This window comes from Schistocerca nitens, unplaced genomic scaffold, assembly GCF_023898315.1.
Source record: "Schistocerca nitens isolate TAMUIC-IGC-003100 unplaced genomic scaffold, iqSchNite1.1 HiC_scaffold_465, whole genome shotgun sequence".
NCBI lineage: Eukaryota > Metazoa > Arthropoda > Insecta > Orthoptera > Acrididae > Schistocerca > Schistocerca nitens.
In genome coordinates, this window is record NW_026045998.1 from 2,889,931 (window position 1) to 2,952,859 (window position 62,929).

General features: G+C 39.0%; 1 long non-coding RNA gene across 3 annotated transcripts; it reads left to right on the plus strand.

Moving 5' to 3' along the window:
* Positions 1–17,422: 17,422 nt before the first annotated feature.
* On the plus strand, positions 17,423–59,205 carry LOC126232172 (uncharacterized). 3 transcript variants are annotated; one of them, XR_007544686.1, is made up of 5 exons: positions 17,423–17,931; positions 18,071–18,181; positions 18,290–18,371; positions 40,234–40,396; positions 59,171–59,205. It is a non-coding gene; the product is annotated as an uncharacterized LOC126232172 (long non-coding RNA). The 3 variants fall into 3 exon arrangements; XR_007544687.1 differs by lacking the exon at positions 59,171–59,205 and adding an exon at positions 23,440–23,548 and having other exon boundaries at positions 40,234–40,368; XR_007544685.1 differs by lacking the exons at positions 18,290–18,371; positions 59,171–59,205 and having other exon boundaries at positions 40,234–40,368.
* Positions 59,206–62,929: the final 3,724 nt, after the last annotated feature.

Sequence of the window (62,929 nt, forward strand, 5' to 3'; positions counted from 1 at the left end):
TTAACATTGGTGTTAGTGATCACCATGCCAAAATTTCAACAAAACACAACATACAGAACCCAAAAAAAGTAGAGCTGATGTCAGGAAGTTCAGTGATTAAAACATGGATATTCTTGTTCTCTCGAGAAGACCAAACTAGATTGATGTTTACTGTTCAAACATTGCAGATTAAATTTCATAAATGAATGGCCACAAACAAACATCAGTAATAAATTCTGCACACAAGTCGATCACCAACAGGAATGAAATGAAATTATATGACTACTCATATCAAACCGCATATCCTCTTATTAACTATTAAACAATGTAAAGTGCACATATAGCTGGGAGTGGTCTGGTTTTTATAATAATACTTTGCAGCCAGAATCATGTGTTATAATATTTTAAATTTATTTCCACATCTGCCCAGTTTTGGCAGAATCTAGCTGTCATCTTCAGATGACTTGTGGGGTGAGGTGGTAATTCCCTACTTACAAACTTTCCTCCACACCTGGGCACATTTCTAGTGTTATGAATCTTGTATGTAATTGAGAAGCCTATGTGGCATCTTTATTTTATATGTGGACAGCGTTTTCATTATTATTATGCAATACATGCTCCGTAAAATAATTTCCATATTATCTCAACACGATAACTAGATAAGCATATTCGATTTCTTTCCTTGGCTCTGGTCCTATACCTGCAGCTAACAATAGATTTTGTCAAAACCAGTCAAATGTGGAAATATAATATTTATATCTTTAACAAGATAAACAAATAAAATAAAAATGGTGAACAAATAGACAGGAACAAGAGTGAAGCAACTTGGAAAATCATCAAAAAAGAAACATGTACAGTGTATTAGATAACAACTGAAAAACCTTTATGAGGATAACAGTAAAATAACAGCCCCACAGTAATGCTACTAAATTTAACAATTATTTAACAAACTGACACTCAAAACACTTTCAAATATAACACTGTCACCCGATTACCAACCATCAGGACACAAAAGCAGGTAACAATAGACTACATTTTCATTTAAAAACCCTATACAAGCATACAAATGTGAAGTTGCAAACAGCAAGCCTGTTTCAGTTTTTTCAAGGCTTTGGCATAATTCTCGAGAAACTGTCCTGTAGGATATTAACAGCCTTCCTAAATAAAAAGAAAAGTGATTCATAGCATGGCAGGTCGACCCAATCAGCTATTTTTGCTTTCCTGTATGAAATACTGTGGTACATAAGCAGCAACATGTCTCTGGCATATTATTTGATATTCTTGGTAAATTAATCATGATAATCTACTGCAGACACTAAATAACTACAGAATAAGAGGCTACCAAAAAGTTGGATTCATTCTTATCACAATGGTCATCAACAGATCACACTAATGAGATACACACACAAAATTGTTATATATAAAAAGAAAGATGATGACATATTTGGTCTTTAAATATGTCTGCTTGTGTCTGTATGTGTGGATGGATATGTGTGTGTGCGAGTGTTTACCTGTCCTTTTTTCCCCCTAAGGTAAGTCTTTCCGCTCCCGGGATTGGAATGACTGCTTACCCTCTCCCTTAAAACCCACATCCTTTCGTCTTTCCCTCTCCTTCCCTCTTTCCTGATGAGGCAACAGTTTGTTGCGAAAGCTTGAATTTTGTGTGTATATTTGTGTTTGTTTGTGTGTCTATCGACCTGCCAGCGCTTTTGTTTGGTAAGTCTCATCATCTTTCTTTTTAGATATATTTTTTCCACGTGGAATGTTTCCCTCTGTTTTATATATATATATATATCAACCTACAGTTGATCAAACGTAAGTTCTTAGAGCCATTCTGCTAATTTTATGTCCATGATATGGGAGGAAAAGGTGCAGTACTTTCTACAGACAACACAAATAGCCTGTACTGATTAAATCAGGTGATATTTAAACAGTTGCAGATGTAATACAAAGTAACACAGTGGTTCAGAACTAAAAGGGTAACAACAAATTCTTTTAAAAGTGACCGTCAAATTTCGATGGACCTGAACAATATAAATAAAAAGTTAAATACACTCACATTTGCTGTAATAATCCTCTCATAAAATACTAGTTTTGCATTTGTTATGACAATGTACTATGGCAGTATTCAGTCATTACTGATTTAATTATCTTTTAGGAGAAGCACATAATTAGCAGAAAAACATTTACATTACAGAAGAAGTTCATAAGAATAATGAAGCATGCCAAACAGAGACCCTTCTAGACTAATATTTAAAGAGTCATCTACAAAGCACCTATCTTCACAAAAAGGAAGTAGAGGCCTACCTTAAAAGAAAAAGATATCTTCGGGCATAAATATGATTTTTCAAACTTATTATACTGGGCAGAAGCCTAGCCATACATGTCAACACTAAGCACAAACATTTGTAGAGGAGGTGTGTATCAACCTGGCCTTATACTATATAACCACATCATCCTTGTCATATTTACGAAGTATGGTCTTGGGGCAGCCCTGTGACCATTGAAAATGCAATTGCATCACGTTCAGACCGTGGCGGATTGCTAAGTTTTGATTTCTTAGCTACATGTGTTTTTTTTGTCGAGTAGAACTTCCTTTGTGGAAGTACTTTTGTATTTGAAGGTTCCTACACAATGGCAGGTACTTCTGGAAAGCTGACACTGGCTTTCTCTGCAGAATTAATAATAAACTGCAGAGGTGCTATGTGCCTCTCCAGTGCCTCAAGTCCTGCATTGGACTTAACACTCTGCACCATTTCTGACAGTTTTGCCACCAAAGAGGCTTTTCTGTCCTCCAAATCACTTGCATCAACTGTATTTTTAGTCCGTGCTGGACTAGACAACTGCTGCACAAGTACAGATGCTTCAGCACATGGAATAATAGCGGCTGCTTCACTATTTGTCCTGGAACTTTGAGTACTTTCCATTTGTTTAATGACTCGACATACCAAATGAACATGTTTACACATGTTCCACAAAATGCTCGAGTCCGCGCAAGTGCAACTGAATGCATGTATACAATGGTCACAGTCCTTGCACCGTAAACCACAACTGCACGAGTCTAAGTTTTTTGACACCGAATAAAACTCGGTGTTGCTGCTTGACATGACATTCCACAACACTGTACTAACAGTTACCACTAGTTTTTCAGACAGAGGCAATGACTCGTTGTGACGTACCCTCAGAACTGAGAGCTTCTTTGTCAGTTTACCTCTGTAGATAGCTATGAGGCGATCACGCATTCTAAAATTGAGGAATCTCATAAGGGCATGGATCCCTTTGTCTAAACGCTTTACTTTCTTCCCTTTCAAATATATATGTTTCAAATTTCTATGCAGGTTTTCCAATGCCATATTTGTGTTGATTCCTGCATTCAGTCGGTAACAATACGCCCACCGATCGGGCTGACTTAAAAATTTCTCAAAATATACGGCAAAGCTGTGAGTTTCTCTCTTTGAGCGTAATTCCTCTCTCAGATTGCATCTCATAATTTCGAAAGTTCTCCTTTCTCTTTCGAACATTAAAGTTTTAATTTGTTTGTATGTTGTAATCTGATTTTCTTGGCCTTCGATTTTGTTAATATGCTGCCTCCACGCTCTGTCAACGTGCCAGGAGCAGTACAACTGACTAGCCCCGGGACCACACACAGCAATCCAAGCATTAAAGAAGCAATCGTCCATGTCCGACATGAACCACTTCGGGTTAATGGATTCCTCACCTAATGCACTTACTATGGTGCGAAAATAAATTTGCATGGCTACTGTGTCTCCCCTGCTAGATATCATGAAGGCACATGGAAAGCCTTCCCGTAAATCGTCCAACACTAATAGAGTATATAGCTGGAAATTGTAGCTGTTTGTACCATGTGTACCGTCAACGCAAATCACATCGTTGCCGTACTTTTTCAATAACTCAATTTGACTGTCATTTGCCAAAATCAAACAAAAATCATTTTTGTCAAGCTGAGGGAACTCTGGCAGTACGCTGCCTTGTGGCTTATACAACTTAACAAAATTTGAACTGGTTTCCATATGTGCCACCCATGAATCTACACTAATGCAGTCTTCGCTATTCAGCACACCGTCATTGTTCAAGTTGTACATCTGAATGATGTTGTGCAGATCTTTCCTTGTTGTTAAGTCTCTCCTGCACAATGTACCTTCAATACTAGCCCCTATCTCGTCGAGAATGTCTTCTAGTGGTACCCCCATTGCAATCTTAGAAGCAAATTCTTCCTTTTCTTCTTTTGTCAGCGACTGCCTGCCAACTCCTCTCTCATGCCCTACATGAGTTTTTTGTAAATTTACAAATTTTGTCCCCACTGGTTAATGTCTGTGTCATTATTGCTGCTGGACAATAAGCATCAATTTTACTGGAGCCTCGGACCTTTACCGCACAAACACCTAGGCTCTTTGATATGAAAACACCATTCCGGTGGCAACAGTATTCATTTATTATAATGTCCTGCTGATTAGTTTTTTGGCCACGTTGCTTAATAAACTTGGAATTAGTTTCCTTTTCAATTTTTGTCTTCCACTGTTGGAACGTCGCACTATTACTAAATTTTAAAGTCTCCGTTTCCATGGGAAAACCATGTCGCAAAAAATGTTCTGGAGCACCCTTCTTATTGATTTTGCACTCGCAAAGTGGGCATGTATATTTACAAGATTCCTTCTCATGGACCTTAACATGCCTGTTTAAATTATGTGTATCACGAAAACTTTGCAAACACACAACACACTGGTAACGAGATGGTGTTTCGTGGACCCATTTGACATGGGACGCACGTGCCTGAAGGCTGGTAAAACTCTTTTCACATTTCTCACACTCCACAACAAACTCCATATTTATCACAACTACACAGAACAAAAGATCACCCAAGCCTGAAGCAAGAGCAGCAGATTTGCCGGCAGCATATTCGCAAAGGATCATGGGAACGTGACCGTAGCGTCATCTATCGTTTGATCCTGTAGTTGAGCGTGACCCGAGACACCTGCACTCGCAAAGGATCAAGGTAGCTTGACGCTAGAGCCATCTATCAGTAGGTCCGGTAGTTGAGCATCCCTCATTTCGCTAGCTTTAGACGCCTGTTCATAAATAAAGTAGATGTTCAAAGATCTACCTACAAGTAGCTACGTCTCATTGGCTCTTACCACCAACCAATGAGATATCGGTGCCAGTTGCAATAGCTACGTATAATGCCTCGTTTACTTTACCTACAAAGAGATTTATTCTCTGCAGCTCTCGCCTGCCATCTGTCGGCGACAATCCGTACTACTCGAGTCCGGCTTTTCTCCATAGCAGGTGGCTGCTGCTCTCTCGCGTCACTCCTCTACACTACGTGCAGCTGGCCGAGTTAGAATCACAGTCTTCTGCCTGGCTGGATTTCCAAAGCTGAGCTCAACGAACAGACTGGCGCCGTAGGCGAAAGAAAAAATTGTCATTTCAGTACAGGAGCGAGGGAAGACTAATACGGACCCAGTTGGTACGAAAGCTGATATTCTTGGCATTTCCGCGGAATTTTGAGTCATAATTCGATAGTTCCACTGGATGAGACGAAACGCGGGAATAATTTTTGAGTGAATCCCCTTGCTTGGGCTGACAGCATCGTGCTGTTTACATATAGTCCACCTAAACCTGGAGAATAGTCGAAGTAAGGATCTAAAATAGCAAGTTTGAAAGTATGCTTGAAATTCGATACAAAAAAATAAACAAGATGCAACAAGGCGAAAGACGCAATTTGCGGCTGTGATGGAGATGCGTTGCAAGAAGGATATGTATGTGTAGCCAAGCCGTGGTCGATAGATCGACCTAGAAAGTTCCTGGCTGTAGTTGAAAATACGGAAAACTATGAGTTCATCACTTCACGCTATGTACTTCACCCGCAATGACTCAGATGGCAAAACTATTCGTATTGACCAATTCTTAGGCACGAATTAATGTATCCGAGCCCTCCAAAAATAATTATTAATTGTAAAGCTTGCTTGCAACTAGACCTGTAACGTTACCATATGTAAAGAGCACCTTACCACAAAACTTGATGGGTATGAAGTACATCATTTACAGATAATCAAAAGATGTGGCCACTTATTGCAATTCTGTTAGAAAATTAAAAATAACTAAATGATATACCTGCGATAATGTATGTTACTTCCAATATTTTCCTGCTAAACTTGTCAATGCGAAGTAAAATTAGCAGCGCTTGAATTCTGCAGTGTTGCCCGGTGTCGCCAACAGATGTCAGCCCAAGACGCTGCTACAGAAGATATGGCTTTCCTTTTAGCATGGCCATCTAGGAAAGAAGCGTCTCGCGGGCCCCGAGGAATCATGACGTCACATCATGACATGACGTCGTCTCTCACGCTAGCCAATATCGCTGGTAGTTTTCGAAACGCGGATATTCTTTGAACATGACATGCTAATGCATTGTGGGGGTGTGTGTGTGTGTATAATGGCGGGTTTTGTGATTTGTGTGCGTTAAAGCTTTTCAATCACGGAAAAAAATTGATAATACGTGCTGCAAAAGCAGATGTTTGCAGAGGAGAAAGGATAGTATATATTCCAGATAATGGACGGTAAGTAACTTCCGTTAGTAATCTTATAATGCTCAAGAAAAGTAAAGTGTATGGTAAATCTACAGAAATTTCATTCTTTCTGCCTATAGTATTCTGATGCATTATGTTACCCAGTAAAGTTTCTTTCAATGCATCTATGTGGATTATTTGTGGTAATAGCGTATTCTCATAACAAATGGCTTCGGTATTTAAGTTGCAATCATCGTAACTTTTTCCTGATCAAAAAGTGTGTAGGAACTGTATTCTAACGTCAGTAACCTGCACATTTGAAAACTTTTGAATGTTCAAAATTACATCATTCATCATAGTCAGAATTTTTTACAGTAAAATAGGTATGAATTGCAATGACTCAATCCAGATTTGTGAGTGATGTAATCTGTTTTTGTAATGTTTCAGTTTCTGAAGTGAAAATCCAAAGAAGAGAAGACAGCGAGAAGTAGCTTTTTGTCAGTTTCATGGTTTATAGGCCTACTGGGGAAACTCGCCATGTAAAAAAACGAGTAACGCATCAAGCTTGGTACCTCTATGGGGGTCTAGTGCAACAGGGGATACAACCCGTCGGCTTTGAACAATGACGTCATTCCTTAGTCATAGATCGTAATGTCTTCACTTCGAGGCATAGATAATAAAGCAGTTCTGTGTTCTAATAAGCACTATCACTAAAATAATTGAATGTTAATCTAAAAGCGATCGCTTGATATTCGGTGCATCATTAAATGTGTGATTTAATTAACTTAATTGTTTGTTTTTTATTCGTCCGGTACTTAATATTTTTCGTAATGATATTGAGGTAATGTGGATTGTGTTTTTTGGCTTTTTTTAAAAAAAATCTCACGAGATAGAATAAACTGATCCTACTTTATTCAGCAATCAATAAAAAAACTAAACTAAAACATAACAGCTTTTGCTGTTATCTTTCCATTTCGTTTTTTTACTGATTGCTTAATAAAGTAGGATCAGTTTATTCTATCTCGTGAGATTTTTTTTTTAAAGCCAAAAAACACTTATCAGCTACTGAAGGCAGCTACAACACTACGAAGAATCGCTTCTCGGCTTCTGACAAGATATTGCTTAATAAAGTAGGATCAGTTTATTCTATCTCGTGAGATTTTTTTTTTTAAAAAGCCAAAGAACACTATTCTTTAATGAAGTAGGATCAGTTTATTCTATCTCGTGAGATTTTTTTTTTTAAAAAAAGCCAAAAAACTCTTATTACGTACTGAAGGGAGCTAGAACACTAAGAAGAATCGCTTCTCGGCTTTTGACAAGATATTGCTTAATAAAGTAGGATCAGTTTATTCTATCTCGTGAGATTTTTTTTTTTAAAAAAGGCAAAAAACAGTTATTAGGTACTGAAGGGAGCTGCTTAATAAAGTAGGATCAGTTTATTCTATCTCGTGAGATTTTTTTTTTTTTTAAGTCAAAAAACACTTATTACGTACTGAAGGTAGCTAGAACATTAAGAACAATCGCTTCTCGGCTTTTGACAAGATATTGCTTAATAAAGTAGGATCAGTTTATTCTATCTCGTGAGATTTTTTTTTTTAAGTCAAAAAACACTTATGCTTTTGACAAGATCAATGTTTATCTCTCTCGCATTCCTTTGTTTCTCAACATTCTCCTCAGCTCTTTCATCTCTGTAATACATGCTCTCTGGCGACTTGTGACGTCATTGTTCAAAGCCGATGGGTTGTATCCCCTGCTGCACTAGTCCCCTCTATGGTGATGTGGAAATCCGAGCGTTGTTAATAAAGAAATTAATTCAGTGTGTGTGTGTTTCTTTTGATTCCTTTATCATGTTGCTTATAGTAGACCAAATTTAATTAAAATACCCAGGTGATAATTTCAACATAAATTGGACTATGTGCATAGCTGTTTCTAATGGCTTTGCTGCTTGTCAGAGGCAAAGTGTGAATATTTACCATCCTCTGGCATGTGCGTTCACTAGTCATTTATGGCAAAAGAAATCACTGACTGAAAGCATAATTTGCTTGGTAGACATAATTGGAAATGACCTTTTTAGTTATAATTTTACGTTTTTAGATTATAGTACTCCCTGAGAGATTATCGTCTGCAGTTCTTGACCCTGACATGACTAGTAATGGATGTTTCACCACCAGGTTAGGCCTACAGCATTAAGTGTCCTGCTCTGCTGTTAGCAGCATGGTAGTCAATGTGTTAACCAGGCATTTAGGAACTTTGAATGTGAAGTATATGCATCTGTACAGTTGTGGCTAAAAAGAACAGCTAGAATGCTAATTACTGTTTCAGGAATTATCCTTTACACAGTTAAATATGTATCTAAAAATGAATTCATGAATAACTTTGTAGTCATTTAATCATTTGGTTTTGTAAGACATTTAAATAAAAATACTGCACACCCAAAAATAGTCTGGAAATGGCAAGGAATATCAAAAATAAGTAAATATTTTTCCTCAGTAAGATAAAAGTGTAAAATTGCTGATACCTGGTAGTTACCATATCACTGCTGGCCCCAGCAGAGTAGTCTGCTGTGACCACTGGCACATTCATGCCAGCCAACGGGTTAATACACAAAACAGGGCAGTGCAAGACTTGGTCCGTAATTCTCATTGGTTGAAGCAACTAAAATCAAATTTCTGAGGTGTGCTGGAACTGTGTTATTGGTATATTCCCCAGCATGATTTAAAGTTTTTGCATTGAAATGGCACTGACAGTGTGTAATATATTTTGCAACTGAGAATAGATACTAAAAAATTTATGTGGGAATATATTTCAAGAAACCCTTTCATACCAAACCTGACAATTATATTGACACACAAGTAAACCACCTGAATGGCACACTGGGTTATACAAGCATTAGCTGTAGGTGTAGGAGCACAGAAAACTTTTCATACAAATTTTATTGTAAAGCACACTAAAGTTAAGGGAAAGGTGCAATGCCTAGATGAGATAAACTTGGACACGCAAGAACTGGTTTTGCTCAGATATATGGAAAATTAACTGTAGTATTATATGACATACAACACATCTGAGGTGCAAATTTGTGGAGAGGAGACATTGCATTTAACCTGTTGTGTATGGTGCACATTTTGTTACAGTGCTGGGATGATGTCATCCAGATTTCAAAATTAGTGGTCTAGTAATGAAACTCTCATCAGTTTTAATATTTAAAAATAAACATGCCTGAAAAAGGAAGCTGAATTAGGACTTTCAATTAAATTGCAAAAATGTTCTTGTTTTGCACATTCACTGTGGATGACACTTAAAAGCATGGTGTTAGTAGCTCTTATTGACCTTTGTGTCAGCCACAGTGAACATGTTGAAGGTTTTAAAGTAACAAAGTAGTTGTTGACATTGAGGTATTAATGGATGATGGGGCCGGCCAGAGTGGCCGCGCGGTTAAGGGCGCTACAGTCTGGAACCACACGACCGGTACGGTCACAGGTTCGAATCCTGCCTCGGGCATGGATGTGTGTGATGTCCTTAGGTTAGTTAGTTCTAAGTTCTAGGGGACTTATGACCACAGCAGTTGAGTCCCATAGTGCTCAGAGCCATTTGAACCATATTAATGGATGACAGCAGGAAACAGCAATGAAATAATGTGAATTACTTAAACCAGGATTTAAACAAGTCTACATAGCTTTGAACACAGCCAAAAAATGGTTGGTTCAAATGGCTTTGAGCACTATGGGATTTAACTTCTGAGGTCATCAGTCCCCTAGAACTTAGAACTACGTAAACCTAACTAACCTAAGGACATCACACACATCCATGCCCAAGTCGGGATTCGAACCTGCGACCGTAGTGGTCGCGCGGTTCCAGGCTGTAGCGCCTAGAACCGCTCGGCCACCGCGGCCGGCGAACACAGTCATTTCACACTTCTTATTCACTGCATATTTGTGTGCTATAACTAATACAGCAACCTTTTATTTTCTCATCTTTGATCTGGAACACGTGTCACATCTTACTTGTTTTCCTAGAGCAACTCTAGGTTTACAAGATCCACATTTCAGAATTCTGGTAATTGCTAGTCCTACCTCATGCTGAAAGTGTGGGTTGATAGCTGTCTCTTCAGATATGATCTCATCAACTGCCATTTCAGAAACTTGAAGCAAAAATGTGATTATTCAATTTTCTGTCAGTGATGAATATATCACTAATGTATAAGTATATTCATGATGGTATAGAACAGTGCAGGGCCATCTTCTGCTGGGTAGACTAAACTGTGCACTTCACATCCAGTGCATGAATTTCTTCATAGGTAGTAACATAGTACACTACTATCTCAGACTTGATTGTTGCGATGCTCAATGAAACAGCATTATGCCTTGAAGACACTAAACTAACAGCCTTCTTAAGTTTTTGAATGGAGGATATAAGAAGTAATATATCCAAAAACAATTAAGTTTTACATTTTGCTGTCAGGAACTCTTGGAATCTTTCCTTTTATTATTATTTTGTACATGTGTTGGCTTTTTGTTTGCTCTTCCCTGTTTGACAAGCACATCTGATTTGCTTAATGGGGATATTTATGGTTACAATAAATAAATATGTGGATGGAATGCAACCTGCAAACCAAGATCATCCTCCAAAACTTTACGAGCCTAGGAAATAAGCACAATGATTTGGACATAGTAGCATGTTTTAATAAACCAGATGTTTCAGTTATTACTGAGCATTGGTATACCAAAAAAGAATCTTATTATGCACCCATTAACAAAGAATTTCTGCTCATCTTTCAGTAGGGATATCAAACCTTATGGTGATGTTGCAAAAAGTGGCAATAATTGGTGCTCAAAGATGTAATTCCTACGTGTTGAAGGTGTTACTCAACTTTCTGCGATAAGCTATAGATGGGAAAGGAAACATAATTTTAGATATAGACAGACCTCCATCTGAAATTACAGATTTGTTTTAGCTAATCTCTATCAGTTGCTTGTAGAGAGAGATAGTAAATACTAAGGGAAAACGGCTGGTAATTATGCTGATAATTGTTCACAGTTTAATAAAACCTTATCTAACACAAATCAGTTTTCACTCATAAGGATGGCGAGTGGCACACACAGATCTAACATTACTGATGGGTAATACAGGGTACCCAGGACTTTGTACTGGGATACTTTCTTTTGTTGATTTGTGTAAATGAGAAAATACTGCTCCTCAAATTCAAGGATAGTTCTGTATGCTGACGCTACACCCGTTGCATGCAAGTGTAAGGATCGTGAGCAACTACAAAAACTATGAAACTGTATTACAAATGAAATAACTCAGTATTTCTATGAAAGTCATCTCATTGTCAGCACAAGATAGCAGCAGTAATGGGTTTTCACCCCACAAGACAGATTTTTAAATTCAGTTGTGCACTGGAACTGATATTGTCACCAAAGAAAACCACTGCTTGGTTACAGTTAAACTTTCTATATTTAACATGTTATAACATGGAAATAAACAGTCCTTATCAGAGCCAACTTTAACTATCATATCTATAAATATTGAAGGCATATCATCAGCCAAAGAACATCTGTTATCCAACCTATGCCGTGACAAAAAATGCAACATCCTATGTATACAAGAGACGCATAGAGATGAGCGACAGAGACGACCAAAACTACCGGGCATGAAACTAGCTGCAGAAACACCGCACTCTCAGTATGGAAGTGCTATATTTGTAAGACCAGGACTTCACATAAACAGTGCTCACTGCACCGTAGAAAATAACATCGAAGTCATTTCAGTGGAGCTGAGTAACTGCTTGGCTACCTCTGTGTATAAGCCCCCTTCGGCTGCATTTTCCTTCACACCACCCAGGAACTTCCATAACAGCAAGACGTCTGTAGTAATCGGTGACTTTAACAGCCATAGTCATTTGTGGGGATACTCTGAAGATGACGAAAATGGGGAGGCAGTCCTCTCCTGGGCTGAATCCTGCCAGTTGTCTCTTATACATAACAGCAAGCTACCCCCCTTCCTTCAACAGTGGCAGGTGGCAACGTGGATTTAACCCTGACCTCCTCTTTGTGAGTGAGGACATCACACAGCTTTGCTCCAAATCAGTGTGCACGCCCATACCAAAGACGCAACACAGGCCACTACTGTGTCAAGTTCTTCCAGCAATAAGGCCACAGGAGGTGAATTTCAAACGGAGATACAATTTCAAGAAAGCTGATTGGAAAAAATTTGCTAAGATGCTGGACAAGGAGATTAAGTCTGTGCGACCTATTCCTGAAGAGTATGACAGCTTTGTTCAAACTGTCAAACATTGCTCCCGGGCATCAATTCCAAGAGGGTGTAGGACAATGTATCTGCAGGGTGTGACACCTGAAACAGCTGCTCTGCTGGATGGATACTATCGACTATATGAAGAAAACCCTTATAGCGAGGAGACTTATCTGGCTGCGCAAAATACTCTCAATCTCTGAGGCGAAGAGAGAGCAGTGGATTAAACTGATGACAGAATGTGAGATGAGTAGAAGTAGTCAAAAGGCCTGGAGATTGTTACGACACCTTAACAATGATCCCTCCCAACCAAATACGCATACAAATATGGAGGCAGACCATATCGCATACCAGCTTTTGAAAAATGGTAAACCTGATCATACCAGTAAAATCGGGAGACGAACCCTGGAAAGGGAGCCCGAACAAGAGGGAAACACTCTGTCTCGACCACTCAGTTTGAATGAGCTCGACTCAGCTCTAAATAAGTGCAAAGTCAGAAAAGCAGCAGGGGTAGATGACATAAGAAGTGAACAGATCAAGAACTTTGGTCCAGGCGCAAAGTGCTGGCTACTCGAGCTAATGAATAATTGTGTCAAGAGCGGCAAGATACCAAAATCTTGGCGGAAAGTAAAAATTATAGCTATACATAAACCAGGGAAAGACCGGGTTGACCCCAAAAGCTATAGGCCAATCTCCCTCCTATGCCACCTGTATAAGGTATTGGAAAGGTTGATCCTCCAAAGAATTACAGATATGATAGAACCATTACTGATCCCTCAACAGGCAGGATTCAGACAAGGGAAGAGCTGTACAGCACAGGTGTTGAATTTGACACAGCATACAGAGGACGGCTTCCAAAGGTGGCAGATAACAGGAGCGGTGTTTATAGATCTTTCAGCTGCCTACGACACTGTCAACCACAGGCTCTTGTTGTTGAAGCTATGCAACCTCACAAAGGACTATTAACTAACCTGTCTAATTAGAAATCTTCTGCAGAACCGAAGATATTTTGTGGAATATCAAGGACAAAGAAGCAGATGGAGGCAGCAGAAAAATGGGTTGCCACAGGGCAGTGTACTGGCACCCACCCTCTTCAATATATACACTAATGACCAGCCGTTACCAGAAGGAACACAAAGCTTCATATATGCAGATGACCGAGCAATCACAGCACAAGATCACAGCTTTGAGAGGGTGGAGCGGAAGCTAACTGATGCTCTGGAAGAATTAACTGCCTATTACAGGGACAATCAATTGAAACCAAATCCTTCTAAGACCCAGACCTGTGCTTTCCACCTCCGAAACAGACAGGCTAGTAGAACCTTGCAGATAGATTGGGAAGGAACCTCTTTAGAACACTGCAAGACTCCAAAATACCTCGGAGTCACTCTGGACCGTGCTCTTACATATAAGGAACACTGCTTAAAAACAAAGCAAAAAGTGGCTGCCAGGAACAATGTGGTTAGGAAGCTGACTGGAACAACATGGGGAGCACAGCCAGACACAGTGCGCACATCCACATTAGCCCTCTGCTACTCTGCAGCTGAGTACGCTTGCCCAGTATGGTGCAGATCTACACATACAAAGAAAGTTGATGTTGCTCTGAATGAGACATGTCGTATCACTACGGGTTGTCTAAGAGTCACACCTGTGGAAAAACTGTACTGCTTATCCGGCATAGCCCCCCCGGACATCCGAAGAGATACAGCAGCACGGAGTGAAATGAAGAAGGCATTAACATCCGAAGCCCACCCACTACATGGCCACCTACTGGCACAGCAAAGACTTGTGTCTAGAAAGAGCTTCCTTCACAGTACAGAACCACTCGCTGACACTCCACATCAATGCCGGGAGAAGAGATGGCAGGTCAGATGCCAGCATCTGGAGGAGTGGCTGATCCTGCAAGAAGTATTTCCCCCAGGCCACACAGAGAAATGGTCCACTTGGAAATCACTCAACCGCCTGCGTTCTTCTGTCACAAGATCCAAGAGTAATCTGGAGGGGTGGGGCTTCCAGGTGGACTCTCTCCAGTGTGACTGCGGAGCTGCCGTGCAGACATCAACACATCTACTACAATGCACATTACCTCCAACTGTGTGCACCATGGAGGACCTCGTAAAACGCTAGACAAAGTGCACTGGAGGTTGCAAATTTTTGGGCATCCACTGTATAGATTAAAATTACCTTATGTTTGACAACACAATCTGTGTCTAATCATTTATTTCATTCTTAACTAGTTTAATTTATAAACCATAACGTATGTATGTATGTATGTAGTAATGTATCTAATATTGTTTTTTTTTTTTTTTAGTTTGCTTCTGACACGATAAATAAATAAAATAACATGGAAACTAATTACTGTACAAGAACATAACTTGGTAGCATTAATGTCAAGGACATGGGGAAGAGAGATAATGCAGAATCAATTCAATTGAAACACTTTTAATGTGCTGCTACAGTACACCATACCATTACATACCAGTACCATTACTGGTGACGGTGATGGAGGCTGTTATAAAAAGCTTGCGATATTATTCAAATCTGATATGGCAAGTTAACAGAACTTTTGATCCATGTGAGTAAAATTATTGTGTAAAATCGATAGTGCAGCTTCTTACAGAAGTCTCTTCAGGGCCTTCGGAGTCTTTCACTTACATGTCAACATATTTACTCCCTAATAGTATTTGTTGTCCATAATAGGGGTAATTTTACTCTGTTCAGTGAAATGAACTTGCAAAATACTGGAAGGGAATGGAATTTCACATTGTGATTGAAAGTCTTTAAGAGGTTGCTGCAAGACATCGGGCAAAAAACTGAAAATCTTAAGATATTAATAAAATACAAAGTAAAAAAATTATTTTATTAGCCTCTCCTTCTATAATTATAATTAAACGTAATGTTCTTACTCAAGGATGCATATGATAGTTAACACTAAGGTTCAAATTAACAGGGTTTTAATGTTACCATTATATGTAGGGCTGCCAGTACTCATTGTAAAATTCTGAAATGCTTTGTACAAAGTATGAGAGAAACAGCACTTGAATAAAAAAAATCCATTTCTAGCTTTCAGGGTCATTACTTCCTTCCTCTGGGAAGATGAATATGTTTTGTGACTGGAAATGAGGGGAAGATCACTTAGACCACCCGTATCAAACACTTATGTGACACATTCATGAGTACTGCTCCAAAGTTTGAGATCCATGTCAGATTTAAGCAACATATTGAAGCAACTCAGAGGCTGGATGCTAGATAGGTTACCAGTAGTTTCAAACTATGTGCGAGTATTATTTTGTATAACACTATTGAGAAAATTTAGAAGGCATGAGAAATCAGGGCTCGGGTGATAGACAGCCTTTCTTCCCTCTCTCTATTTGCGAGTGGAACGGTACCATTTGGTTGCTTGTGTAGTATGTATATACATAAAAATACGGAAGAAAATTGTGACTGCCTACTACACTAAGAAGTAATAGTTGAACTAACCTAAAGCTTCGTGATTTACTTCAAATGTTTTGTCCCACTGACACACTCTGACAATCAGTGACTTCCATCTATAGCAGTCTTACAACTTGGAGATGTCAGTTTTGCTTCGATCTATTAATATTCCCTCATTGAGCTCTTTTTATTTTAAGATCACATAAACTGGATTTTTGAGAAACTACATACAGGAAGGTGTGATTGGCATATAGCTGTTTGTTTACAGAAAATCAACGATCAAAATTTAAGCATATCGGTAACACACACATGGCAAGAGCACATATCTGGGCAAGAGCACTATACTGGATTTCGCCCCCTTTTCCCTAGAAACCTTGACTGGAGTAATAACTTTATTTGTAGCATAGTCTGAGGTCTACATTAGGTTGAAAAGCGATAATTTCGTTGACAGCTGTGGAACACAGCGAATGAGAAATAAAGGTTGTGGTAACAGACAGATGTGTGCCTTTGCCTAATATTTGTTTGTGGCATATTTAAATGCACTTTCCCACATTTAACGCATTTCTCATAATAAAAAAAAAAATACTACTAGGTCATCCCCAAAAAACATATATTAGAAAATGAACAACCATCCGACGTGTTTTGATGCATATTACGTACAGATATCGTACACAAACTGGAAAAATGCAATGGGCGTTCCACTACGCATCCTTTACCATATTTGATTCGTTTTTCCGCATTTGCTACTGCTGGTATGGGTTCAAAGACAAATTCGTGCTGCAAACGTCTCAGTGGTAGTTAGCCTACATTAGTAAGCAGCAGTTAATGCGTTAAAAACATTTAGACACATTGTCCGCAATGCGTAAAATGTGTTAAGCTATAAATCACTCTGCCTTTCGACCAATAATTTGTAATGAGTTGGTTTCAATCAATCACGTACGGCTCTAATATGTAACCTTGTCTACGCTGCGGATTTATCATGTCACCCTAATACAGATTATTCGCATTTAAACGTTCTTTATACATTTTATTCTGTTAAGGGAAGCTTCATTCAAACAATCTGGCTTGATTTGACATTCCAAAACAACAGCTGAAGGCAAGTCTGTATAAACACTGTAGCCAACGTGTGACGTCACATACGTCAACAGAGTTGTTTACAGGCCTAGTCACCAGGCAGCGCTGTCACGCTTTCAGCCTTTTTGATGACGTCATGAAGCAATTCCTCGGGGCCCGCGAGACGCACGTATCTAGGAACAAGGCCGCTACACTGTCTTTGGAGTCGCTCGTGATGTAAGCTCTCGGGTCATAACTAACACAAGGCAACATGTGCTGTCGTGGTTGATTCGCCTGTGTAGCCGTTATATGATTGTGAATTGAAATGTTAGTGTAATAGTGTTCATAGTACTTCAACATATAAACGTGCCACGTAGATGCTGTATGCCTACTTTCCACAATTTTCCGCCGTTTTACAATTTAAGTCACCATTTTATCACCTGTTTTGCTTGTTTCTTTTCTTCTTACGTTTTTAACGTCTGTAGGCTGCAGAGCAGCGTACGGTGGTGAAGGGGGGGGGGCGGGAATCGAAATGCAGTAAAGGAAAAAAGAAGACTTTATGCCTGCTAGTACAGGCAATTATACTGCTCGGGAAAGAGTCAGTACATTCCATTTCCCTCGTGGTGAAGATGCATGGAGAGAATGGATAAGAGCAGTTCACCGTGACAATTTCATCCCTTCAGATCACTCTGTGGTAAGTAGCAGCTTTAGTAAATAAACCTATGAAATGGTTCTGTTTAGTCTGAGTGTTAATTGTGATTTATAAACATAACCTGTATACATAGGCCAAACTTTTCTCATATTAACGTAACGTAATCCATTATTTTTAACAGATTTGTGAGCTGCATTTCCATGCACACGAAATAGAAAGAAGTACATCGTCATATGATGCTAAGACTGGAAGATTAATTACACGCCTCTTGATCGTCCACGTCTAAGGAAAGGTAAGTTGGTCGTTTACGGACTTTGAGTTAGGTTATATAATTATTGGATGAATCTCTTACACTCTTGGTTTATATGGTAAGGTACTGAGAATTAATATTTGTTTATAGGTGCAATACCAGCACTATTGCCAGAATGTCCTGATTATTTAACTACACCACAAGAAGGAAAATATCATTCTTTTCGTTGAAGGTATTATGTGATAAAATTAATAGTAGCCATTCGAATGAGTGGACCTGTGTCAAAAAGTTGAGTAGTGTGTATTTTCTTTTAATTAGTGAAATGCCATTTTTGAGAGTTCTGTGGTATGTTACAATTAACGCAAATCTCACTTTCACTGTCCATGTCAATGATTAACAGCTTGGTCAAATAGGGAACATAAAGTTTCTAGTAACCGTAAGTACCAAAACACAGTTAGCTAATATTCTTAATATTGTCGAGTTAAAATTTAGCAACAGAGAAGATCAGGAACCTAATGAGAGTATTGATTTCATAACCACTATTTTGAATAATTTATCTGAAAACTTGCCAGATAAACATGAAATTATAAACTTTATGGAAGAACAGATTCCGTTGCTAAAATGCAAGAAGAAAATTGCAAGATATTCGTGGGATATTTTAGTTTTGTGGTCATTAGTTCATTCTATTTCTCCTCAGTGTTACAAGTTTTTAAGAAGCAGTGGTATAATAACTATGTCTAGCCCTGCTACTCTGACTAGAATATGTGGTGGATTTGCTAGTAATACTGCTCTTGAACAAGTTCCTGCACATTTTCTGGGATACATAACTAGGACAGTGAGATTTTTAACTGAAGAAGACCGGGCAGTCTCCTCTCGGTGCATGAAATCCATTTAAAGTCACAAAGGGGGAAACATAGTTGGCCAGGCCTACAATAGTAGTGAATTTGCATCTGCAGCCTACGTATTCGTGGTGCGTGGTTTGGATACACAGTACACCGATGTAGCTCATATTCTGCCGGACAAAGTCTTGCACGCCCCTGCTCTTTTCACCTTCCTTAAAGATATTGTATCGAAGTTAGAAAGCATGGAGTTTGAAGTTGTTGGTATTGTATCTCATAATAATACCATCAATAAGAAAGCTGTATCTTACTCCAGTGACCCACCCGAACTTAAAATTAAGTACCGACACCCTTCTCCAGGTGCTGGAAGGAGGCCATTTTATTTTCTAATCGATAGTGTGCACCCATCAAAATGCATAAGAAACAACTGGCTGAATCAGAAAGAAGATATTATAGAGCTTCCGGATTTTAATTATGAGCTGGGTGATGGTTTTGCGTCTTTCAACAGCTTGAAATCTCTTCATTTGCTGGAAAAGGCAAATTTATTGACATTTGCAAACAAGCTATGTCTTAAATCACCGTATCCCTGAACCATAGAAAGGCAGAATGTAAAACTTGCTCTCCATATTTTTGACCATACAACAGCTATTGCTCTCAGAGAATTAGGCTCTAAACACAATATTGAATACTGCAACTTTCATTGAGATCATTTGCAAGTGGTAGATGCAGTTAATGTAAAAACATTATTAAAAGGTCAAAGGTTATTAAATAGGATTCAACAGCCAATAACCAGGAATTCTAAGCACATACTGGAGTTCCTACATCAGTTTGCAAATTGGTTAATAAAGGAAAATTCTCAGGGTTTAATTGGTCTTAGCAGACAAACACATTTAGCTCTTGGGCATACCATTCTCACATTGGTGGATCAGCCTAGGTATTGGCTCAATGAGAAAAAGAGGCAATACATTCTAACAGGCAAGGTTCAAACTGATGACCTGGAAAGCAGGTTTGGTAAATTTTATCAGATGAGTGGTGGTAATTACCATGTGCCAATTAGACAGATTTTTGAGACAGAAAGAAACTGAGGGTATGAAGCTATGTATCATTAATATTAAAGTCCCAAAAATGGGTGGTGTTGTAATTGCCAAGGATGACATTTTTTCTACTGAGACAGACATACATGACCTTCCAGGAGTGACATATAATGAAGAGTTAAATGTAGTTGTGGAAGATGTTGATATACAGGAATTGGATGAGTATGTGTGGCCTGTACTCCACTACATAAGTCGTTACTGCTCATATGCAGTCATTAAGAAACTTACATGTGATTATTTATTTTATTTATTTGCCTGTAGACAACTGTTGTGTTGTGTAGGCATCGTCAGATGGTTATACAAATGATTATACATAAGGTCAGTAGTTACATAGTTATACAGATTGTGGTACTAAAGATTACACAAAAGTTAACATATGGTATATGATTATACAAAAGGTCAGTGTGGTTGTATGACATAAATTACAGTTCCTTTGATCACAATCACATTTATAATAATAGAGAATCATATTTTTTCATCATGTAGGAATTCACTTATGCTATAGAATGCTTTCTCTTTCAACCATGTCTCTACTACCATTTTAAATCTATTCTCATGCAATTCCCTCATTCCATGTGATGTATTTTTGTAAAATGTTTTGCCAGCATGTAAAAAATTATTTTGGATTTAACTCAAACGTGTCCAAGGAATGTCTAATAAGTTCCTATGTCTGGTTTCATATGAGCGCACATCTGACCTGCTTTCCTACATGTGGGAATTCTCTTTGGCATGCATAAGTGCTTTAAGTATGTATAGACTGGGAACTGAAAGAATTTTGTGCTCAATGAAGCACTGTCCGCAAGAAGTTAAATTGCTCACACCAAAAATACATCTAATGGCTTTCTTCTGCCAGAGGAAAACATCTTTTGCCCCAGCAGAGTTTCCCCAAAGAAGTATTCCGTAATGCAGATGAGTATGAAAATAGGCATGGTATGCCGTAAGTATGCTCTCCTTACTGACACAATGATTCAGTTTCCTAAGGAGATATAGAAATCTTGCCAACCTACTGCACAGCTTTTCTGTGTGAGTATTCCAGCACAATTTGGTATCAAGACAAATGCCTAGCAATTTTACTGAATGTCTGATTTCATTAGGTCCATCATTAATATCTCTATTTAACGACAGCCTATTTTCATGGAACAAGTGAGCTGCCATTTCCTTCATAGATTTGTTCATTTGTTTGACAACATCCACATCATTATGTGACATGATAAAAGTTGTGTCATCAGCATACATTACAGATTAATATGGTAATGTGTTGGGCAGGTCATTCACATACACAATGAATAAGAAAGGTCCCAGTACAGACCCTTGTGGGACTCCATATTTTACCTTGAGAAGGTCAGATTTGTTGTTTGAATTTATATAGATCATTTGGTTTGTGTTTGTCAAATATGATTTCAGCAGTAATAGTTCTGTTTCAGTTATTCCATATTTTTCTAGTTTCTTAATTAAAATGCTATGTGAGGCAGTGTCAAATACCTTGGTTAAATCAAATAAAATGACAATTAAATGGACACCCTAGCTGCAAACAGGCGTTGATGTACTTCATTGGGGACATGTTGAAATTGTGTGCGGCGACCGGGACTCGAACCCGGGATCTCCTGCTTACATGGCAGACGCTCTATCCATCTGAGCCACCGCGGGCACGGAGGATAGTGCGTCTGCAGGGACTTATCCCTTGCACGCTCCCCGTGAGATGCACATTCCCAACATGTCCACACCACTACATTCGTAGTGCGCCTAATAGATGTTTGCCCATCATACTCATTACTCGTGGCAGATTAATCTACCAAGTCCCGTACGAGTTCAGGCATAGCGTGTGCGTTCGCACAAGAAGGTCAGTGGCCGGGAAGCCATATTTTTTTAACTATATATGACAGTAGTATCTGTTCCCGAAAGAACAGTTACCGTGGATGACCATGCAGCTTTGCTAGAAATGAAATGATAATTAAATGGACACCCTAGCTGCAACATGTCCCCAGTGAAGTACATCAACGCCTGTTTGCAGCTAGTGTGTCCATTTAAATATCATTTCATTTCTAGCAAAGCTGCATGGTCATCCACGGTAACTGTTCTTTCGGGATCAGATACTACCGTCATATATAGTTAAATCAAATAAAGTTGTATAGGTATGTTCCCTTTTTTCAAAACCTTGTAATATTGATAAGACAACTTCCTGAACTGCTTTTATTGTTGATAGCCCAGTTCGGAATCCATACTGAGCCTTATTGAGACGGTTGTGACACTAAAAAAAAATCGTTTAATTGGACTTTCAGTAATTTTAGATAATATTGGTACTATTGCTATAGGTCTGTAATTTTGGTGTGAATTTCTGTCTCCCTTTTTGTATATGGGCAATACAATTGTCAGTTTAAGGCAGTCTGGAAATGTTCCCTCAGTAAACATCCTATTGATTAAGTAAGACAGTGGAATGCATATAGTGTCATATTTTCTTTATGGTAAAATTAGAAAAACCATGGATGTCCTCAGTTGTGGAGTTGTTTAGTGATCTGACTACATCCAGCATATCCTTAAGATAAATTGTTCTCCATTCAAATTTTGGCAAGTTGCCTGTTAACTCTGTTTCCTGCAATTTGGGAAGTCTGTCCTCACTATCGTCTAAATTACTTTCATCTGTCATAGCTAATTCTCCAGAATTTATGAAACTATTATTTAGTTCAACTGCACTTAGAGGAACAGGTAAATTTTCTGACATTAGCCCTGTTTCTGCTTTAACTATTTTCCATGCTGCTTTATATTTGCTGCTGGACTGATAAATATAGTTATCATTAGCTTTTTTCTTTGCAGAAATGATTTCTTTTCTGTACAGCTTTTTTGAATTGGCATATCAATTGCCACATCATATTCCCCAATCTGTAATGTGCTATTGCAACTCATCAAGACACTTCAGTAGTACAACAAATGTGGTTGTAATCACTAGATGCTGCAGAAAAACGGTTCTCCTCTAACAAACTTCTGTCTAAACCTGACAAGAACCAGCGTTTTCTGTCAGAACTATCTAAAGATATAGGAAATTGAACAGTTAAACTTTTAGGAGTCCATATTGACTCCAAGTTGACCTGGGAAGAACACATTAGTTACATCTGCAAAGAATTATCAAAAGTAACACATCTATAATGGAAACTGAGAGATTTATGTACTATAGAATATTTAAGATTGACCTATTTTGCACTGCTCCAGTCCCACATTTCTCACGGACTGCTGGTGCGCGGCCACTCTACACATATAAGCCATCTATTGACGATACAAAGAAAATCTTGGTACTAAATGCTTTTTATTTCTTGACTGTGAAAATGATGTAAGCTTACTGAATTTATAATTTGATGAAATGTAAACACTTCAGATGGCGGGCTGGCAGATATCTGGTGCAACTCAAGTAATTGTCTTTTCCTCCTCATTTTCCCGAAATTTTTGACAAGAATAGGATATGAATCTAAGGTCCAGTCAGCATAGTAAGTGAATAAACAGTATATGCTTTTATAGATATAAAATTTTTACTACTCAAAGATACACAGACGGTCCTTTGCAAATGTCAGATCAACAGTGAACAGTGCAAATCTCAACCCCACCTGTTCTATATGTTTTCAAACAGTTGTTTGATAGTATTGCTCTATTTAGATATTACAAATAAAAATGATCAAAATTCAATTTTCCATACATGTAGAATTTTCAAAATTCCTCTTATTATTTTCAGACATTCAGTTTTGGGTAACAGCAAAACAGAGCAATGTGCTACAATGCAGTTTTAGTATATGCTAATTACAAGACAATGTAACAGTTTCAGATGCTTCTACTATTTTATCGATTTTTGTGTGTTTGATGTGTTACTGTTTCATAATCATTTAGATATTATATCATCTAGAATGAAAGGTTACTGTTCCTAACATTATGATTATTTTGTAAATTGGAATCTTGCCACAAATGAGCAGAGAGTTGTGGTATCAATCTGCGTGATACCCTTTCTAATGTTTTCTCTTGCACATCAACACTTTCAAATATTATTGTGTGTCACCAGGCTATTCACGAAATGGAGAACTGGCAATGAGAATAAATATAAAGGTAAAAAATAAGGTTTCCTGAGCATAAGCGAATACAGAGGATACACAGTAAACTGTACTGCCTACACAGCTGGTAGTCAGCATCTTACTGCCACATGTATTCTGTGAATAAAAATATATTTTATATATCCAAGACTTGTAATTTTGGACTATATGATTTCTCACTCACACAGTTTCTTTTCTCGCACTGTACAAGCTAATTGTCTCCTCTATCATATCATATGTCATTTATTGTTAATCCTTGAAAAATTGCACACAAACTGGATGACTCTTTCTGTCAACCAGAGCACTTGCGTAAAATAACATGCGTATGTGATTAACAACACAGTGTGAAACATTGGGTAGACAACACACAACGAAACACGTAAAGATTAACCGAAACTTTAGAACCAGCTACAATAATGTATGGGAAAAGTAAAATTTCATATCTTCTGACCCAGTAATTTTGATGTGTTTCTTTGTACACAGTTCCATAGTTTTTAACTAATCCTGGTCGCGCCAGTGTCCTATATGTGGTCTCCTTTACAGATGAACCATACTTTCTTACTGATTAAAAGAAAGCATTTAAATTACAAATATTTACATACAATTCAGCAAAAAAAATTATATAACAGTATCAGGTGCCAGGCATCCTGCATTTTCGGTGTTACAACCGGAGTGCCTAATAAGGAAATCACCGCATTAACAATTAACGCAACTGCTGACAGTGGATGAAGTAGACTGATCAGCAGATTACTGCAGACTAAGATGGTCACTCCTTTGGAACAAAAAGGTAGACACACCTGGAGCTCAGAACAAGACTGGTCGTATGTGGGTGCTGAGTTATTTTGAGCTAGATGTAACGTAGTTATGTCTAGAGTAGCACGATGTCTATGTTTGTGCCCTATTTAGTGCACTTTTTGTTACAAAAACGAACTGAAAGGTAAATTCAGAAAGCACATACAGGATAAAAGACATGTACCTCATATATTGTACGTAACTACCAAAAATGCAGTGGGGGAATGGTATACTGCCTTTTAACGACATACAGTAAATAATTCTACTTTGTTTGATGATAAATAGTTGAGAACGTCTAACTGGTATTATTACCCGAGTTTAATATGTCACTTTTTGTTTACATTTTATGCTTAATATAAGAATTTAAGTATTATATTATTTTGCTGTCTTGTCATATTTATTGTTACCACTATAAATGCATAGACACATCCACGAAAAAGTAAAGAATCACATTTTTTTTCATAGGAAAGTATTACAAATGTACAATTATATTAGTAATAAATTGCAAAACAAACAAATGTAGACAATTTGGATGAACACAAAGAAGTCATTCTACGAGATTCTGCCAGAACAAGAAACGAACAGCGATTATTTTATGGGTGGTTCTGAGCAAATCACTTTGCTGGGAGCGTCTGGATTCAATGCAATCAAGCAACTAGCTTCTGTTGAATGTACACAATGTGAGGACAATGATGTGCCAGTGGCTACGAATCCACCTTTACCCCTTTGTGGTCATGACTCATTATTATTCTTTTATATAAATGTCAGGTCATATTCGTAATCCTAGTATTCTGTCAGGCATAGACAAGAAAACTGCATTACGTGTTAATAAACTCTGGCTTAGTGAAGATCAGCTGCAACTGCCATGTATCACAGGGGATGGACCTCTGATACATGTCAGTCATGGCATACTGTGGGAGATGAAGCTGGCACCCTCTGCCTGCTCCAATTACACCCCAACTACTACCAATAATTTTTTTCTGTCTTTTTCTGTCTATGGACACCTTTTGGTTCTGATTTTCAGTGATATCCATATGAGAGGTAGGCATAAATCTGCCCATTTGTTATTTAGGTCAGATAGCATTGTTACAATTGTAGCCTAAGGATCTGACAGCAAAAATACAATTACTTTTGTTTCAAACCATGTTAATTAAAAGTTATGTCTGATTAAAAATTTTACTGTAGCAAATAGCAGAGAAATATATTTTGAGCTACTTTTGGTAAGGATGCGCAAACTGGCTTACTTCATTAACTGACTGAGCCATTAGGTATAAATTTTGCACAATCTACCACGACGCTCAGTATTTTGCTTGTACCCACAAACGGATCAGTGCCACTGCAGATGCATAAAACGATTCCTTATACTTTTCCAAAGTCCTAGATCACTACACTTTTTACAAACCAAATTAATATTGACAGTTATAAGCAAATTTTTTGTCCAACAATGAAACGTTGAAAGCAATATGTGAAAAAACGAAACCAAAATTGTGGTGGGGCATATATTTTTTAGCAAACACCATCCTGTACTCATTAAGATTTTCAGCTTTATGACTTCAGACTGATGTGCTACCAAAGAGGCTCCATCGAGGAGAAAACATAAATCAGGTTGGTGGGCTTACAGTACTTGTGCAATAGAGTGTCCTTACTGTGGCTGATACAAGCGTAGAAAATGCAATGGAGGCAGCTGCACCATTACGGCCCATGTTAAAAATCATAACTATATTTTTGTACTGTATGCCAGACACTAATATTGAAGAATTTGCTCAGTCCTTGAAGAAAATTGACTTTTTTTTTTTTTTTTTGCAAAATGATCTAAGGACAGAATATGTATTCATGGAGACATAAATACTGATCTAAGACTAAGGGAACCACACAATTCAGTTTTGTTTAAATCGTACGACTGGATGACTTGTACTGCATTAATGATACTTCATAACAATTTTTCTGTCATCATCAGTGTTCATTAGTGATACTTTGGAGAATGACAGCGACTTGACAACCTCTCATCGTGTCACGAAATGCAAAATATCTCGCCGCCACCCCCCCCCCCCTCCCCCCAACTAAGGTATTCAACTGCTTACCCAACTTATGCGACATCCTTCCCTGCCCCTATTCCGAATCAATTGCCCCATGGGGCTTATCCTGCAAAACCTGATCCATACAACAACACACTCCAGTCCTGTCCCGGGCATCTCCCATCCCATAAAAGCAAGGGACAAATGTGAAAGCAGCCGTGTGCTCCAGCAAGTTACCTGCAACCACTTCCTGGCATTCTACACGGTCACGACCACTAACAAGTTGTGTGTCCGCACGAATGGCCACCGCCAAACTGGCCGAGAAACAGCTGGACCACCCGGCTGCTCAGCATGCCACCCAACAGGATATGCTCGAATTTTCTAGATTCGCCAATGACTCTAAAACATTGGTCTTCACATTTCACAACTGGAATTTCAATATGTTTACACAAACAATTTTGGAAATCACAGTTTCTGCAGTAACTTTCTGATGGCCTGCTTCTACTGCCTTGTGTCACTACACCCTGATATCTTTTATTTCCCTCCCTTGGAACCAGATGAATTCTTGTTGCCAGGAAACTGTGAATTATTTTCTCCTGTGCACTGTGGCAGGCTGGGAAAACTACTTTCTCCTTCACTGATGCAGGCACGGCAGTGGCTACATCAGAGAGCAACAATTCACCTGTGAGTAATTTCTTCTTGTTGCTTCTCAAACACATCTCTGCCTTTTGCAACACACTGAAAACCTCACTTGATGGCTCAATAAGTGAGGTATCTGTGAAGGACTTTAGATGTAAAAGCACGTTCACAGGCTCACAGATATTTTCTTCAGATGCTATTAGGTGCTCCTCGCAAAATTTGCAAAGTGCATGACACTTGATAACCTGCCTGACAGCGTGACCACACACCATGTTACAGAGTGGCTCACCAACTTCCTCAGCACACTTATCATCGTCTTCACTCACAGATTCTACACGATTTATATGTACCTCATTACAAGGCAGATCACGTCCCTCGACAACATTTCGTCAGAGGAAGACCGATTGCCCATTGAGTAAGTGAATCCTAGTTTTTCAAAATGTGTGGTGTATCTGTGAGGAAAATTAGTTTCCAATTATCATCACAAAGACACTGGCAGAAACTAATTTTGAAAACCTTTCGACAACAATTGCAAATTCTTGCCATAGAGCTCAATTTTGCCCTCCCGTCACTGACGCAATGCAGCGAACATTGTACGAGTGCCTAAGATTCCCTAATGAAGCTTATAATGATGTCTGGCGTGAGAACTGGAAAAAGATGGCCCTGTGTAATGGTAACCAATTGTTTGTTTCCATCTTGAGGTAATACCACCCAGCATAAGAACTAATACATTAGAAGCTATAGTTTTTGCAATGGCGAGATCTGGTGGAGGTGTCTTATCATTATCAATGGTGCAGCCAATGCTCAATCACATTCCAATGGTGAGTGATACTAGCCTCATCCATCAGGAGAACAGCATGCATCTCCACTGGTAAAATGAGGGCAAGCTTGACTTTCAGGAAACTCACGAGCTCCCTCAGCACACCAGGTCTAAATTTTATGGATTGGAGCGTTGAATGTCAGACCCATTAACTGGGCAGATAGGTTGGAAAATTTAAAAATGGAAATGGATAGGTTAACGTTAGATATAATGGGAATTAGTTAGTTGATTGGCAGGAGAAACTGAACTTCTGGTCAGGTGAATACAGGGTCATAAATACAGAATCAGATAGGGATAATGCAGGGGTAGGTTTAATAATGAATGAAAATTAGGAATGCGGATAAAGCTACTAAAAACAGCAGGGTTAATGCTTTTGCACAGTAGTACAGGTTTATATGCGAACTAGCTCTGCACATGATGCACTGAAGATATGTATGATCAGATAAAAGAAATTATTCACATAGTTAAGGGAGAAAAAAATTTAATACTCATTGGGCACTGGAATTCAGTAGTAGGAAAAGGAGGAGAACGAAAAGTAGTAGGTGAATATGGAGGTTTAAGAATCATGAAAGTAGGTTGTATCTGTGGAAGAGACCTGGAGACACCAAGAGATTTCAGATTGATTATACAGGGCATTACAAAAAGGTACGACCAAACTTTCAGGAAACATTCCTCACACACAAATAAAGAAAAGATGTTACGTCGACATGTGTCCGGAAATGCTTACTTTCCATGTTAGAGCTCATTTTAGGTTCGTCAGTATGTACTGTACTTCCTCGATTCACCGCCAGTTGGCCCAAACGAAGGAAGGTAATGTTGACTTCGGTGCTTGTGTTGACATGCGACTCATTGCTCTACAGTACTAGCATCGAGCACATCAGTACGTAGCATCAACAGGTTAGTGTTCATCACGAACGTGGTTTTGCAGTCAGTGCAATGTTTACAAATGCGGAGTTGGCAGATGCCCATTTGATGTACGGATTAGCACGGGGCAATAGCCGTGGCGCGGTACGTTTGTATCGAGACAGATTTCCAGAACGAAGGTGTCCCGACAGGAAGACGTTCGAAGCAATCGATCGGCGTCTTAGGGAGCACGGAACATTCCAGCCTACGACTCGCGACTGGGGAAGACCTAGAACGACGAGGACACCTGCAACTGACCAGGCAATTCTTCGTGCAGTTGACGATAACTCTAATGTCAGCGTCATAGAAGTTGCCGCTGTACAAGGTAACGTTGACTACGTCACTGTATGGAGAGTGCTACGGGAGAACCAGTTGTTTCCGTACCGTGTACAGCGTGTGCAGGCACTATCAGCAGCTGATTGGCCTCCACAGGTACACTTCTGCGAATGGTTCATCCGACAGTGTGTCAATCCTCATTTCGGTGCAAATGTTCTCTTTACGGGTGAGGCTTCATTCCGACGTGATCAAATTGTAAATTTTCACAATCGACATGTGTGGGCTGACAAGAATCCGCACGCAATTGTGCAATTACGTCATCGACACACATTTTCTGTGAACGTTTGGGCAGGCATTGTCGGTGATGTCTCGAATGGGCCCCACATTCTTCCACCTACGCTCAATGGAGCAGTTATGATTTCATACAGGATACTCTACCTGTGCTGCTAGAACATGTGCCTTTACAAGTACGACACAACATGTGGTTCGTGCACGATGGAGCTCCTGCACATTTCAGTCGAAGTGTTCGTACGCTTCTCGACAACAGATTCGGTGACCGATGGATTGGTAGAGGCGGACCAATTCCGTGGCCTCCTCGCTCTCCTGACCTCAACCCTCTCGACTTTCATTTATGGGGTCATTTGAAAGCTCTCGTCTACGCAACCCCGGAACCAAATGTAGAGACTCTTCGTGCTCGTATTGTGGACGGCTGTGATACAATACGCCATTCTCCAGGGCTGCATCAGCGCATCAGGGATTCCGTGCGACGGAGGGTTGATGCGTGTATCCTCGCTAACGGAGGACATTTAGAACATTTCCTGTAACAAAGCATTTGAAGTCACACTGGTACGTTCTGTTGCTGTGTGTTTCCATTCCACGATTAATGTGATTTGAAGAGAAGTAATAAAATGAGCTCTAACATGGAAAGTAAGCGTTTCCGGACACATGTCCACATAACATGTTTTCTTTCTTTGTGTGTGAGGAACGTTTTCTGAAAGTTTGGCCGTACCTTTTTGTAACACCCTGTATGATGGTAAGACAGATTTGGGAAACAGGTTTTAAGTTCTATGACATATTCCAGGGGCAGATGTGGACTCTGTACACAATTTACTGGTTATGGACTATATATTAAAAATGAAGAAATTACAAAATGGTAGGAATTTCAGGAGTTGGGACCTGGATAATCTGAAAAAATCAGAGGTTGTAGAGTGTTTCAGAGAGAGCATTAGAGGACAATAAAAGGGGAATGGAATACAGTAGAAGGAGAATGGGTAGCTTTGAGGGATGAAATAGTGAAGGCAGGAGAGGATCAAGTAGGTAAAAAAAGACGAGGGCTAGTAGAAATCCTTGGGTAACAGAAGAAATATTGAATTTAATTGATGAAAGGAGAAAGTATAAAAACGCAGTAAATGAAGCAGGCAAAAGGGAATACAAAAGTCTCAAAAATGAGATCGACAGGAATTGCAAAATGGCTAAGCAGGGATGGCTAGAGGACAAATGTAAGGATGTAGAGGCTTATCTCACTAGGGGCAAGATAGATATTGCCTACAGGAAAATTAGAGACCTTTGGTGAAAGGAGAACCACTTGTATGAATATCAAGATCTCAGATGGAAACCCAGTTCTAAGCAAAGAAGGGAAAACAGAAAGGTGGAAGGAGTATATAGAGGGTCTATACAAGGGTGATGTAGTCGGGGGCATTATTATGGAAATGGAAGAGGACGTAGATGAAGATGAGGTAAGAGATATGACACTGTGTGAAGAATTGGTGAGAGCACTGAAACACCTAAGTAGAAACAAGGCACCGCAAGTAGACAACATTCCGTTAGAGCTACTGATACCCTTGGGAGAGCCAGCCCTGACAAAACTCTGCCATCTGCTGAGCAAGATGTATGAGACAGGCTAAGTATCCTCAGACTTCAAGAAGAATATAATAATTCCGTATCCACAGAAAGCAGGTGCTGACAGGTGTGTGAACCACCAAACTATCGTTTTAATAAGTCACCATTGCAAATCAGACAAATGAAAAAACTGGTAGAAGATGGCCTCAGGAAAGTCAGTTTGGGTTCTGTTCAAATGTAGGAACACGCGAGCCAATTTGACCCTACTACTTATCTTAGAAGCTAGGTTAAGGAACGGTAAACCTACATTTACAACATTTGTAGGCACAGAGGGCTTTTGACAATGTTGACTGGAACAAGCTCTTTCAAATTCTCATGATAAATACAGGGAGCGAAAGGCTATTTACAATTTGTACAGAAACCAGATGGCAGTTATAGGAGTCGAGGGGCATGAAAGGGCAGCAGTGATTGAGAAGGGAGTGAGACAGGGCTGTAGCTTTGTGGCACAACTTGGCTAGAAGAAGAGGCAAGTCGGTAGGAACATTCTGAGGGATCGACAATCACCTACTTAGTACTGGAGGGAAGCGAGGAGGGTAAAAATTGTAGATTGAGACCAAGAGATGAATTCAGAAGGATGTCGGTCGCAGCAGTTACTCTGAGATGAAAAGGTTTGCACAGGATAGAGTAGCACGGAGAGTTGCATCAAACCAGTCTTTGGACTGAAGATCACAACAACAACACCTCTGTACCACCAAATCACAACATATGTGGCCCGCCTGAAGACTGTGTGACATGGCGCACATTTATGGGTACAACTATCAGGTTATAATCTCTTGTTTTAGTGCACGGTGAAGTGCTGTATGCCACACGTGTCCAGAAACGCTGCATTATTTGTAGATCTGAGTAACTCTACGGGAACCAGATTTTAGGAATGCACAAGTGAAATAAAACACAGCTGTGTGCTTTGTGTGTACATGCACCACTGCTCTGGCTTTCAGTGCAGGTTTTGAAAGGCAGTTCAGTTAATTTGTTAGTTGCCGCTCGACTCTTAGAGGGATGTGTAGCTGGTTCACATTTCACAGCCACGTTCTTATTACAGTTCCACAAAAGAAGGTCTGAATTGATTGGTGATTACTGTGGAGCTCAAAACGAATCTCCTACATTTAGTAAAGTGTATGATACATGAGCAACATCATTACACAGTGTTACTGTGTGAAATTCAGCTGTCATCTCTGTAGCCACCGACAACGAACTGTTGTTACTGTTAACGAGGCTACCGTTGCTACTGGCAAGTGTAACAGCAAATAAATGAGAATGCTATATGTACAAAAATAATGACTAGTAAGCACTATTATATTCTATATCTACATACATACTCCGCAATCCACCATACGGTGCGTGGCGGAGGCTACCTCGTACCACAACTACCATCTTCTCTCCCTGTTCCACTCCCAAACAGAACGAGGGAAAAATGACTGCCTATGTGCCTCTGTACGAGCCCTAATCTCTCTTATCTTAACTCTGTGGTCTTTCCGTGAAATATAAGTTGGCGGCAGTAAAATTGTACTGCAGTCAGCCTCAAATGCTGGTTCTCTAAATTCCCTCAGTAGAGATTCACGAAAAGAACGCCTCCTTTCCTCCAGAGACTCCCACCCGAGTTCCTGAAGCATTTCCGTAACACTCGCGTGATGATCAAACCTACCAGTAACAAATCTAGCAGCCCGCCTCTGAATTGCTTCTATGTCCTCCCCCAATCCGACCTGATAGGGATCCCAAACGCTCGAGCAGTACTCGAGAATAGGTCGTATTAGTGTTTTATAAGCGGTCTGTTTTACAGATGAACCACATCTTCCCAAAATTCTACCAAAGAACCGAAGACGACTATCCGCCTTCCCCACAACTGCCATTACTTGCTTGTCCCACTTCATATCGCTCTGCAATGTTCCACCCAAATATTTAATCGACGTAACTGTGTCAAGCGCTACACCACTAATGGAGTATTCAAACATTACGGGATTCTTTTTCCTATTCGTCTGCATTAATTTACATTTATCTGTATGTAGAGTTAGCTGCAATTCTTTACACCAATCACAAATCCTGTCCAAGTCATCTTGTATCCTCCAAAAGTCACTCAACGACACCTTCCCGTACACCACAGCACCATCAGCAAACAGCCGCACATTGCTATCCACCCTATCCTAAAGATCATTTATGTAGTCAGAAAACAACAGCGGACCTACCACACTTCCCTGGGGCACTCCAGATGATACCCTCACCTCCGATGAACACTCACCATCGAGGACAATGTACTGGGTTCTATTACTTAAGAAATCTTCGAGCCACTCTCATATTTGGGGACCAATCCCATATGCTCGTACCTTAGTTAGGAATCTGCAGTGGGGCACAGAGTCAAACGGTTTCCAGAAGTCAAGGAATAAGGCATCCATCTGATTTCCTTCATCCACGGTTCGCAAGGTATTGTGTCAAACAACGGAGAGTTGCCTTTCGCAGGAGCGATGCTTTCTAAAGCCGTGCTGATGCATGGACAGCAACTTCTCTGTCTCAAGGAAATCCATTATATTCGAACCGAGAATATGTTCGAGAATCCTGCAACAAACTGATGTTAAGGATATTGGTCTGTAATTTTGAGGATGCATCCTTCTTGCCTTTTTATATACAGACGTCACCTGCACTTTTTCCAGTTGGGCAAGAGATTCGCGATAAATGCAAGCTAAGTAAGAAGCCAATGCATTAGAGTTCTCTTGGGATCCCATCAGGACCTGGCAATTTATTTATTTTCAACCGATTCAGCTGCTTCTCAACCCCAGGGATGTCTATCACTACGTCCTCCATACGGGAATTTGTACGAGACTCAAACGGCGGTATGTTTGTACGATCCTCTTGCGTGAAAGATTTCTCAAACGCTAAATTTAAAATTTCAGCTTTCGTTCTGCTGTCACCGTTGCCAGGCCAGACTGATGAGTGAGTGACTGGATGGAAGCCTTCGACCCGCTTACCGATTTTACGTAAGACCAGAATTTCCTTGGGTTTTCAGCAAGATCTTTTGCTAAGGTACAACGGTGGTAGTGGTTTTATGCTTTGCGCATCGCTCTTTTTACAGCAACACGAATCTCTACTAACTTTCGCCTGTCCTCATTCTCCCGATCTTTCTTGTACCGCGAGTGCAACTGTCTTTGCTTCCTGAGCATTCTCCCAATTGCACTGTTAAACCAAGGTGGGTCTTTTCCGTCCGTAACCCACTTTTTCCGCACATATTTGTCCAATGTGTGATTTACAATGTGTTTAAAATTTGCCCATAATTCTTCCACGTCCATCGTACCGGAAGTAAATGAAGTCGATTCATTTACTAAGTGGGATGCTAACAACTGCTTATCCGCACTTTCTAGTAAGAACACTCTCCTACCCTTCTTGACCGACTTTTTAACTTTCGTAACCATAGTCGTAATGACAACATCAGGATCATTAACCCCTGTCTCAACACTGACACCATCGATGATATCTGGTCTGTTCGTGGCTACCAGATCTAAAATATTTCCATTACGCATTGGCTGTCGATTTAGCTGCTCAAGACAGTTTTCGGATAATGTGTTCCAAAGTAATTCACACCACAGCTTGTCTGTACCACCTGTAATGAATCCATAGACATCCCAGTCTATACTAGGTAGGTTGAAGTCACCTCCGACTAATATAGCACGATCCACGTACTTCTGCGATACAGAGTGTAGACTCCCTCTGAATGATTCTAGAACTGTCGCGGTGGAACCTCGTGGCCGGTAATAACACCCAACAATTAACTTTATTTCTCCTTGATCTGTTAAACGTGCCCAGATAACTTCACAATCACACTCTACTTCGACCTCAGTAGACACAATATTTTTGTCAACTGCAATGAAGACACCACCTCCTACGGTGTCTAATCTGTCTTTCCGATACACGTTCCGACCCTCACTAAATGTTTCAGAACTTCCTATATCAGGGTTCAGCAGGTCTCAGTCCCGAGAATAATTTGCGTGCCACACGCTTCCTGGAGGGCAGTAACTTCGGGAACTTTATTCCGAACACTCTGAAAATTTACTGCTAATATCTTGATAGCTGGAGTGTATTTAAACTGAGCGCGTCCCGATTTCCCTGCCCGCACGTCGACTGGTGAGTGTTCATCGGGACACCTCGCACTACTGCCTAGCCTAAAAAAAAAACCCTGTGCACGCCACAAGTACTCTGCTACCCGAGTAGCCGCTTCCTTTGTGTAGAGCACCCCTGACCTATTTAGGGGCATCCTACAATTCCCCAACCAATAGGGCAAGTGGGAACACGTAGGAGGGTTTTCGCAGTTGGGAGTTAAATGATCATTGTAGATGATGAATCTGTGGTAATGACAGTCTCTGACTAGGTATGAGGAAGGCTCTACTTTGTGTTCTGGTAAGAGATGAGCACCGCAGTCCGAAGGTGGCGATCTACGGTTGAGGGGTCTTCAGAAAAGATGCGAATGAGGAATATAGGGCCAGAACTGTGGCGAATTCAGTGGGCTTTTTGGATCTGCGTGTCAGGATTTGGACTTGGCTTCCACACAACTGCCACCACTGTAATCTCGGGGTCCACCACCGTCAATCGCAAAAATGAAAGTCAGCAGGAGGTGGGGCGTCGGCTTCACATGGGTCACAGTGGACTGTTTTTTGAGGAGAGAGGCATGTGGTCCAAAGGTGATGGCTGGTAGACACTGCGGGAGGCGGGTGTGGGAATCAGAATCGGTGGATTTTAGGATTACCTAGTCTTTGCAGGGTACGAGTTGTGATATGTTGGCCGGTAGTAATCTTTTCTTTTGTCTTTTTTTTTTGAGGAAAAGTGTTTTAGCACTGGGAAATCCGAAATCAGAGTGTGAGAGGATTATAAGGAATGTGATGTAGGAGATGTGTGGGGTGGGATGGGATTTGACCACACAGGTTCGGGTGTGGGGGCAAATGTGGGAGGGTGTCACAGATACGTGGGGTACCTCTCTTAGGTGGGTTACCGGCATCGTTTGAGGCTGCGGTGTCAGAGGATATTGACTGTGCAGTGGGACAAGATTTTGAATGCCTTTTCTTACTTTTCTTACCTTTAGCAGGTGGGTTCAGGCCAATGCAGACGGAGCCAGTGCGGTAACAACTGTGGCACAGCTTGTAGGTGTCGGTTTGTTGTTGCTGGAGGATGTGGGGATGCCGGGAAGCTGCTTCTGGACCCAGACGTAGTGATGACGACGGTGGAAGTGGAGCAGCTGGCTGGTGCAACTGTGAGATACGTGGCACGGTCGGCAGTGTTGGCAGCACTGGCAGTGGAGCTGTGGTCAGTGCCGGACTGATGTCGTCCGCAAATGAGCAGTCAGTTACGTGTCTGAACAGTGTGTGCCTGTGCGTGGGAATATGTGGGAAGACGGATGGAGTCATCCGAGTACTACGACAGGAGGGAAGATCGGTTCACTGACGAAACGTGTTTTGGAATAAATGACAATAGCAAATTCCACGTATGTCAATTGAGTTCCGTGGCGGTATTGCAATGGCCTCCTGCCTTGTTACTGACTTTGTGACTTCAGCAGCCTTCATCCTGACATGAGAATACTGCAGTTCTGTGACACACTCGTATATGATTTTAATGCTACCTTTAAAATGCTTTGCAGTAATGTAGCTTACAAAGGTAATCCTCACTGTCTTTCCTTCTTTTGAGTTCAACTTAAAGTCTGTACCACTGTACTACTCAAGTCTGCTTTCTGTCACTGGAAATCATTCATAGTAAAATCAAACTCCACTATTTGACAGGGAAAAACAGTTTATAGACATTTTACCATCATTTGTCTGAAGTGTGACACATTCACCCACCATGTTTTGGTAAGAGTGAGAGGAAAATTAGCTCATGTGCGACATAAAACCCAAGAGTTTCAAACAATAGTTTAGAAGTGGAAACTTTTTCTTGCACTGGTGTCAAAAGTTGCATGCCCTGTGCTCACCAAGACGATACACAACTTTGTTTATTACCTATATCTGTGACTCGAGGTGGTTGACAATTTTATTATTCATTAATTGAGTAAAACCTGCCAGTCAAGAGGTTTATCTTTTTATAAAGCCAAGAAGACTCGATTTTGAACTGTAGCCTCCAAATTTGCTGCAAACAGTTGGCATCCTTAAGAATATGATTGTGATTCAGATACATTAGCGTGAGATATCTGTAGTTGTAGGTACAATGACATATTTGTGGTAAATATAAGTAGCGATTTCAAAACATTTCATCTATCATCATCCACTTCATTGTATACATGACTGATGAGTTGTCATGTGTGGAGACACGGAAAGACCGAGTTTACAATTTGTAGCTACAAATATTTATAACAATATAAACATTTCAGTGAATCATTTGTGAGTTACAGTCATAACAAACAAAATTTCTTCCCAGACAGTCAAAGAAACAAATTTTTGCCTCTCGATATATTTGTACAGATAAGTGAGGTCTTTATACTAGTTGTAAGCATCCTATGGTTGAGCATGTGCAGTTTTGAATAGCATGCAGAGAATCTAACTTAAATAATAGTTAAACGAGCATTGTGTGTTTTGTTGATTAAAATATCACTCAGTGCTGTAGGCACCTCATATAACCATCATGTCTTCTGAATTCTTTCAAGTTAAGTGAGTACAAAAGACATTTCCAATCTCTGAGATGGAAAGTTTTTGGGTGTATTATTTCTGGACTATTGGACCTAAGAGTACAGCTTGAATATACAGAAGAGTAAAAATGGGCGAGGAAGCAGACCGGCGGGATGGACATAATTACAGCTATAATGGGAATGTGTTACAGATGGGCAGGGCATGTACCCAAGGGAATCAACGGTTGATTTATCAAGGAAGGTTATCTCGCATTCGAAGACACACGGTGAAAATATGGATATGAGGACTTCCCGTGGGACTCGTATTCAAAAACAAATACCTCTTCATGGGTTATCCAGTCTACACATCTGATCTTCAGCTTTCTTCTGTAGCACCACATTTAAGCAACTACCTTTCTCCTCCTGTCTATGGTATTTGTTGTCCAGAGTTAACTTCCATACCTAGTAAAACTCCACAAAAATTCTTTAAAAAAATACTTTCCACTACTCATATTTACAATTACGTGATGTAAACATCTCAGTTCTTTCACTGCCGCACTGCAGTTTTCGTGCTCTCTAGTTTGGGCATTGCTGCCAAAATAGCAAAATTCGTCCAGTCCTAGAAGTGTGCCATTTCCCACTCTTAATCCCTTGCGCATTATCTGCTGTAATTTGACTGCAACCCTTTACCTTGTTTTACATTTTCCTGTGGTTTCTGTTTACTTGCATTCGGAGTCCTACAAGACATGCTGAGTGATTCAGTTAAGCCCTTCACCCCAATACTTCTGAAGACACTTCAAGTAACTATATTAATTCAACTGAAGCAATGTGTTTACTGTTACCAGTCACTGTTTAATTTATTTCCTCGCCATGTTTCAAAGATTTAAACCTCCATTACCAGGTGGATTATTTGTATTAATATGATGTTTGTATTATGTTATGATTTTTGGCTAACCTGAGGCACTGCCTGTAGGGAAACAAATCACTATTTGGAACACGGCTCCGTGGAGATCTCCGACTAAAACGTGGACGTAAATCTAAATGTACAAATAAAACAGTTACAATAGAATACCACTGGTCTTCACAGGCTAGTTTGTGCATCATATACAGGACAATAAACTGACACACTTTGTAAACAAAGATGATATTTGGAAAGTGATAGATACAAACAACATAGAGCAGAAACACTACTTCAAAATACTAAGAACATAAAGTAAAACAGACCATTATGTCTGAGTAAGTCTTAAAGTATTGTGTGTATCTGTGGTTGAGCACATGAATAGATATTAAGTATTTAAAATGGAACATGACTTCTTTTAAGTTTACATAACTCAAACGTTGTATTCATTTGTGTGTTCAGATGACCTGTTGAAAACATGAAATGTGCTAATTATATTGCTAGAAATGATATAATTATACATAAATAACAATTCGGTTTGGGATTCAGAGATAGAGGATGAAAGGAGTGACAGAAGAAGAGCGAAATTTTGGTCGTCCCAGAGGTATGGGTTTGCTAGGCTTCCACCTGTAGCATGTTATAACCAACTATATTGACAATGATCCAGACTGTGTTGTCATTTTAAGTAGATCTAATGAGTACTGGGAGTATGCATGTCAAACGTTCATTTAGAAAATATTAATGAAACACAAATTCCGAAATTCGTAGTAAATATGAAGTGGGGCAAAAACGTAGTGTATGTGATACAAGGGAGAGAGAGGGGGAGGTGGGGAGAGGGGGAGGGGGGGGAGAGAGGGAGAGAGAGAGAGAGAGAGAGAGAGAGAGAGGGAGAGAGAGAGAGAGAGAGAGAGAGAGATTGGACATGTGCATTGCAAATCTAATGGTGCAGGCTGCTGTTAAGACCAGAGATGACAAACGCTTTGGTATATGTTGTCAATTAGGATGGACTCTGTCTGTTTTCTTTGACATTTGTACATCAGCAGTTGTTCAAGGATGTACAATTTTCTGCCCAATCACGTTACACGTGACAAAATACATGTTTATGCCTTTACGTATCACGACACTGGCAATCTGATATGAAATACTACCCACAAATGGTACAGTATAGGTGGTCTTATTTTATGTTTGTTTTGTGTGCTGTGATTCTTTGGCAACTATTTGTGTTTTTCAGGGATTCTGCTACACTGGTGTTTATTTCAATCTCTTGTTTACATTTATCTTCAGTGTGTTGCAGTTGGGTTGCTGTTCCTCTTGACAACATACCAGAATGCTGCCATTTTGGGGCTGTGGGATGACAAGAGGAGCTGTGGATGGCGGAATGTTGTTGTAGACTTCCAATAAATTCCAATTTTATGTCTACTACTTGTTATTCTACTGGTCAGGTCTAGTAAGTTTACAATGGTGCCTACTTTGTCCTCAACTGTGAACTTTATACCTTTATGTGGGGTGCTGAATAATTAGTTAACTCATTGCTAGTTAATTGTGATGTATATGGCACAGAAAGGAGACCGTGACCACTGGAGGTACTACATTTTAGTTATTTTATTTACATATTTGGATTCATGTTCAAGTCTTAGTGACCTCCACACAGCGATTTTATAAATAGTGGTTTGTTTCTTTACACACAGTGCCTCAGGTTACCCTAAAATCCTGACACAATACACACCTGTATTAATACAAATAAATCAACCTGATGACTGAAATATTTGTCTGGACTGTTGCCTTATATGGAAGTGAATCGTGAGCAATAAACAGCATAGACAAGAGGAGAATAGAAGCTGTTTAAATGTCGTGCTACAGAAGAATGCTAAAGATTAGGTGGGTAGACCGAACCACCAATTAAGAGGAACTGTTTTTGAACAATGTCCCACACGTACACTCTATCGTTTTATTTTACAAATTTCACGTTTGTGACTAGTTTTGCCAACTGCGACCAGTGGCGATGCCTCATTCCAGATGGATAATGTGGCGGATCCCAAAATTAATCACAAAGACTGGAACATCAAGTAATAAAATAAAAACAATGTATTATGGCCGTGGAACTTCTACGCTATCATAAACAGTTTATCATTTGCTGACCCACGAAGTTCTCCAATGACAATAATGGAGAAGATCATGACACATAATGATAATAGATAAACAGGTACATAATCTGGGAGGATAGAAATTTATGGCACCCCCTGCCTATAAGTGCAGTCACGTTAACACGAAACATCGTGAGGTAAAAAGTAGCGGTTAATTGGGATGTGTTGGCAGTAAAAATTTTAGAGAGAGACAAAGCCTCGAATACTGGAGGTGAGTTCAAATGGACGTAGGTTGCAGTAGTTACTCAGAGATTAAGAAGCTCGCACATGACGGACGAGATTGGAGATGTGATGAAATCAGTCTAAGGAGTGACGACCACAATATTAAAGCAGCAGTAATGCAGGTACGAAAAGCAGTCAGGCTGATCGAAGGCAAGAAAACCCGCATGCTGGCTGACCCTCATACAATTCCAAACAGGCTCGGAGACGAGATACTGGCAGAAGTAAAGCTGTGAGTACCGGGCGTGAGTCGTGCTTCGGTATCTCAGATGGTAGAGCACTTGCCCGCGAAAGGCAAAGGTCCCGAGTTCGAGTCTCGGTCGGGCACACAGTTTTAATCTGCCAGGAAGTTTCAGGCTTGTTTGTTCTTCCCTCGTTTGTCTCTTATTTTCCATTTCTCATCACCACTAAAGAGTCCAACTGCAGCCTTTGGTCCACCAAACTTGTGTACATCTATTCTGCCTGAAAATTTCAACAACTGTTACAGTCCTTCAAATAACAAAACTTATACACAAAGTCTGGAATGAGTTTTGTACTCGTTTCACTTAAATAGTACTGTCAAGTTAGAGCAGAGTACGGAAGCTGGTCTGGAGAAAATACAAGCAGTAACAGTGCACTCTGGTGTGGAAGTATTGCAGCACGACGACCGGCCGTGAGTTAACACAGCTGTCAGCCGCGTAATCGGGGTGCCGAGTGAACTGCCGTCTGTTGGAACAATGTCTCACACGTGTGCTGTTACTGTCGCTCCAACTTGCAGATGTGGACATGCTGATTATGGCCTGCATCTGAATAGGGTGGCTAGGGAGAGGTACTAGATGAGCATCTGGCAGGATGCGTAAGGCGACACATCTTTTGGCTAGAATCAAATTACAGACAGACAGCTTTGATAGGAATTGCAACTGCGTAGAACCATCAAATATGGAATAGTTACCAGAAAATATAAATTAGTTTGTTCCGTCAAAACATTAGGATGCTGAATGAATAGGTAGATGAGCTTCTTTTATGTCAAGAAGGTGTATGAAATTCGGATGTGTCTCTTTTGCCTCTCTCAACACCGTGTACTCTCAGTGATGGAGAAATTAAATATAAGGGATTACAGGCTAGCATCATGTGTGTGTACAGTTTACTTGGAAAAAGGAGGGATATTAACACAAAAGTGAAAATATAGAAGCAAGAGGTTTTTGTGTAGACCACAATGTAAAAGCATGTGCTTGTCAGTTGTTACTACAGAATCATACACTTCTAATTATAACACTCCTCAGGGGTCTAGCAGACTATCAGTGATTTAGGAGAAATCTAGACGAATTGTTGAGCTTTCTGCCAAACAAGTTGAATCAGTCATTAGTTTTTGAGGATTTTAATGCACTTTTCTTAGAAGGTTCTGACAGGTAAAATGTGCTAGAACCATTATTTGGGTGTTTGAATCTGATTCTGGTAGTGAATTTAGCAACTTGTGAGCAGGAAGACAACAGGACCTCGAATCAAAATATTTATTGACACAGCTCAGGCTGAACAAGTGATGTGCAAGAAATTGTTAATGGAAAAGAGAAATTTATTTGAAGCCTATGATAGTATAAGTTCTTATTCAACAAAACCACTGGATTGTAATGAGTTTCTAAAATATTTGCAGAAATATACATATTCTGACAAATTAATAATGCAGACATCTTTAGCATATTTCTGCAGGCTAATGTATTATGGAATAATTGCTTGCTTAAGTTAATAGCAAAGAGGGGAACTATTCATGCATCAATTATCTACTGAATGTACACCACGTTTCGCATTTTTTTAAGTATCGCACGCATTTCTACAGCTATCAAAGTTTCACAATCACTAATTTTCATCGCTATCTGTATGGGACTGGATGAAATTATTTTATACTTTTTGCCGCATTTGAAAAATACAGTACAATAAAAAATCATTTTTATTTAAATAGTTACTGCAGCTAGTTTTCACACCATGGCATACACCAGATAATTCCACTCACTTCTTTTTTTGGAATACTTAACTATCTTGTAGTGGTCAATTTATGAACACCACGCTGGTTGTGCAGAATGTTTAACGTCCTATTAATTAAACCATAAAATCATAAGTATTCCTATAGTATGTCAGGCAGTTGTGATTCAGCAGCAAACGATAGTATGAATACGATGTGCAAGATACTGAAGATATAAAACAAATTTTTCCATGCTAACTGTCTCCTAGGGGCATATTTCAAAAACATCTTCCTCTCGGCACTGGCCTTGTGTACCATTAGTGTTTTGCTATGGCAAAAAGAGTTTTCTGCATCGCTGGTTTAAGGTCATTGCAAATTTAGGTGATAAACATCTTAGTAAGTTAGCTTACTACGCCTATTTTCACTCATTGCTTGCATATGGCATCATATTTTGGGGTAATTCATCACTGAGGAATAAAGTATTTATTGCACAAAAGCGTGTGATCAGAATAATAGCTGGAGTCCACCCAAGATCATCCTGCAGACATTTATTTAAGGATCTAGGGATATTCACAGTAGCTTCTCAGTATATATACTCTCTTATGAAATTTGTTATTAACAACCAAACCCAATTCAAAAGTAATAGCAGTGTGCATAACTACAATACTAGGAGAAAGGATGATCTTCACTATTCAAGATTAAATCTAACTTTGGCACAGAAAGGGGTGAATTATACTGGCACTAAAGTCTTTGGTCACTTACCAAATAGTATCAAAAGTCTGACAGATAACCAACAAGTATTTAAGAAGAAATTAAAAGAATTTCTGAATGACAACTCCTTCTACTCCATAGAGGAATTTTTAGATATAAATTAAGAAAAAAAAAATTAAAAAAAAAATAAAAAATAAAGAAAAACAAAAAAAACACAAAAAATAAAGTTGTTATATTAACTTAAGTATGTTGTTAAATTAACCTAATTATGTCATGTATTGGAAAATTTGACTCGTTCCACATCATTACAAAATATCGTATTCATGATCCATGGAACTAGTATTAATCTAATCTAATCTAATCTCTATCACAAATCCATTAGTTCCTGTGGTTTAAAATGGCTCCAGAATAAAAAGATTCGATTAATCACTGAAACTATAATTGGCTGATCTCATTAGATCTGGTGTGTATTAAAGGTGAACAAAAATTCGTAACTGTCCATTACAGTTATATTTGGAAATGGAAAAGATGTTCATCTGCAAGACAACAAAACTTTACAAATATTACTGTTAATGACAACACAGAAAGTGCACATACTGGAGCGACACACGTGACGCCTCATACGTGGCATTCCACTTACTGAACTGCTCGAAAGCACTTTAATTTTTAATTTAAAAATTTAACATCTCCTCTTATGTAACGTTCATTCCTTGGTACTTGATTTCCATTAAGTTTAATGTATAGCAACATTTTACACACATGTTGAAGCTGTATTTGCACTTGAGATCGTTTACAGCCGTAACCTCTTATACAAACAGTTGTAAAATAAAGAGAAATTAAGAAATCAATTATGCTGTTATTCCATTTGCTTTCTTTTTACGTTTATTATTTAGATTCGTTTCAATTTGTCGCTTCCCGTGATGATGGACTAAACACAAGTAAAAAAATTATAAGAACGTGCTTCAGGATTTGCACACCACAAATTGAAACGAGACTCTGTCTTGGGGCTCACCTACTTGTGACATTTTTCTGTATGTTTCCAACAAGTGTACACATGTGAAAGCACCGATACTGTAGGCCTAGGTCTGAATTTAACCTCAACATTCTGCTGCTAGTTATGTCATGAACTTGAACAAGTTAAAATACTGCAGGTCTCTGCTACGTGATATACTCGACGGGGAATCTTAAATTTTCTTATCTACGTTAATGCGTGAAAATTCCACTTACCGAAATACGGAAGCAACCGATTCCACCCGTCTGCTTTGACCTATGACTTCACAAATATGGCGGAAATGACTGTAAACCACGAATCCAATATGGCGCCTATGATGTCATTATGTAAACATTATAAAGACGAAAATACATCGAAAAACAAACACACACACATTCGACAAAAAGCCTAATGACACTAATGGGAGAAGCACCGTAAAATTTGGGGTTTCTGGGTGGGGGCAAACTAAATATAAAACAATTTAGACACACACCCCCATACAAAACCACACAAAACGACGAAAAAAACCGACAACACAAAACTCCCTAAATTCCACTAAACACAATATCATCTGGGATCTGGCACTTCCCTAGACCTACGTAGCTCAACAGCAGCTCCCGATCCCACAAGTTGGAATTGAATACTTCCCTTGACCTATACAGCTAAACAGCATCTCCCAATCCCATAAATTGGAACCGAACACTTCCCTTGACCTGTATAGCTCAATAGCAGCTCCCGATATCACAAGTTAGAATCTACCCCTTCCCTTGACCTGTGTACCTAAACAGCAACTCTCGATCCCATAAAATGGAATCGAACACTTCCCTTGACCCCAACACAGCTATTAAACTAAATCTGCCGTTTGTAACGTTCATGAGTACGACACTACACGTGGATTTTGAGTACATACGTCACAGTATTAAATAAATGCTATACATCTATATTCTATGGGAAAATACGATATTCTAACCACAATAATTTTAACCAGTCAGCTTGTTTGCCTCCCAGAATGCGAATGTATATCGTGTTCCCTGTTTTCTCTCCAAAAATTTTGTGTTCCGCTTTTTGTCACTTAGAAATCACAATACCACAAAGCCTATTACAGAGTTACTACGAAAGTTTCACGCGGCATCTACCACTTCGACGAAAACAATAACAAACACAGATCTTTCTGCCCGCCAAAAATTTCGTCTTCAAAGTTAATACTCGCAATGCCTTCAACGTCTAGTCTCTGCTCCACAGAAGACTATACACTCTGGTTCATAATTTGACAGTTTAGTTGTGAGCTGGCGAAGCCAATGAATTTGGAAGCAGAAAATCTGGTTGAGGTGACAGACTAATCTGTAGCTTAGCTCGTTTGAAATGCATTACTGTCGCCATATTATTTATGGCATTTGTCACTTGGTTCCTACGTCACTACTCAAAGCCAGCTAGTGGGATGGAATATTCCTCTTTATACCTTCTATTTAGTTTGAGTCTCTTAGCTCTGTTCATCACATTCCTACTCCAAAGAGATGAGTTGAGCATCTTAATGATGAATGTCGCTTCAGGTAGCAAAAGCAAACCATCTGATTTTCCCCCTCATTATATAGTTCACTAGTAAAATATTGTTTTTTTAATAATTAATCTACAAACTCAGATTTATACCTCTATAACTAGCTGATTACATATGTAATTTGCATCCTCCCTGTCCTGTGCTATGACGAGTTGCCCATCAGTGGATAGTAGATGGTGTATGTGTATTTGATCTGCAATGTGTAACCTCATACTCTTGCATTTCTGAGACTATTTTTTGAGACTAATACCCACGAATATTTTGGATTGCACTGGTGGCGTGGGGCAGCCTTGTAATAGCCCTTTGCTTTTCTGTGAAAGGGTATTGCCAGTTTTTATTTTGCATATGTTATCGTTGATTAAAGAATCCTCTATGCCTATCGTGTGCAGTGCTTTCCTTAGCAGTGTCCTTGGGTTGGACTCGTATGCTTTTGCAGAATCTATGGAAACCAATCCAATTGGATTTGATTTTTCTAAAATCTGTTAAAATGTGGTCTGTACATGACCTGACACTTGTTAAACCACATTGTTCTTGAGTCCTAAAAGCAGTTTTCACCCTTTTTACTACTATCTTCAAAATTATTATTAATGTGCTTGTAATAAAAATTTCTTTCTATTTCACACACATATTGTAACTCCTTTCTTAAATATGGCAGTAATTTAACCAAACTCCATATCTTTAGGTATTACATCTCCATGTAAAATTGTGTTGATTAACTGTATTAATAGTTTCACAACCTTATTCCCATATTTCAAAAACTCCAGGTTGATAACACCTGTTTCAAGTTGTCAGTTCTGCTCTTAATTTGCCAAGTATTTCCCTGTCTGAAATTTGGATCCTCATCTTTGTTTTTCTTTCAGTTATTATTCCTTCCTCCAGATATTTTCTACCTTCATTTAATAACGTATTTCGAATATTCTGCCAATCCCCTTTGTGTTATCAACTGGAGATTGGCTGTGGCTTTCGTTTCTCGTCAGGGTCTTTTGAATACTGACCGTCCTTCTTTTGCTCTCGCAATCTTAATTTGCTCTTAGTGCTGGTGCATAATCTATCACATGTTTTGTATTAATTATAGTTTCCTGTATTTCTGTAAATAATGCTGTAAACAGTGTTGATCTACTATGTTCTAATCTGAATTGAAAGACCAGTAGGTTCCACGATTATGGTTGTTTGATTAAGGGGATAAATCAAAATGAATGTATTCTAGTTTTATAATAATAATTTTGAATTTTGTACCTGTTGTTTTGAAGACTTGGTAACAGTCTGTTAAGTTTGGTAATCAGAAATTATGTTACGAAAGTTAAAGGTCGGCAACTGTTTTTGATAAGATTTTGATGCAACAGTTCAACTCGTTGTAGTTTTGTCCTGTTGGTTGTTCGTATATTTACTTGCTGTCAGGATGCTAGTTACGCTATTTACGCCCAATGTCACTACTGCGTAATTCGATCAATCAGTTTGGCACCGTATTGTATACTCGGCAAATCTGCTCCACTGCTTTATAAGACCCCGGTAGCACATCGCGGTTGCTGTGGCATTTTGAGAGGCTCCCGGTGGCCGTCGGACTTCTTACACCCGTTACGGTGAACTTGGAACTTGCGGCACCTCGGGCTGCAGACAGATTAGAGCTCAACTCTCCCCGGATAAACCCGGGTCCTACGGGCAAGTACATGCCCTTCAGCGACGGCCAAAATCAAAAAGAGGAATACGTATCACGTGTGCACTTATCGATAGTCACATCGAGGGGCGGTGATCTAATTTCAGGATGGGATGTGCCAGAAGATCTCTTTTGTGGTGTTCGGCCACACGTGAAGTGGTGGTCGGCTGGAGTGGTGCGGAGCTGGAAGAGCGGCGGGCGAGATTTGGCTGGTGAGCTGAGAGAACTGGAAATGGACAAATGGTCTGCTCGAGCCGTGTTGTTGTGTACGTATCAGTGCTCGATCGCAATGCGTGATAACTGCAAGAGCATAATGAAGCCGACTTTTGAATTGAGGTACGATTGTATTGTGCCTACGCTGAGAGTTTACCGAACGAGTCTCTCGGAACTGTTCGCCTTTGTTGTGACGGTCTACCTCTTTTGAAATACCGAGTCTTATTTGTGGTCCAAAGATGAGGTGTCGACTTTAGTAGCGGCAAATCCTTTACGACGAGTCGTGTGTATTTTATAAGGAACACAAAGTTGCCCCAGTAATGGGTGGGTGTTTCCTGTGCTTGTTGTTTTCCCCACTTCATTCTTTTCTTCTTTGTAGAGTGGCATTATTTCTGCTCGTTCATCATCCATCCACTGAATGATTGCATTTCTTTATCTTTCGTTGCTATCTCAGTTTCTCCCAACCAATGTTCTGCTGTATATTTGGAGTTTACCTGTATGCGCAGAACCTCAGCTGCCGTTTTTAAAATTGGTCTTTATGTATACGTACACTTCTTCTCTATTTTGTTCAAACAATTTGCCCAGTATCTTCTCCAGCCTATTGCTAATAATATTCTTATACTTTCATCTAATATTTCTTCGGTAATAATATCGATCCTCACTTTAGTTCATTTTTGTAGTACAATTATTATTTTTCCTCGGTGGTTTCCACTGCTGGCAAATTTCATTTTTAGTAAAAATAAGCTGTAAGCACTTTAATTGACTATATTGAGAGTACTTATTTGTCTAATAGCACAAGAATCTATTACAGACTGAAGTTCTTTGGTATTGTGCTGCAAAGTATATCTGTGAATGTCTTTGTGTTCATAAAATATGTTGATAATTTTTAGATCAAATATGCCACAAATTTCAATCAGCCACTCTCCATTATCATTTTAAACTGCTTCTCTGTTTTCCCCTCTGCACCACAGTATGTGATTACCTAGTTCGTCCTCTTGCAGTCGTGTCTCCCATAACGAGGAATTCCTTCTTGGGACTTTTTCTGTGCGTTCTTGGAGACTTGTCCATAAAACATCTTTCTCCTGTCCTTTTCTATTATTTGTTGGTGAATGTATTCCAATAATTAAAATATCTGTGGAAAATCATGTCGACTAGAACAATAAATTCACTGATAAATTTCTATTTTTTGATCCTTTTCTTCCCTATTTCCTTAATCTTCCAATATTATTTTAATTCATTCTGTGCCTAAAAAGTGCATAGTAAAATGTTGGTGAAGTATTGTTGCCTAAAATTCTGAGAAGATACAGGGTCGCCAGAATAAAATTAAACTGGAAAATGTTTGGGGATGACACAAAATACATTGCCCTTGTTAATGAATGGAACTGCCCTGCAGAGTACATGACGGAAATTGCTACTGTTCATGTTGTGCAAATGTAATCAAATTTGTCACCAAATCCCGGTCCCAGGACATATTTGGCTTCACCACCCTGTACTAATTAGGTGTTGTTACTACCTCAGCTTTGCTCACCTGTTGTACTAAATACACATACTAAATATATATACTGTAGACTATGTACTAAATAGCAAACTAAGTATGTCAGTACAACAAATTGTGCATTGGAATGAAACTGACGATTTATGAGTTAACGTGTTTTGTCTTCTTCTTACGAAAGTAACAGTCGTGGCAGCCACACTGACAACAGACAAAATTAAATGTGCTACTCCTGTCTGATGTGTGTGTGTCTCATTACATACTGTTGTTTAGCCAGTTTTAATACGCAGATTTCACGTGGCTCATTGTACAGACACAAACACATTGGTGCTGTCTGGATCTCTTACAGATTTAAAGTAAAAATAGAAATACAGTTTAGTTCCACGAAAGATACATTATCTGTATACTTGATTTAAAGTGGCTGCCTCTGTCATCTTTGATGAACTCCAGTAAGCTTCATACCTTGCAGCAGTAACGCATTTTGTTAACTCTTCAGGCCATTTGCTGTCACCCAGCCTTTGTCCTGACAGAATTACGTAAACAGTGAAACACTAAGTATAGGCAGTAGTGTTTCTTTAGTGATATGTCTGTAGTTTTATTAGTTACAGTTAAAATAGCGGAGCATGTAATGTTCCAAATTATTTTGGATGTTGTGAGAGATTCCATCCATTTCAAGGAAGTAGAGAGACTGCACATTCTTACTCGGAAGGACCTCCAAAGTATCAAAAAAGAATTTGGAAGTGGTGTTAAACAGTACCATGCCAGTGATGAAATTGGTATCATCATATTTTTCTTTTTTAGAAAGAATTGGACTGTTTTGTAATATATGAACAAGATGATGATCGACAATCTCTCGGTGAAGACACAACGATAGTGTTAACAGATCTGCAATATGAATTGCTCAGAAATTTTTTTTCCAGTACTATTTGTGTGGAATAGACACATGGTAAAAATTTGCAGATTATTAGTGACCACATTCTTGGTTATAGGTGGGTTTGAAGGTGGTATCCAGGCATTATTTTGCATTTCAAACGAAGAAAGCACTGATATAAAGACACAGTTTTTAACTTCAGTCACAAAGAAAGTTGGAGTAATTAAAGCATTTGAATTTGTCTGATAACACTAACACTTTCTTATGTGCAATGACATGTGTAATAGGCATGTCAGAAAATAATTTGCATCATGGTACAACTTTACATAACTGTAGAAGAATCAGACATATAAAAGTCTGGTGAGCTGCTACAGTGGTTTAAGAGAGAACAAAAAGAGGATGATGACATTAGAGAATATACTTCACAGATGAAGACGGGGGATGGTCTCGGCATTGGGCATATTGTTATTAGATGGATCTGCCTTTGATTTGTGTGTGCATCACGGTTTACAGGCCTACTGGGGAACACACCAAGTTAAAAAAATGAGTAATGTACACGCTCAGCACATCTTTGGTGATGTACAAGTATTATTAATAACGAAAATAATTCAGTGTGTACCCGTTCCTGTTGATTCCATTATCCTGCTAGATATAATTAACAAAATTCAACTCAAATGTCCAGCTGATTCTTTAAACATCGATTGGACTGGGTGTGTAATTTACAATGACTATGCTGCACTGCACAGGTAAAGTATGAGTATTCACCAAAGTCCTCCAGTATGCACTTTTAGTAGTCAGTTGTGGCAAAAGAATTCATTGAATCAAAAAGCAAAATTAGCTTGGCGAACGTACGTGAAAATTGCTTATTCTGTTACTATTTTGTTATTGTGTTACAATATTCCCGTAAAATTTATTTTGCTTGCTTTCTTAGTCTTAATTTTTACAATGTTGGAAAGGAACCGCTTTCCAAATACTCATCCCCATGGTAGTCTCATTAGCTACGAGGAAATGGAAGTGCTACATAAGAACCTGTTGGTATGGTCCTGGTGGTGCTTGATGTAATCCGGGTTACTAACCTTTTGGATATTCTCGAAATATTTTAATAACTGCAAATATTCAGGTATTTTTATTTATTTACTGCCCGTATTATCACATTCATGATATTGGACTTGTCAAATTAGAGAACAGTATAAAATATTACATATTTGCATCATGTATAAAAGCATATCATTGGTATCAACACACCTTTATAACAAAAACATTATTCTGCTTAATTCGATTAAAAGATTTTATATGTGCATATAGATAACATAAAAGCTAGTTAAACAATGTGGTTGATTTCACAAAAACTATTAAATACCGGTACTTTAGTTAACTAGGCATAGTAATTTATGGCACAAAAGTCAGGTACATAATTAGATACATGCATAGATAAAAGAAATTTGGTTTTATCTAGGAAATGCTTGATAATAATCAATTTCTGTTTCGAGAGGTTTGAAGCAGACCTACAGATTTGAGCAAAATTTCAGGTATTCATTAATGCTGTAGAAGCTGTTGTATATTGGTAGATTTTTTTAGTTATTTTTTGAATGTTTGTCATGTTTTGATGCTACCTGGCGATGCACTGTAAAGAATTTTAGGTTTGTAAACAGCACTGTCCTGATATATTGATTTTCTGTGCACATCCCTATGAGAGTCATCGCTGCATTTTGTTTGGTAATTGTGGATTTCACTATTCAAAGCTGAAACTGGATGGTTTTTAATGAAGCAGAATCTTTAAAATATAAATATAAATGGTAAGGTCATGATTTTTAATTCCTTGAAGATACCTCTTCGTGATGCTCTGTAAGCTGTATTACTTATTAATCTTACAGCTTTCTTTTGGAGCTCTAAGTCTGCTTTGCAAAAGAGGTATTTCCCCAGAACACTATACCATACTTCAGTAGACTATGCATCTATGAGTAATGAGTACGTAACACTGTTTTGGTATTGCAGCAATCTTTAGGCATTCTTAATGTGTAACAGTACTTGCTTAATATTTTGTCAAGCATTTCTTCATGTTTTTCCCATCTTAGATGCTCATCCACCCATAATCCTAAAAATTTTATGTGATTCACTTTCTGAATTTGGCTATTCGATAACGTGAATTTTACATTGGTCCTATTTTTGTTCCTTGGTTGAAGTTGATTCCATACAGTTTTCTTGTCATTGACAACGAAACAGTTATCTATAAACCATTTTTCTGCCACTTCTACTGTTTTGCTGATTTTTGGCTGCATCGCATTATCATTCCTCCCTTTCATAATGAATTTTTTATCATCAGCAAATAATATAGTATCAGCTGTCTAAAACTGTTGTGGTAGGTCATTAATAGCAACCAAGAATATAGCAATGGTCCCAATACCGAGGCATGGGGCACCCCATAATTTACTCTTTTATATTCAGAATGGTACACATTACCATCCCGAGAAATGTGTACTCTTCGTTTCCTATCAGTTACTTATGACTTGAACCACTCATAGGAAACAGCAGCGGTACCATAATCATATAGTTTTAACAGCAATAGATTATGAGTTATAAGATCATGTGCTTTGGAAGTGTCCATAAACAACCCACAGATCAGTTTCTTGTCCTCAACAGCTTTGTAAACAAGTTTTAGGAAATTGAAGAGAGCCATTTGTGTATATTTGCCTGTTCTGATACCATTCTGTGCATTTACAAGAATGTACTAAAATATACAAATCTTTTACTTTGGCACTAAAAGGCAATACTCTGTCGGCACTTGGAAGATCGTGAAGAAGTCCTTTGAAGGTTGGTGGCAATACTTGTGATGTTTGTATCTGGTAGCTACAGTAAATTTCAATAAATTGTTATATATATAACGATGACAAATTACTATATGTGTTTCACATAGGCTTCCCACTCATATTCAAATTCCTGAATGGTATTTGTATTGTGTTGCAATAAAGTTGCAGCACACACAAATATTAGATTTTTGAACCCACGTACGTTTAAAGCAAAGCTATTGTCATAAATTGGTAGCCACTCTTTGAAGTTATCGGTCTGTGTAAGACACTTTTAACCCCCCCCCCCCCCCCCCCCCAGTTGCAATGTGCATATTAGAGGAAGGGTTTATTCCTTTTGTATGTATTCACTTGTGTATTTACTGGTGCATGTATATCACGATAGAGAACCTTCCAATAATTCATTAACACACCTTGAAAGTCAGCAGCTATTCCAAGTGGAAGATTCCATGAGAGCAAATGTTGACACAACTTATTTAAGTTCCAGAAAACTATTTTAGATCAGATGGGTTGGAAGTGGGTATTTGGTCAGTTCTGTGAGGGATGTGATGAACACATATGTCAATGATTAATTCTAAATAAACACGACAAAAGTTATACATTTTCAATTGAAACATCTGATTTCTTTCACATTTGCTACACTCGGTGATGATGGTTAGAGATGACAAACCAAAAGACTGTAGAGGAAACTTACAAGTCTGCAATGTCTGGAAACATATTAACACATCTCAGGATAAATAACTATTATTATTCTAAACTGTGCACAGCAATGGTACTTTTACTAGAAAAATAAGTTTGCAGGGCTTTATACATGGCCTCACTTTGTCCAGTTTTCCCTCCCTGCTCACACCATTACCAGTCAACAATCGAGATGGCCAGGGGTGCAGTGGAACCTGTGTTAATTCCAGTTTCTTGTCCTATGGTTTCCTTTAACAGAATAACATGTAAGAGTGCGTGTACATTTCTCTTCCATTTTCATCAGTACAGTGAATAATTGTCTTTTCATTAATTTATTTTCTTAAATATATAAACGATACAGCTACCCATTAGTGTGGTTTCAATGTTAATTTGCACATGTAGTCCTATGAAAATTCAAATCAAAATTCTGAATTTTGAAATGCAATAGATTTTGTCTTCTTGTATATCAATGCAAAAGTCATAATGTACAATTTCTGACGCTGTAAAACATTTCACATCATAATGACATATAATTTATAATTTCATTGAAAATGGACTGATGAAGGTTTACTCAGCGTGGATAACAAACCACGACTGTTTGTACATTGTATTTGGTATGAAATGTTAGCTTGCTATTTCGTTGTTTCAGTAAATCATTTAGAGACCTGCAAAACATTTCATACAATATTTGGAAACACCTCTTTACATTTTAGACACAAAAGAATGAAGTAGTCCATTTAACTTGTTTACTCCCACAATTTTATATTTAACGCTGTGACTGCCAACGGCCACAGCAGAGCGTGATGCTGTTTGCCCGCCAGTGTGGTGGTGAAAACCCATCGATGCACATTTTGCATTCAGTGTGTTGTGAAAGAAACATTACTATTCTCTCCAGATGAATTTCAGTGAGATTTTTATCGTTTGTCAGGATGAAGTGAGGAGTGCACACTGAAGCAAAGAACAAATCGCTCATCACACAGCAGTTACCACTCCGTTTTCAGTATCTGATTAACACAATCATAATGAGGTGGAAATGTTCTGGTGGAACCGAAACATCATGTTTGGCAGTAAGCGAAAGCTAGAAAAACTCTCATTACTGATTGCACATCCTTTCTACAATGTACAAAATCCCTCACTGAAAATTATTGTAACAGACGCTCCAGTGCAGGAAGTGACAACGCCATGCTGTCAAGGTACAGCTGCGCTGGAGTAATACCAGATCCCTTCAAACATTCAAGTTCACATTCTCTACATCGTTGGGGAATATCCAGCTTAAATAATATTGTTGCATGGAAATAGCACACACTTCCAGTTTGTACATAATTCAAACCAGAGAAGCAACAATCAAATTCTTTCATTGTCTGTTGCAGTAGTGAAACTTTTCACTTTTTAATGAGCAGTAGTTCCTCTGTCTCTGTTTTCTGTAGTGCTTTAATGATTCTAAGAAAATATGTATTTTCTTTTTACTGTATTGCTACTCAAACAATTCACTGTATAAATTTTTGTATAATGATGTACTCAAATGTCTGTATATGCTATAAGATTATCATATTGCACTTGTAAAAACCTGACTAATTCCACATCCATGTGAACCCAACGCAGTTGGACCTATGGAAGACAAACCAAATGAAATCATTAACCAGACTCTGAATGAGGACATTGGCACTAATTTCTTGGACAAGCAGCAGGAAACATTGTGAAAAAAATTAGTTGAAATGCTTCACAGAGAAGGGAATAAATTTGTATTATATTATTTGTATTATATTATTATAGAAATCTGAGAAAGCCTCACTTTTTCTATGTTTAAATTAAATGTTTCACACTAAATTGGTTACCTTAATGCTCTTCATTTATTCACAAATGTGACCCTGCATAATTATTTTAACATTTTTAAGTACATAATTCCAGGCCTTCACTGTTAAGTGGAAGTGATATGTCTGTGACATTGAAATTTACGAATGTAAAATTTAACACACTCACTGTCACAAAGCCACCAAAGAGCCAGCAGTAAGAGTTAATTACCTAATTCTGTTTTAACACAAACTTTTAATTTATTTGATGGAGAATGAATACAAGCTGCTTGATCAAATCTTGATTGTATTTTGTTCACATTAAGGTCTGTCCTAGAAAAATTAGTAGTAGCTTCAAGATTTTATTTTAGAGTAAATCCCTCTCTTTCAATTTTACATATCTTATGTCCATAAAACAACTATATATATACATATATAATATATATAAAACAAAGATGATGCGACTTACCAAACGAAAGTGCTGGCAGGTCGATAGACACACAAACAAACACAAACATACACACAAAATTCAAGCTTTCGCAACAAACGGATGCTTCGTCAGGAAAGAGGGAAGGAGAGGGAAAGACGAAAGGATGTGGGTTTTGAGGGAGAGGGTAAGGAGTCATTCCAATCCCGGGAGCGGAAAGACTTACCTTAGGGGGAAAAAAGGACAGGTATACACTCGCGCACACACACACACACATATCCATCCGCACATACACAGACACAAGCAGACATTTGTAAAGGCAAAGAGTTTGGGCAGAGATCTCTGCATATGTGTGTGTGTGTGTGTGTGTGTGTGTGTGTGTGTGCGCGCGCGCGCGAGTGTATACCTGTCCTTTTTTGTGTATACCTGTCCTTTTTTCTCCCTAAGGTAAATCTTTCTGCTCCCGGGATTGGAATGACTCCTTACCCTCTCCCTTAAAACCCACATCCTTTCGTTTTTCCCTCTCCTTCCCTCTTTCCTGATGAAGCAACGGTTGGTTGCGAAAGCTTGAATTTTGTGTGTGTGTTTGTGTTTGTGTGTCTATCAACCTGCCAGCACTTTCGTTTGGTAAGTCACATCATCTTTGTTTTTGTATATATATACTGTAGTAATTTAAAATAATACCACCTAATTCCCCCTCACACTCTGTCATCAGCACTTGGTCCATGAAACTAATTTAATGTTTAAGTTGTGGAATATCCAATGACAGAAGACACAGAGGCAATGGCTAACATATTACAACAAACAATAAAAAATTACAATACATTTAAAAGCAATGTGAGTGTACAGAAGCATTTTAATACTTTTTGGAGTGAATGTTAGATTAGTGTCTAGGCTGGTGTTAAATTTTGCTACAAATTTGCAAGACACATTACTAAGCACCTGCTGAATTGGCCTCAGCTGTGCTGTGTGCTTCCACAGCTTAGCACGGAATTCTTCACTCAGTATTTAGGTGAATATCCTATGAAGAAACAGACTTCAGAGTGAGAAATGTCACCCAAAGGTAAAACCAAAAAGCGTACCCGCAGCGAATAATTTAAACTCTGAGAAAGTGGAACCACAGCATAGTTGAAACCTAAGTTCAGAATTCAAACAGCATGTGTGAAACAATTACCAGTTTTGACTGTAATTCCAAAAAGAAGCCATATTAGTTTGTTCTTGCTAGATCGATACAAACTGTTTTTGTATGTTATTCAGTGAACAGTTCTGCTGAGGAGTTTTAAGGGGGGTTATGAGTAGCTTACGTTGGAGAACATACATTACACTTATGAAACACTGTAGCACTTATTTCGTGCAAGCCCACACTGGGACAAGCAAACAACAGGTTTGAATATCAGTTATTGCATACAGTTCCTGGTTGACAACAGACACTACAAATTATGGCAAAAGACTATTTCCCTGAGGTGCTTGGGTCAGCACATAGGATACTAACTTATCACACAGCAACAGCCATAATTCTTTATAGTCCCTAAATTAATCTCATCTATAATGGGCAGGGACGAGATTGGAAGAATTTACAAGTTAAAATTCATCCATTTCACGTGCAAATAGTAACGAAGTAACTCACAAGAGCATAGTTGATTCGATTAAAGAAGTCACCCCCATAAGTAATAGACTCTTGACAATGCGCGTACAGGGCGCAAACAAAAAATATACACTAATTAATGTACATGAAACCACGAACATTGAAAATAAGAGAGATCTGCAGAAGGTAAAGCAGTTCTAGTGTAAATTCGAGAAGATTATAGCAATAGTCCCCAAAGAAGACACAAAGATGAAACTTCCTGGCAGATTAAAACTGTGTGCCAGACCGAGACTCGAACTCGGGACCTTTGCCTTTCGCAGGTAAGTGCTCTACCAACTGAGCTACCTGAGCACGACTCATGTCCCCTCTTCACAGCTTTACTTCTGCCAGTACTTCGTCTCCTACCTTCCAAACTTTACAGAAGCTCTCCTGCAAGTAAAGCTGTGAGGACGGGTGTGAGTCGAACTTGAGTAGCTCAGTTGGCAGAGCACAGTTTTAATCTGCCAGGAAGTTTCATATCAGCGCACACTCTGCTGCAGAGTGAAAATCTCATTCTTGAGACACAAACATATTACTAGGCGACTTCAGTGCCCAGATTGGCAGAGAAAAGGATTACCAAAAGACTGCAGGCAATTTCCTGGCCCATAAATTCGTCAACAACAATGGCATGAGACTCATTAAACTCTGCCAACAGAAGAATCCGAAAATAATATCCACCTCCCTGAGGAAACATCCTCGAAAACCGAAGACTTGGATTTGATTTAATTTGATTTATTTCGTGTTCCATAGGTCCAACTGTGTTGGGTTCACAAAGACGTGGAGCGAGTCAGTTTTTCACAAGTACAGTATGATAATCTTATAGCATGTACAGACATTTGAGTACATGATTATATGAAAATTTATACAGTGAATTCTTTGAGCAGCAATACAGTAAAAAGAAAATACATTAAAGTACTACAGAAAACAGATACAGAGCTCAAGTTAAATAACATTCTTAGTGGCATTATGTCAACTTGTATTATATAATATTAAAATTTTACAATTTATTTAGTTAAAAATTTATCTAGACTGTAAAAAGCTTTTTTCTAGCAGAAATATTTTTAGTGCTTTCTTAAACTTACTCTTGTTATGAATCTCTGTCTTTATTTCAGGAGGAAGAGCACTGAAGAGTTTTGCTCCAGTGTAGTGGACATCCTTTTGCGCCAAGCTCAAATTTCTGAGTTCACTGTGTATGTCATTCTTCCTCCGTGTGTTATGCTCGTGATAATTACTGTTTGGTTGAAATATCTCTATATTTTTACAAAGAAAACACATGAGAGAAATAATATATTGGCATGTAGTTGTGTATATTTAAATTTCCTAAAGCTGTCTCTACACAAGTCTCTTGGGCGCAATCCACATATAATTCTTAAAGCTCGCTTCTGTGCAATGAACACTTTCCTTGCTAATGGCTGGTTGCCCCCAAAAAATAACGCAATATTCAATGAGTGAGTGAAAATAGCCATAGTATGCCACCTTTGCAGTTTTAGGTTCAACACATGTAGTGACAATCCATAGCAGAGCTGAGCCTTTTAGAGAGATCTATAATATGTGAAGACCAGTTCATTTTCTTGCCAATGTGCACTCCAAGAAATTTCGTTTCTCCATTCTTTCTATTGGCTGATTACCACATGTCACTCTTATCTCTCTCACTTTTTCTGTTCTTATGCAGAACTGAATAAAGCTGGTCTTACTGGAATTTAATGAGAGACCATTCACCTTGAACCAATTAACCACATCTGAGAGTATGTGATTAATGAGTTCCTCAAGATTACTGTCTGTTCTACTGCCCATAAAAATTGTGGTATCGTCAGTAAATAATGTAAATTTACACGACAGGCTTGTACGTGATGGTAGATCATTTATAAAAATCAGGAATAATAGTGGCAAAAGAGCTGAGCCCTGAGGCACTCCGCATGTAATGGAACTCCACTCAGAATGTGAGGAAACGTCACATACTCCACCCGAGCTATTCGAGACAACTTTTTGTTTTCTGTCTCGGACATATTACTGTAGCCAATTGGCTGCAACACCACTTATTCCTACTAATTTTGCTTTTTGCAAGAGAATCTGGTGATCATCACGGTCAAACTCTTTGGACAAATCACAGAAGACAAGAAGTGCAAGCATTTTTCCATTAAGGGTTTCTAGGACTTCATTTGCAAGTGCAAAGACTGCGCCATTTTGAGAGCCAAATTGGCTCTTGCTGAGAAGTCCATTCTTCATGAGATGATCAGTAATTCTTACATGTACTAGCTTTTCTAGAATTTTGGAGAAGTCTGTCAGCAAAGAGATAGGTCGATAATTAGTTAGTTCAGCTTTATCGCCCTTTTGGTACAGGGGCTTCACAATGGCTTACTTAAGTCTACTGGGAACAACACCTTTCTGAAGGGAAGCATTGAAAATATAACAGAGAATGTCCCTTATCCACACAGAAGAATATTTCAATAAAATACTAGATATATTGTCAACCACTGCAGAGTTCTTACTTTTTAGAGACATGACCATTTTTTGAATTTCTTCTACAGTGACAGGATTAAGGTGAATTTTTGAAAATGTGTTTCAGTATACTGCTTGACAAAGAGTTAAAGCCTCATAAACATTGGGCTTTCAACGAATCTGTTGAGTTACTGATAGGAAGTGTTTATTAATAATCTCAGCCACAGTTTTGGGTTATCTACTAGGGGTACCTTCATATCTGATTTTATTTACATCTTCTTTGCTTGTTGTATCTCTTCCTGTTTCTTTTTTTACAATGGTCGAAATTGTTTTTATTTTATTATTAGAATTATCTATTTTCTTCTCATGATATAGAGCTTTTGATTTCCAGAGATGGAGATCTGCTGTAGAGTCTTTCATATAATATCAGATCGACCACGTGGCCTTCACATATCCTTCACAGAAGGAAATTCAGGACGTGCAAGTCCGAGGTGGAGCCAACATTGACTCTGACCACTATCTAGGGCAGATCAAAGTGAAATTTACTCTGAAAAGAATCCACCACAAAAAAACTTATCTTCAAAAATTCGACACCAAAAAGATCAAAGAAAGCAACCTAAAAGAAGAATGGGAAAATGAAAAGCCAGGCACTAGATAATCGAGAGAGCCAAAGAGGCAGTACCATTGAAGAAGAATACGAAACACCTGTGGTGGGACTCGGCATGTGAAGAAGAACTGGAAGATGAAAAGACTGCTTTCCAGAATTATAACTCTAAGAAGTCACTAGAGACTCAACAACATTATCTTCAGACCAGAAAGGAAGCCCCGAAAATTATCAGACAAACAAAGAGGACGCACACGAAGGACCAGTTGGACTCGATAGAAAAACACTTCCGAGGTCACAATACTCGAGACATTTACAGGATGTTTGCAGGGAGGATTTGAGGATCCACCCCTCAGAACTTATGTTTCCGAAAACCAGACGGCAAACTCGCTCTGACCAACTGAGATAATTGTAGAGAATTGGCTCGATATTTCTCAGAGGTAGTCAGTTGCCAGGAGTCCACATCGAGGTGGCCCAAAGAGATTCCCGCACAAGTAAACCCCGAGTCTTTATCACCTACTAAAGAAAAAATAAGTAGACACATCTTCTGACTCAAGAATAATAGGACATCTGGAGAAGATGGTACAGTTGCAGAACTAGTGAAGAACATAGGCCCAAATACACTTGAGGAGCTCAAACAAATCATCATAGATATCTGGAAAACGGAAAAGGTACCTGAAGAATGGAAATATGCACTCGTCCATCCATACACAAGAAAGGTGACAGAAGAGATTTCAATAACTACGTAGGTATTTCTCTCCTTGAAGTCACCTACAACAGTCTATCCCTGTGCCTTCTTCAAAGAACACAAAAACAGCTTGAAAACAAACCTGGTGACTTATCAAGACAGTTCCCGACCAGGGTGTTCTTGTGTCGAACAAATTTTTAATTCGAAGATGCTATCAAAACATGGAGCAACCCGAAGCTCTCCGATCACCTGTACGTTCGTCGACTTCGAGAAGGCGTACGATTCAGCTGATCGACAGACCCTCTGTAACATCTTGGAAGAACGAGGACTTGATCAAAAGACATTAAGACTCATCAAGGAAAGACATACTGATTTTACAGAAGACAGGACCACCAGGAAGGGCTTGTGGCCAGCCCGCTCTCCCGACTTGTCACCGTGTGACTTTTACCCCTGGTGGTACTTACCGTAGCGGTTCTCGAACTTTTGTTTCGACAGCGGATTCTCGGTCCGTCGTGCCCCGTGTACGGGGTGATCCACTCTGTGCACAGTCGGTCTCTCTCTTTCGTGCGAGGTCTCGTGTGTGCGTTCGATCCCAGAACTCTATTACAGTGCGTCGCTACTCGGCACGTGGTGTCGGCGGCACGTGGCAGCAGGGCACATTTAGAAGTAGGCTGCCCGACATTATTCTTCTCTTTTTCAGGTGAAGACACACACACACACAAACACAGGTTAGCTCACGTGCGTCCAGCGTCTTCAGAGAGCGCTGCAGTGTCACACATTCTTGCGTGCTAAATGGCGTGTGTAGACCAGGTAATATGCTAAATAATTTCAGGTTTGGGTTTAAATAAAGAGGCGAAAACATCATTTCAGGTATAGTTTACTTTGAAAACATCTGTATGTAGTAGTGATAACTAGTCGCAACACTTTCTTTCTTACAAATGAAATAACAGTGTCGGCAAATGGTAACATACTTAAGTATGAATGTCATCTGGAAAGCACACTATTGCAAATTAAGTTTCCGTGCAGTCTCGGGAGATTTTCACTTGTCGTAGTAGTTCCAAAACTGTAAACAATTTTTACAAGTGAGTTTTGGCCCCAGCCTGTCAATTCTACATTACAATTGGCAGTATAAATGACATT